The 67,718-nt window shown below is 55.3% G+C and overlaps 5 protein-coding genes and 1 pseudogene across 5 annotated transcripts; 2 read left to right on the top strand and 4 right to left on the bottom strand.

Moving 5' to 3' along the window:
• Window positions 1-953: 953 nt before the first annotated feature.
• NGRN (neugrin, neurite outgrowth associated) lies at window positions 954-4,736 on the bottom strand. The gene is made up of 3 exons (XM_049783932.1): window positions 4,558-4,736; window positions 4,297-4,407; window positions 954-1,914 (listed from the first exon to the last, which is right to left on the bottom strand). The coding sequence occupies exons 1-3, from the start codon at window positions 4,734-4,736 to the stop codon at window positions 1,560-1,562; spliced, it is 645 nt and encodes a 214-aa protein (XP_049639889.1). The 3' UTR covers window positions 954-1,559.
• Window positions 4,737-6,917: 2,181 nt separating this feature from the next.
• Window positions 6,918-17,956, bottom strand: TTLL13 (tubulin tyrosine ligase like 13). Its single transcript, XM_049783736.1, has 13 exons — window positions 17,349-17,956; window positions 15,770-15,810; window positions 13,795-13,913; window positions 13,040-13,170; window positions 12,767-12,923; window positions 12,459-12,602; window positions 12,196-12,281; window positions 11,533-11,764; window positions 11,108-11,292; window positions 9,185-9,373; window positions 8,614-8,857; window positions 8,345-8,518; window positions 6,918-7,405 (listed from the first exon to the last, which is right to left on the bottom strand). The coding sequence occupies exons 1-13, from the start codon at window positions 17,927-17,929 to the stop codon at window positions 7,250-7,252; spliced, it is 2,439 nt and encodes an 812-aa protein (XP_049639693.1). The 5' UTR covers window positions 17,930-17,956; the 3' UTR covers window positions 6,918-7,249.
• A 2,144-nt stretch (window positions 17,957-20,100) lies between these two features.
• GDPGP1 (GDP-D-glucose phosphorylase 1) lies at window positions 20,101-22,397 on the bottom strand. Its single transcript, XM_049783935.1, has 2 exons — window positions 22,251-22,397; window positions 20,101-21,343 (listed from the first exon to the last, which is right to left on the bottom strand). The coding sequence occupies exon 2, from the start codon at window positions 21,333-21,335 to the stop codon at window positions 20,175-20,177; it is 1,161 nt and encodes a 386-aa protein (XP_049639892.1). The 5' UTR covers window positions 21,336-21,343; window positions 22,251-22,397; the 3' UTR covers window positions 20,101-20,174.
• A 285-nt stretch (window positions 22,398-22,682) lies between these two features.
• On the top strand, window positions 22,683-26,831 carry CIB1 (calcium and integrin binding 1). The gene is made up of 7 exons (XM_049783936.1): window positions 22,683-22,793; window positions 24,463-24,497; window positions 25,022-25,130; window positions 25,953-26,103; window positions 26,197-26,315; window positions 26,383-26,471; window positions 26,606-26,831. The coding sequence occupies exons 1-7, from the start codon at window positions 22,743-22,745 to the stop codon at window positions 26,625-26,627; spliced, it is 576 nt and encodes a 191-aa protein (XP_049639893.1). The 5' UTR covers window positions 22,683-22,742; the 3' UTR covers window positions 26,628-26,831.
• A 358-nt stretch (window positions 26,832-27,189) lies between these two features.
• On the bottom strand, window positions 27,190-40,057 carry SEMA4B (semaphorin 4B). The gene is made up of 14 exons (XM_049783934.1): window positions 39,889-40,057; window positions 33,566-33,729; window positions 33,415-33,477; window positions 32,494-32,592; window positions 32,188-32,299; window positions 31,939-32,052; window positions 31,366-31,517; window positions 30,866-31,047; window positions 30,637-30,787; window positions 29,756-29,966; window positions 29,530-29,645; window positions 29,035-29,201; window positions 28,725-28,798; window positions 27,190-28,571 (listed from the first exon to the last, which is right to left on the bottom strand). Exons 1-14 carry the CDS (start codon window positions 39,995-39,997, stop codon window positions 27,829-27,831), a joined length of 2,457 nt encoding a protein of 818 aa, XP_049639891.1. The 5' UTR covers window positions 39,998-40,057; the 3' UTR covers window positions 27,190-27,828.
• Window positions 40,058-51,849: 11,792 nt separating this feature from the next.
• LOC126023270 (uncharacterized) lies at window positions 51,850-52,015 on the top strand (annotated as a pseudogene).
• The last annotated feature ends 15,703 nt before the right edge of the window (window positions 52,016-67,718 follow it).

Here is a 67,718-nt window from a genome sequence, read left to right on the forward strand (position 1 = left end):
CTAGATAACGGGGACCCATCGTGAGCAGGGAGGAATGTACAGATAAAGGGGACGTCAGATAATATTAGACTCAATTTCCCAAGGTTATGATTCTATGTTCTCATTGTCTTTGTTCAAACCTTAACTGGCTACATATAAACTTACTTTTGTCACGACTCCCTGCACACATTTATCTCCCCAACTTCAAGAACCTAAATGGATCTTCTGGGGTATAGATTTCTACATACTGCACCCCACAGTGAGCTGTCAGCAGCCAGGCCCATAGTCACTGGGAGAGACCACTGGCCTGCTGAGTGCAGCTTAGGGACTCACCACGAAAAGCAGGTGACGCTCAAAAGCAGGTCTCGTGCATCTTTGCCCTCCGCCACATCCACAACCTTAAGGATTTGCTCTAAAAGCCATTGTTCTTTCTCATGTATATCCCTTCTCTCTTCTCATATCCTTCTGATCATTTTGTTCAGTAAAAACGACCTTGCGGGGGCCGGAGAGATAGCATGGAGGTAAGGCGTTTGCCTTTCATGCAGGAGGTCATCAGTTCGAATCCCGGCGCCCCATATGGTCCTCTGTGCCTGCCAGGAGCAATTTCTGAGCGTGGAGCCAGAAATAACCCCTGAGCACTGCCGGGTGTGACCCAAAAACCACAAAAAAAAAAAAAAAAAAAAAAACGACCTTGCATCATTAAAAAACGTTTAAGATCAGTCTTACTCTGGCCCCATCCCAATCTTTCCAAACTCTAACACAAGAAAGACATCTAGTATGTCTACCTCCCGATTGGTGGCTTCATGTGGTGCCACATACAAGTAAGCACCTTAGCCATCTCCCACTTCTTTTTCTGAAGCCCAATTACTAAAGGACACCCAGGTGTTTGTGAGAATGAGGAGGAAGTACCCTTTGCCTCATCCCCATCCGTCATCAAGTTCCATCAACCCTCACATCCAAAGAAGCACCAACACTGGGCTACAGTGCACTTTATTTGCAACATAATGAAAAAAATTGGTCAAGCAGTTCCAGAACTGCTTCATCAATAACGAAATGGGGCAACTAGTAATCCTTTCCTTTCTTTCCACACAAATGCAGGATCACGCAGAAGCTCCAAGGATGCACATAGGCAACACATAGTGGTTCCAATCCAGGTGCCAAGGGTGGGGAGACCTGCTGGGGACACACCAGGCCCAGCTCTGGTGGGGGGCAGGGGTGGGGTCCCAACAGTAGAACACAGTTCCAAGAGTGCTGTCAAATAAGTTGATCTGAGCAGCATTTCCCTCCCTCCCCACCTCCCATCAACAAGAACCAGGCAGAGCCAGGCGTGTCCAGGTGCACATTGCCAGGCACAGGCTCAAATCCTGCCCATGGAACTTCTCCTGTCACCAAACAATTTCCACCCTCTCTGTGCAACTCTGCCACTCAAGTTCTGGTCACTGGGGCCCCATCTTTCCATGTCCTATCATTTTGGTGATCCATCACCGTTGGGGCTTCTAGCTAGCAGGCATGGGTAGGGAGGGTGCTTCCATCATTATTCCTGCTGACCTCTGAGGACTGCTTTCCCGGGCACACAGTTGTCAGTCCTGAACTACCATTTTCCTTCGCTTCGGCCTCTCCAGAGTACCTGGCTTGCGGGTGCTTGAACTCGTTACTTTTGGAACCTCATGGCAGCGATCCAGTTCTCCAGAGGGAATTTCGCCTGCAGGTACTTTCCAGGAGCCTGGTATAAGGTGGCTGACAGAATGTGGCTTCCAGGGAGCAACCTGGAGCTGAGCCAGATGTTTTTCAACAGCCTTTTGCTCCTTCAGCTTCCGTTCCAATGTGGGAACAAACTTGCTTTTTAAAACCCTTCTGATCACGTCAGTGCTGACATCAAAGCCTTCAGCCAGTCTGGGAATGGACCAGGTTTCTGCAAATTCCTTATTTAAATATCTAAAGGGAGAAAAAAATACAGTTTTCAGGTTGGGAATGAGCCTTTCACCAAAATAGCTAACCAGGGAGATGGAGTGGTAACATAGAAGGTAGGTAATGTGTTTGCTTTGCACAAGGCTGACCTGGATCAGATCCCTGGCACCCCATATGGTCCACAGAGCCCACCAGGTGTGATCCCTAATTGCAAAGTCAGGAGTAACCCCTAAGCACCATCTGAGTGCTCCCACTCTCCTACATTCAGGAAAGATTTCTCAGTGCAAAACCAGGAGTATCCTTTGAGCACACATGGTGTGGCCCAAAAACATAAAGAAATAAAATAGTGATTGGGGCCTTCTCAAGTAGGGCAGGAGTGACCCCTAAGCACCTCGAGATGGCCCTTCCACCCCACAACAGGCTTAGGAATGAAGGGACTTACAGGAAGAAAAAAGTATGAAAAGTTAGGGAAAATCTAAGAAGCTCTTCTACCCAATGACCAGTTTCCTCCCACTCCAAAGAAACTGGAATGTCTGGGAAAGATGTTTACAGTAAAAAAGACCAGTCAGGGGGCCGGAGAGATAGCACAGCGGCGTTTGCCTTGCAAGCAGCCGATCCAGGACCAAAGGTGGTTGGTTCGAATCCCGGTGTCCCATATGGTCCCCCGTGCCTGCCAGGAGCTATTTCTGAGCAGACAGCCAGGAGTAACCCCTGAGCACCCCCGGGTGTGGCCCAAAAACCCAAAACCCCCCAAAAAAAAAAAAAAAAAAAAAAAAAAAGACCAGTCAACCTGAAAGGCACTTCCTGCTCATGGTTTCTGATTTGTCCTCTGCAGAGCCAGGCACCGAATCCCAAAGCCCATGCTGCCCGGGGAGCTGAGCCCTGGCCCTATGTGAATGTTTGTTCTATATAAAAAGCTTTTGTGTGTTTTGAAGTCTTATCACCAGTGCTGCAACTATTACAACTTCGCCTGGTAGCCTGCGAAGGCCAAAAGGTGAAAGGAATCAAACGCAGAGCTTTCTGCCAACTCAAACACAGGCTAGTCATGGGCTCCAGTTTAGTGGTTAAACACTGGGAATGAATTGATTAACGATTTTAACAGCTCAGTAACAATAAAGTAGGTCGTGTTTAAATAAATAAAAAAATGCAAAAATAAAAACCTTAAATCAAGATAAAAGACTAATGCAAAAGTACTGTTCCATTCTTAAAAATACTGGGGCTTGGGGCAGAGCAATGGTGCAGCGGTAGGGCAGGACATTTGACTTGCAGGCACCCGACCCAGGACGGATCAGATTCGATTCCTGGCATCCCGTACGGTCCCCCTACCTGGCAAGAGCAATGTCTGAGTGCAGAGCCAGGGGTAACCCCTGAGCACCGCCGATAGTGGCCCCAAATCAACAAACAAAACAAAATATATATTGGGGCTTGCACCTGGCAGACCTGGGTTTGCAAAAACGACTGACACTTCCCCCCCCCCCCCAGCAAAGTGCCATGAATCAAACCCCGAATATGCCTGGGTGTGACCTCCCAAAAAAACAAAACAAAGAATCCTACATAGAGGCAGTGAACTAGTACGTATTGGGGGGGGGGGGGCGTGCATTTACCTTGCATGAAGCCGACAAGAAAGATTCCATCCCCGGGAACCCCTATAAGATCCCCTAAACCCAGATAGGACTCATCCATGAGAGAAAGAGCAGACGTGGGAGTGTGGGGCCCTACTCCCAAACACAAAACTAAGCAGGAGACATTAAAAATCTCAAGTGAATGGGGCCAGAGAGATAGCACGGAGGTAGGGCGTTGACCTTGCATGCAGAAGGACAGTGGTTAGAATCCCATATGGCATCCCATAGGGTCCCGACCCCCCCACCCCCAAGCCTGACAGGGAAAGTTACTGAGTGCAGATCCAGGAGGAATCCCTGAGCGCTGCCGGGTGTGACCCAAAAAACAAACCAAAAAAAGGCCTTGCTCAGGGCTTACTCAAGATTCTGTGCCCAGGGATCTCTCCTGGCAGGCTTGGGGGAACCTATGGGATGCCAAAGATCGAACCCGGGTCTGCCACGTACAAGGCAAGCGCCCTCCTCTTTGTCCAATTGCTCGGGCCCCTTTTTTTGGTTTCTTAAAACTTAATATTGAGCAGCCTGAGCAAGAGCACAGAGGGGAGGGCGTTTGCCTTGCACGAGGCCGACCAGGGTTCGATCCCCAGCATCCCATAGCGAGCCTGCCAGGGGAGATTCCTGAGCGCAGAGCCAGGAGGAACCCCTGAGCGCTGCCGGGTGTGACCCCAACACCCCAAGAAGTGAAGGGCTCGGTTGGGGAGCTCGGCCGTGTGTGTGTGTGTGTGTGTGTGTGTGTGTGCGCACCCCGCGACTGGGGATCGGACGTCCTCGTGTCCACCTGCGCGCAGCTCACCGGATCTGCTCCATGGCCTGACGGGTCAGGGTCCTGCGGGGGGCGCCGGGGGGCTGCATCTGCCTGCGGAGCTTCTGGAAGCGCACGGCCGCCCGCTGTCGCTTCAGGGCGCTGGGGAGAGAAGCGGGGGCTGAGCCCGTGCGGGGTGCCTCTGGGGGCATCGGGGTGTCGGGCGGCGGGAAGCGACGTGGCCCGGGGCCGGGGGCGCCCCAAGCCCAGCCCGGGCGCGCTCTGGGCGTCTAGGCGTGCAGGCCTCGGTACCTCGCCACCTCCTGCAGCTCGCGCTCCTCCGGCTCCCAGTCCAGGTCGGGGTCGGGCTCGCGGCCGTCGGGGCCAGGACCCAGGCCCGGGCCCGCCGCTCCCCGGGTGGCGAAGCCGCAGCGAGCGGCAACGGCGCCGCGGAAGAGCCCGGCCAGCAGGAGGCTCCGAGCAGCTGCCATGACACCCAAAACAACCCGCAGCCGATCCTAGTCCAGACACGTCGGAAGTGACGGACGGTACCGGAAGTTGTGGGGCGGGACTTCCTGTCGGGGCCGCTTCCGGGGACGCGCAGCGGTTCCTCCCGGTTAGGCGCTCAGAGAAGAGCCGCGAGCCTGACCACGCCGGAAGTCGGAGGGCGTCGCCAGAAGCGGTGGGGGCGGGACTTCCGGCTGGTGCCGGAAGCGGAGGTTGGACGTATCAGAGACCCCCGAGGGTTCCTAGGAAAGGAGGTCTCTCCCGGATCGCGAGGGCCTGAGTGGAGTTTCTTGGGTTGTTTGGTTTTAGGGGCCACACCCGGTGACGCTCAGGGGCTCCTCCTGGCTATGCGTTCAGAAAAGAGCCGCGGTCTAGGCCACACCGGAAGCGGGTGGGCGGTGCCGGAGTTTGTGGGGTGGGACTTCCTGTCGGTACCGGAAGCGGAAGTTGGAGCCGATAAAGGGCACCCGCGGCTTCCTAGGAAAAGGAGTTCTTTCCAGGATATCGAAAGCCCAAGTGAGGTTTATTGGCTTTGTTTGGTTTTGGGAGACACACCCGGTGATGCTCAGGTTCCTTCCTGGCTATACGGTCAGAAAAGAGCCGCGGTCGGGACCACGCCGGAAACTGGTGGGCGGTGCCGGAAGGTGTTGGGCGGGACTTCCTTTGACCGGAAGCGGAAGCTGGGCCCGCTCAGCGGCCCTGTGGGTTCGAGGGAAAAGAGGTCCCTCCTGGATCGCAATAGCCCCCGTAAAGTTTCTTGGTTTTTTTTGTTTTGTGAGACACACTCGGTGACGCTCCGGGTTCTTCTTGGCTACACGGTCAGGAAAGAGCCGCAGTTGGGCCACGCCGGAAGTTGATGGGCTGTTGCAGGAAGTTGTTGGGCGGGACTTCCTGTCAGTACCAGAAGCGGAAGTTGGGGCCGTTCACCGGCTCCGAGGATTCCTGGGGAAAGGGGGTCCCCGGATCGCGAGGGTCCGAGTGAAGTGTTTAGGGTTTTTTTGGTTTGGGGGGCCACACCCCGTGACGTTGAGGGGTTCCCCCTGGCTCTGCGCTCAGAAATCGCTCCTGGCTTGGAGGGGCCCTATGGACGCAGGGATGCGAACCCTGGTTATTCCTAGGCTAGCGCACACAAGGCAGACAGACGCCTTCCATCCTGCGCCACCTCTCCGCCCCCCAGAAGGGATTTTTTTGTTTTTTTCCATTGCAGCCCAGGAGTAACCACCTGAGCGCCGCCGGGTGTACCCCTCAAAAAAGAAAAAAGAAAACTTAGAGTATAAACCAGTGATCCAGAAAAGCAAAAGAAAAAAGCTATGTAAAGGATCAATGTGAGTCTGAAAGAATCCACAAGATGGGCAGATCTTTGCCCACATTCACAAGAAAAATGGGTTAAAGACCAGATAAATCGGGGCTGGAGAGATAGCATGGAGGTAGGGTGTTTGCCTGGCATGCAGAAGGACGGTGGTTCGAATCCCGGCATCCCATAGAGTTCCCCCATAGAGCCTGCCAGGAGAGTTTTCTGAGCGCAAAGCCAGGAGGAACCCCTGAGCGCTGCCGGGTGTGACCCAAAAACAACAACAACAAAAAGACCAGATAAATCAGATCAGAGATGAAAGAGGAAAAATCATAAGATACCAGAAATCAGAAATACTGCATGGTGCTAGCTAGAACAAGCATGGATTTTCATACCACTAGAACACAGAATATCCAATGACAACCCCCCTAGTATATGTTCAACTATATATATATATATATATATTGTTTTGGTTTGGGGGCCACACCTGGTGACACCCAGGGCTTCCTCCTGGCTATGCACTCAAATTGCTTCTGGCTTGGGGGACCCTATGGGACGCTGGGATTCAAACCGCAGTTCGTCCTAGGCTAGCACGCACAAGGCAGACGTCTTACCGCTTGCACCAGCCCCCTCCAGGAGGGTTCTTTTTTTTTTTGAGGTGTTTTTGTTTGGTTGGTTTATTTTGTTTATACTCTCCTGCAGAAAACTACATAAACTTTAATAAAATGTCAGATTCAGTCTTGGCCTACTGGGCTTGTCTGTCTGTAGCATGGTACCAGATGTGCTCGAGCCTGGTCCATCTCGTCCCAGGGTTCTGAACCCATCACCTTGTGAGCTGCTGTGCTAGGATTGGACAATGGTGAGGGCGCAGCCGACCCTGGCTCTGCATCATCTCTTTTTGGCCTGGGCCAGTTGGAAAAGAAGCATAAATTCCTGGTGTCTGTGCCCAGTCTTAGGTAAACTGGGTTCAGTTTGCAGGCCAGCACGTTCATCCCGCCGCTCCAGGTCTGGTTACATTGAAGCTTTGGGGGCCTTTGAGCTTGCATACAGTCACAGACCCCTGGCCTCAAGAAGGCAGAAAAAGGGTGTGTCTCCAGGAGAGGTTGTGTGGGCTTCTTCTGTTTGGGGGTGCAGAGCAGTAGCGTCTAGTAGAGCCCGGGACTAGAGGTGAGATGCCAGGCCTTGACTACTCCAAACACAGCTTTCCTAGCTCGAGCTACCGCTTGTCTCTCTGTTCTGCCGCAGGACATAGCCCTGCTTAGGGCATAAGGAAGGTGGCATTGCTGCTGCCAAGGCCTGGTTCATAGCTTCTAGCCTTCTGATGGCGTGGGTTTCTGCAACAGACATGGGAAGCCAAACATCCTAAGGAGAGATGCGACACACGTCACTCTCGCACAGCACTCGGGACCTGTTCACACATAGCCATTTCCCTGCCAAATCCTGAGAGTTGACACTATCTGCTTCATACACAGGCTATAGATAAAGGGGCTCTGGTCTCCGTACTTCCTGCACTAACAGAAGCCCTTCATGGGAAGTGACTAGGCTTAGAATGACCCAGGCCGGGCTTGCACTTACTGCCCATATGCCGGACTTTGGTGCTGGGCAGACAGTGCCTTCCACATTTCTTCAGTGATGATACAGAGGGGCCCAGCACTACAGGTTCCATCCAATGGCAAATCTTGGGCTGTAGATGGCAGCTGGCGGGCAGGCCCAGTGCTGCTTCCATGCTTGAAGGGGGCCCTACAGGCACCCTGGGGACCAGTGTGTGAGGCCACACTGGCTGCAGGAAATGAGGAGGACCCAGCTTTTTGAGGGTCTCTCCCAGAAAGACCAGTTCCAGTGATGGCGTTTCCCCACCCTCCTGCCCATCCTGGTGACATCCAGGCTAGAAAAGAAAGGCCCTTGCATGCCTATGGCACAGAGTGAGCCTGGGGTGCAGGAGGCACAAGGCACTGAGGTCCAGGCCTTAGCCAGACCTCTCAGGGCTATCTGCAGGAACAGGAGATGGGGCAGGGCCATTAGTGAAGGCATCCGTGCTTTCCTTGGCCCAAGACGAAGTACTGGGCCGGCCCCAAGAGCCACAGCACTGGGCCTGCCAGAGAGGACGACAGCAGGGCCTTGCGATTTTCTGGTCATGATGTTGGGGCGTTGTGAAACACAGATAAGAGAGAGGACAGGTCTCTTGTGAGCAGGATCTAGGGCTTGACTAGACAGCAGGGAAGAGGTGCACAGGACCAAGACCTCCCCCTACCTCATCTCCAAAGCCAGACCACCACACCCCTTTTACCCCAAGCCCCTCACCCGACACTCTGGCTTCTGGCACTGCTGACCAGGGTTCAGCAGATGGGTGATCAACTCCACGATGCCCAGACTGTAGATGACCCTCTCCCTCTGGGCCAGCCACTTCATCCGCTCCAGCTCCTCCTCTTCTATGATCAGCTGAGGCTGTGCTGTGTCCAGCGAGGTTGGCAACAGCTGTGAGATACAGGAGACAAGGATGCAGGAGGTCCTCGGAGGGGGAGAGGTCTCTCTTCTCCAACCCTGTCTCCTCCATCCCATTGGAACAGCACCTGGCTCAGCCCTGAGGACGATGGCTTGGCCTGGGCAAGCTGCATCTGCTCGGCCATGTCCCTCTTCAGGGGCTGGGGCCAGGGGTGGGCCCTGCTTTGCCTGGGAGTATGGGTACGGCGCTTCACTCTCCAGGTCTGGCTCTTCTCGCCCGCCGACTCGCCTTGGCTCTGCTCCTTGTCCTTCTGCCTCTGGCTGCCCCAGCTCTGCTGCTCCTGCCTTAGTCGGATCCCCTCCAGCTGCTGTCTGGTGGGGATAGGGCAGCTTCAGACACCAGGGAGAAGGCGAGGGAGGAAGATTCCCTGGTAGAGCAGGGAGGAAGCAGGCAAGAGGCTGGCAGGGAGGGCACTCGCTTTACACATAGTCAACCCAGGTTCTATTCCAACCACCCCTGAAGCCTGCCATTATAGATATCTGAGCACAGAACTGGGAGTCATCCCTGAGCACTGCCAGACATGACCCAAAAACCCATAAAACAGGAAATGTCCATCTGTTGGGGGGTTGTGGGTGACCTCAACCAAGGAGGGACCCCCTGAAAGTCCAGCAGGCCTGGCCTGCCACCCACCCGGGTACCTGGCACACGCATCTCTGGCCTTGGACGCCACCGTCTCCTGGAAGAGGGAGCTGTCCTGCTTAAAGAAGGGCTCATACTTCTCGCTGTTGGAGCAGGGGTAGATGCGCCGGTAACCCCCCAGGTGTGAGTCTTCATAGCACTCCTGCTCTTGCATGGCGGCCTGGAACAGGGGACCCATGTGTTCCCTCCTGTGGGAAGCGAGCCCCAGTGAGTGAGAAGCACTGAGGGGAGCACTAAGGTATAGAGTGAATCTGGGCTTCCACTCATTCCCTGCTTCCAAACTTGTGCCACGTGGGAAAGGCTGAGCCTTGAGTCCCAGTGAGGGCCACACTTACTCTCCTGTCGGCAGAGGGGACTCCTCATAGTCACGCATCAAAGCAGTGGCCTGCGAGAGTCCCAGGTACTAATGAGGCCTTGTTTACACTCGTGGCGGAAGCTGAGGGCCTGCGTGATGCCTAATACCCAGGGCATGTGACATGTCATGGGCCCAATGTAGCAGAACGGCCACACAGGATAGCTGGAGAGTTGGACCGTACTTCCCCGGTCCTCACCTCTGTCACTACAATGCCTCTGACTTAGATCACTGGAGACAGCATTGCAGGGAGGGCACAGCCTTGCATGCAGCAGACTTGGGTTTGATCCCCAGCATCCCATGGGGTTCCCCAGGCACCACCAGAAGTGACTTCTGAATTTAGTGCCTAGAGTATCGCGAGTGTGGACCCCCCAAAAGAATAAGTGACTGAGAGAAAAACAGCACCCATGACTGTGTTTTCATTTTTAGGGGCTGGGAGGATGGGGATGGGGTTTGGTTTGAACCCAGAGGTACTCAGGTATGACTTGACTGGGATCTCTGGGAACCATATGCAGTGATGGGAAGAGAACCAGGAGTCACATGAGGAAGGAGCCTTCACTTCTATTACTCTGGCATTGCCTCCCATCATTACAGACTTTCTCAGATAATGCTTTCTAGAAGAGCTTTGGAAGCTTAAGAAGAAAAAAGGGGGCCGGAGTGACAATGTGTAGGTGTACCTATCTGAGACCCTGGAATTATGTGTAGCTACCTGAGACCCACCCATTTCTGGGAGGGGTCTTGGGAACTGAATATTAGGTGTGACCTTACCTGCTAGACCCCGCCCATTCCTGGGAGGGGTCTTGGAATAGGTAGATAAACCCTGAAGCCAAAGGATTAGGGGCTCTGGCCCTTTTGGCCCTGCTGCGCTCTGGCTTTTGGGTCTCTGCCTCTTTTGGTCTTGGACCAGGATGGAGGCCAAAGGGAAGATGGCTAAAAGGGTTAAGACGCAGGGCTAGCAAAGTATGGCTGTGCTTGAAAGGTTATGAGATAGGCCACACACATGTGGTGAATAGGGCATGAATAAAGCTGATGGTTCCTGATGCCTGCCTGTGAGTGAGTCTTCATTACGCCGATCACCTGGGCTTGGGACCCACCGGCTGGATGGGGTTGCGGAGCCACGTGGTCTGGGATGGCAGAGAGAAATCCATCGCCATCCACCGCCATCCAGCCCCATCATTAATTATTTGATACTACAACAATGGAATGGGGAGAGCATTTGCCTCGCCCATGCCGATCTGGGTTCAATCCTCAGCATCCCGTGTGGTCCCCTGAGCACAGCCAGAGTGATTCCTGAGCACCAATGGGTGTGGCCCAAATCCAAACCAAAATGAAAGACTAGACAATATAAAGCTCCTTCAGTGCAGGTAGAAAAAAAATCACTCTAAAACATTTCTGGGGAAAAAAAAATTGCTGGGCAGGTTCAGGGAGATATTGCTGCCATAAGTGGGTGGAAGGAGAAACCAAGAGCATGATACAACCAGGAAAACGCTTGTTGGTGAGTCCGGAGAGGAAAGCACAGAGGGACATCTGTCCGGCGCTGCCTTCCTCTCCGGCTCCTGGACCCGTGCACCTGGTCTCCGGCGGCTGCTGGTGGCCCGTCAGAAGCCGCTCCTTGATCCGCTGCTTGTCCTCCTCCAGCACCTTCCTCCTGTCACAGCCACGGAGGCGGAGGATCCTGATGGTGTCGCAGAGCAGGGAGTCCTTCACCTCGCGGTCCAGGCGGGAGTCAGTGGTGAAGCTGGGGGAGTGGTTCACCTGCCAGAGGGGCCATCATGGGCCCTACCCGGAGGACCCTCCCCATCCTCTTTCTGGGAGGCCCTGCCTGAGAGCAGATGCAGTGCTGCACCCTCCATCCCAGGTCCCCCGAAACCCGAGCTCACAACCACCTTGTGCCTTGGTTGGTTTGCTTCTACTGCCTCCCCTAGCCGGGCTCTACTCCTGGGGATCCCCCCTCCACCCACGCCTAAGCTGCATGGTATGGGGCCCCAGGTGCACCTCCAGCAGCCAAGGCTTGAGCTTGTGGTCCAGCAAGATGTCGAAGCCCAGGAGCTCGAAGCAGGCGCACACGGCCCCACACAGGTACTGCGGGAAACAGGTGCGGTAATTGTGGCGCAGGACCGAGTGTGCCGAGATGATGGTCTTGACGATGATGTCCTCGATGCTGCCCCACAGCTCTCGAAGGTTGTAGTTGTGCTCCCGCAGCCAGGCGTTGAGTGTCGACAGCTTCCTGCAAGGCCCACAATGCTCAGCATCGGGGACCAGCTACAGGCTGAAAGTCCCTAACACCAGGGGCTGGAGGGATAGGGTGTTTGCCTTGCACGCAGCCAATTTGGGACAGACCTGGGTTCGATCCCCATTATTCCGCATGAGCCCCCAAGCCTACCAGGAGTGATTTCTGAGCGCAGAGCCAAGAGTAACCCCTGAACGCCGCTGGGGGTGGCCAAAAAAAACAAAGAAAGCAAAGGAAATCTTTAACACCAGCCCTCAGTGCTGGCCCTTCATAGAAGTAGGCAGCCTGGGAGCAGGCCTGGGGGTGGTAGGGGAAGGAGTGGCAGTGGGTCTGGAGGCAGTGTGTGTAGAAGGCACAGGAGAAGGGCCCAGAAAGGGTCAGAAAGGTCCTGCCGGAAAAGGGCATGGAGAAAAAGGAAGGAGCCCTACCTCTTACTGCCCAGAGTTTCGTCACGGACAAAATTCTGGCTGTGTTTGTTGATGGCATAGTTGGTCAAATGCATGCAGACATCCTCCTAGGGAGGCAGTGAAAGAGAGAGAGAGAGACACCGTGGTCCCCAAGTCTCTGTCCCCCTTTCTCTGCCCTCATGAATCTGTCCCCTGCACCCAGCACCTTCCAGCTAATGAGCAATGCCCTTGGGCTCTGTCTGGTAGCCTGACCCACCCCCATCCCCTGCTTCCTTGTGGCACACCAGGTTGCTGTGGCTGGGCTCCTTGTAGGGCATGGTGGCGAAGCGAGCCAGGCCCTCCTCATACATGAAGACCCGCAGCGGGTCACAGGATGTGATGAGGACGTAGATCCGCATATCAAACTTGAGGCCATTGATGAGGAAGGGCTGGAGGGACAGAGAGAAAGGGGGGACAGAGAGCATCAGAGGCAGTGGCCCATATGCCCCAGCCATGGGGTACATGGCTGTCCATGATGAGTGACAATGTCGGGGCTCTGAGGAAGGGGAGAGCAGGGGTGTGGTAGCAGGCTGGCCTGCTCCAGGTCCCCCACCTTGGCAATGTACTGCTGGCAGATCATGTGCTCCCCAGGCTTGATATCCCGGGGGTTGCGGGTGATAAAGATGCCCCGGCCCTGGCAGCCGCTGTCAGGCTTGCAGATGTATGTGCAGTTTCTCCGCTTGCGGCCGAACGTCTGGAATTCCCCGTAGCTGTGCAAGGGAGGCCCCGCTCAGGTTTCAGGGACCACTGGGGGCTTTTCCCTGTGCTCTGTCCCTGGGGTGGGGTGGGGGGACCCTGATCTTCACTCCCTCCTTCGTGCACTCACTCAGCAGGGAGGCACCAGGTGCGTGGGAAGATGTTATACTGGGTGGGGAACAGTTTCTGCATGCGGTTCAGGTTCCTGGCCAGCAAGTCTTTGCGGCAGATCTCAGACATGCCTGGGAAGTGGTTGATTTTCTGCAATGATAGAGCCGGTGGTGGGTTTAGAAGTGGGATTGGAGCTGGGTGGGCCATGTCAAGGCAAGTGCCTTCCCTGCTGTACTATTGCTCCAGCTCCTTTTTGTTTTGTTTTGTTTTGTTTTGTTTTTGGACCACACCCATTGACACTCAGGGGTTACTCCTGGCTATGCACTCAAAAATTGCTCCTGGCTTGGGGGACCATATGGGATGCTGGGGGATCGAACTGTGGTCTTTCCTAGGCTAGCACTTAAAAGATAGACGCCTTACCTCTATCACCACCGCTTGGCCCCTCCTTTTTTTAAGGGGGGGTTATTGGATGACACTTAGGAATTTTAGGAACTGTGCTTGGCTCTGGACTCGGGGAAATCATATTTAATGCTGGGGAACCAGGGATGAAACTAGGCTTGGTAAAGCAAATAAAGTGCCTTTACTCCTTCACTATCCCCAGCCCCAACCCAGAAAACCCCAAAGAAGCATTAAGTCATGGTCCAAGTCACCCCAAGGACGGGAGACATGGTGTGTGTACATGCTCACTCCCCTGGGCCAGGCCTTTCCTCCTTGAACCATGGCAAGGTGGTGATGGCCATTGGGAAGCGAGTAGCCATTTTGCTCTGGGAGCACCTGAAACCTCTTCATTTCCATGACGCGTTCCAGAGAGATGGCGCTGTCCGTCCAGTACACCGTCCACTCTTCGTCCTCCCCCACTTCCCTCAGGCCGCACATCTGGGCAGCCCGGCGCACTGTGGAGACGGGGAGACAGAGCTGCTGAGAGGCCTGGGAGGCAGCTACGCCCACTGCCCAGCATCAGTTCTCAGATGAGGACCGAGAGGCTGGTGTGGCTGCCGGGCTAGAAGATGCCCTCAGGAAACCTCAAGGGGCACATGGCTGGGAGGGGAGGTGGCACAGTGCAAAGATGACTGGGGGTTCATGATGCAGCTGTTAGCTCTCCCAGGAGCCACAAAGAGAAGAGCAATGCTCGGGGCCACTGTCAGTGGGTTCTGGGGACCAAAACTGGGTCCTCCCGCAGGAAAAGACTTTGCTCTGTCTCTCTGGCCCAAATTTTTTGTTTATTTGTTTGTTTTGTTTTTGGTTCACATCTGGTTTTGTGCTAGGAGCCAGAGCGATAGCACAGTGGGTAAGGCATTTTGCCTTGCATGCAGCTGACCCAGGACAGGCAATGGTTCGATTCCTGGCATCTCATATGCTCCCCCGAACCACCATCCTTATGCATGCAAGGCAAACTCCCTACTTCCATGCTCTCTCCAGCCCCGTCAGGAGCGATTTCTGAGTGCAGAGCTAGGAGTAACACTTGAGTGCCTCTGTTTGTGACCCCCCCCTCCAAAAAAAAAAAAAGGGAAAGCAAAGTCAGTAAAAAAAATAGAAAAAAAGGGCCCAGAGAGTTAGCACAGCGGTGTTTGCCTTGCAAGCAGCCGATCCAGGACCAAAGGTGGTTGGTTCGAATCCCGGTGTCCCATATGGTCCCCCGTGCCTGCCAGGAGCTATTTCTGAGCAGACAGCCAGGAGTGACCCCTGAGCACTGCCGGGTGTGACCCAAAAATCCAAAAAAAAAAAAAAAATAGAAAGAAAAACCATAAATAAAATGGAAGAAAAGAAAAAAGAAAGAAGAAAAAGCTCAGTAGCAAGTATATTTGTGAAATATATATATACATATATATATATATATATATATATATATAAAGTAAAGTCACCAATACAATAGCAGAAGATTTAGCAAGCTCCTTCTTCCTCCAAAAGACAAAGGATTAAAGTATACAATGAAAAAGGTGTGTGTGGGGCCAGTGCGATGGCGCTAGAGGTAAGGTGTCTGCCTTGACAGCGCTAGCCTAGGACGGACCTCAGTTCAATCCCCCGGTGTCCCATATGGTCCCCCAAGCCAGGAGCAACTTCTGAGCGCATAGCCAGGAGTAAGCCTCGAGCGTTACCGGGTGTGGCCCAAAACTCAAAAAAAAAAAAAGTGTGTGTGTGCCTGATTTTTTTTTCTGATTTTTTTTGGGGGGGGGCACACCCGGTGGTGCTCAGAGGTTACTCCTGGCTGTCTGCTCAGAAATAGCTCCTGGCAGGCACGGGAGACCATATGGGATGCCGAAATTCAAAGTAACCACCTTAGGTCATGGGTCGGCTGCTTGCAAGGCAAACATCGCTGTGCTATCTCCCCGGCCCCTGATTTTTTTTTTTAATTGATAAAATCCCTCCACCAGTCCAATCTTCCTTTCGAAAGAAGATTTTGCACAGTCCTGAGGATGTGGCTCGGCAGCGAAGCATTGCATTGTGAGGCTACAATGTCTGGCCCCAGCACTGCCCTGACTACATCTAAGCCTTTGAGGACCTTGACTGACAGCAACCAAGTCGGGGACCCCTGATCCCCACTGTGTGAATAGCCCAAAGAGAAGGGAAAGGACCTGAAGCATCTGCACCTCCTTTCCTCTCTGGGAAAAATCTTAGGGTGTCAGGAAGGTAGCAGGTATTTTCAGCTCCTTTTCCTCAGAGCCAACTGAGGGACCCCCTTTTTCTCCTAGAGACAACTGGTACACCCAGAGGTGGAAATGCCCACCAGGTCCAAACACCAGGCACTTACCACTCTCATACTTGCAATTGGTCAGGTTGATAGCCAGAGGTCTGGAACGGAGGAAGAACAGAAATCAGCCAAGTCCGAGAGGACAACAAAGCCTGCAGCAAGCACCCCAATGAGAAGAATCTTCCCGGGCCAGAGAGATAACACGGAAATAGGGTGTTTGCCTTGCATGCAGAAGGTCATTGGTTCTAATCCCGGAATTCCATATGATCCCCTGAGCCTACCAGGAGCGATTTCATTTCTGAGCTTAGAGCCAGGAGTAACCCCTGCTGAGCGCTGATGGGTGTGACCCAAAATCCAAAAAAAAAAAAAAAAAAGAAAAGAAAAGAAAAAGAAAAAGAAAGAATCCTCCCACTATGTGAACCACTTTCTTTAGTGGCCGCTTAAAAGATCAGAACAGTGGGCCCAGAGAAATAGCACAGCAGCGTTTGCCTTGCAAACAGCCGATCCAGGACCTAAGGTGTTTGGTTCGAATCCTGGTGTCCCATATGGTCCCCCGTGCCTGCCAGGAGCTATTTCTGAGCAGACAGGTAACCCCTGGGCACCGCCGGGTGTGGCCCAAAAACAAAAAACAAAAACAAAAACAAAAAAAGATCAGAACAGAGACAGGGAAAAAAAACAACAGAAACAGGACAGTGGGTAAAATCATTGATTTGTACAGCCCACAGGGATTTGATCCCTAGCACCACAGATCATCCCCCAAAGTCCACCAAGAGTGATTCTTGAGTTTAGAGCCAAAAGAAAACCTTTTTGGGTTGGTATGGTTCTTCCCCCTATAAAAAAAATAAATAAATAAAAATGGGGGCCGGAGAGATAACATGGAAGTAAGGCATTTGCCTTGCATGCAGAAGGGTGGTGGTTCGATTCCCAGCATTCCATATGGTCCCCCAAGCCTGCCAGGAGTGATTTCTGAGTGTAGAGCCAGAAGTAACCCCTGAGTGCTGCCAGGTGTGACCCCCACACACAAAAAAATAAAAGTGGCTGGGAAGATAGTTCAGGGCTAAAGGCACTTATGTTGCATATGGCCAAGCCCAGTTCGATCCCTGACCCTCAACACTATATAAGGTTTCCTTGAGTCCAGAGACAGGAACAGCTCATAAAATTGCTGAGTGTGGTCTAATAGGCCCCTCCAAAAAAGAAAGGGGGGGCGGAGCAATGGTACCACTAGAATGGCTCTTGCCTCGCACTTGGCCAATGTGAGTTCAATCCCTGGCTTCTCATATGGTTTCCTCAAACTGGTCAGGAGTGATTCCTGAGCAAAGAGGCAGGAGTAACCCCTAAGCACTGCTGGCTGTGGCCCAAAAGGCAAAACAAAACCAGAACAAAAAGCAATCAGGACTCAAAAATGTGCTGAAACCCAGGGCTGGAGTGATAACATAGTGGGAAGGGCCTTAGCCTTGCATGCTGCCTACCCAGAGGGACCTGGATTTGATCCCTAGCGTCCCATAGCGTCCCCCGTCTGCCAGGAGTAACCCTTGAGCACTGCCCACCCCAAAATAAAAACAAAAACAAAATATGCTTTAATCCCCAAAAAAGCCGGCCTAGGTGGTTCTGAGTGTTGGAGCTTAATGCTGCCAGTTACCTGCGTTTCCTCCTCCTCTTTCTCTTCCCACCTTCTGGGTAATCCGAGGCCACTGGAACCTTCTTGGGGATTTTCTTGGCCACGATGACTAAGGTCACGCCATTCCTGGCGGCCTTGTGCTGAGAAGGGCTGGAAGGACTGAGCACCTGGCTGCCAACGCAGTCTCTGTTGGGGTCTGGGCCGCCAGACCCTCTCGCAGCCTCATTGTTTCCAGAGGAACTGGGCTTCATCCTTAGACTCTGGGGTGGGGGCAAAGGGTCGGCAGTGAACTTGAGCCCCACCTTACTTCCAGACCTGTCATCCTGGTCCCTCCTTGACAGCCTTGGCCCTCCTGGAATCAGCTCGCAGTTTGGCAACAGCATCGCCCCCAGTATCATGTCTCTAAGTGGGAAATGGGGTTCACGCACCCTCAAGCCCAATCCATCAAGGATCACTTCAAAAGCTACAAGACTATGGGGTTCATGCTGGAGCAGGCGAGAAGTAGACCCCAAGGGAAGAGCTTTTAGTCCCTGGATGGGCGTGGGATGTGTGTGTGGATGTGGATGGAAGGGTAGCAGGGTCCTGGGCCTGATTTCTGGCATTGTTCTGGTCCTCTGAGCCCTGCTAAGGGTGATCCCTGAGTGCAGAGCAGGGAATCAACAAATAAGCCTTGAGTTCACCAGATGTGACTCCAAATTCAAAACAGATGTTGTTATGTAGTACTCAAGGCCCAAGTTTTGTGTGTGTTTTGGTTTTGGGCTACACCTGGCAATGCTCAGGGATCACTCCTGGCAGAGCTGTGGGGAGGGGGAATCATATAGGATATAGGGGATTGAACCCCGGGGTGGCCTGCATGCAAGGCAAACGCCCATCCCTCTGTGCTTATCAGGCAGGCCCTGTCCTAGGCCAGTTTTTGGCTAGTCTTGTAACTCCCCGCAGGTCCACACTGGGAGCTGGAAGCCCCTTGGACTCTGGCTGACGGCGGTGGGGGAACCTCCGGGGGTCTCTGCCTACCCAAGCTGTGACCGCTGGGGTCCACCCCTAGCAGCTTGCATGGGGATCCTGCCGGAGGCTCATGTCCGTCCTTCTCTGGGACGCCCCACTTCTTCACGACCTCTGCGGGGTCTCCGGCAGCGCCACCTTGATCTGGGCGACCGGTTGTCCTCGCTGGTCGCCAGGGGGAGCCCGCTCCCCAAATTCAAGCCAGGCCCAGCGACCTGGCGGCCGCCGTTGCCATGGACACGGGGGTCCCCCGTATTGGAGGAGCGGCCCGGGGCGGGGCCTCCCAGGAACCACACCCACGCACTCCCAGGGCCCTGTCGGGGCTGGAAGGCCTGGGGCGCTGCACCCCGGGATCCCGGGTTGGAATAAATGTTGGCTCTCTTTCTGCAGTTTTGTTGGTTGTTGTTGTTTTGGGCCATAGCTGAACTTGGGGTTCCAGGGGCTGATTCAACTTGAGGCGACTGCATGCAAAGCGAGCACCCTAGCTAGGCCTCCTCACTTTTTTGGGGGGGCCACATCCACAGAGTAATGCTCAAGGGTTATACCTGGCTGTGCACTCGGGTACCATTCCTGGTGGGCTGGGGGACCATATGGGATGTGGGAATCGGCTGTCTGTATGGCAAACACCCAAGCAGTATCCTTGAGGTGCTAGTACTCTATCACTTGCGCCTTGTCCTTCCCTAAGCTGACCCTCTGGCCATCCATTCTGTTCCATCCCCCTTTAAAAATTTATTTTGAGGGCTGGAGCGGTGGTGCAAACGGTAGGGCGTTTGTCTTGCATGAGATAATTTAGGGCAGGCTGCAGTTCAATCCTCCGGTATCCAATTCCTTCACTCCGGCATCCCATATGGTCCCCCAAGCCAGGGGCGATTTCTGAGCGCAGAACCAGGAGTAACCCCTGAGCATTACTGGCTGTGGCCCCAAAAAACAAAAATAAAAGTTTATTTGGGGGGCTGGAGAGGTAGCACAGCAGTAGGGCATTTGCCTTGCATGCAGCTGACCAGGGACAGACCTGGGCTCGATTCCTGGCATCCCATAATGTCCCCCGAGCCTGCCAGGAGTGATTTCTGAATGCAGAGCCCAGGAGTAACCCCTGAGTGCCACCGGGTGTGGCCCCAAAACAAGAAATGTTATTTTGGTGGTTATCTGGTGGTGCCAGGGATTAAACCTGGGTTGGCTGATTACAAGTCAAGCACCCAACTGGTATTCTCATTTCAGTCCCTAAAAATTTGTGTCATGGTTACAATAGTGTTAACCTTTATAGGTCTGATGTACAGTTAACTTCAACTGTACCAAATTTCTCAGGACCACCTCTGCCCATCCCTATCTATAAGCCACTTCTTCCTCTTCCTCACTAATCCCTCAAGGGCCTTCCCTCCCCAGGAAAATTGCATTTGTGACTGAGATGGCTTTCTTCTGAACAAAAGGATTGGACAGGGAAAAGCTGAGAGGTGGGTTCACAGTGCTGCTTTGGTCAGCACAGCACTGGGAGAGAAAAAGCAAGGAGAGTGAGAGAAACAGAGCAAGAGAAAGAAAGGAGCCTGACAGCAAGAAGCAGGACAAGGATATCACAATATGCCCAAAAGAGAAGGACCAAAATCTGACAGAAATGTGTATATCATAGGGCAGAATGACAGTACAGAGTGGAGGGTGTCTGCCTTGCATGCAGCTGACCTAGGTTTGATCCCTGGCATTCCATATGGTCAGGCTCACCAGGAGTGAGACCTAAGCATCGCTGGGTATGACCCAAAAACAAAACAGAACAAAAAGGTGTATGTCAAATGTTTACACATGTGTTTTTCTTTGGGGGTCATATCCAGCTCTGAGGGAAATGCTTCTTGCATCTTACTGGTTCTCCTGGGCCATCAAGGCCACCAAAGCTGCCTGGACCTTATGGGCCTGGGCTGGGGGCAGCAGACTGTCCTGGATGAGGGCCAGTGCACTGGCCTCGGTCAGGCTGCAGAAATCCTCGGGTCGTTTCACCAGGAGGTGCCCAGCCAGCTCACAGAGGGCAACATTGAAGGCTTCACTTTCCTTTATCCCGAAGCTGGACTTGCGGGCCCAGAGGATGACCCGGAGGCCCGTGAGGGCGGAAGAAGGGGACAGCATTCCAGGGGGGGCACCCCTGGTCACAAACAAGTTATGAGCAATCTCCTGCTCATATAGGTAGTCAGTGGCAGTACAAATCCTTCGGCTCAAGGTCTCCAAGTCAGCACTAGGCTGGCTGGTGTAAAAGAGAAAGCCGGGGGCCGGGAGGGTCCGGAGCAGGTGCAAGTGGCCCCTCTCGTCCAGGGGCTCGCTCGGGGCTCCCTCCACGGGCAGTCTGTGGTCTAGGTAGTAGCCGTGCAGATGCAGGTGGTTCACAGAGGCCAGCCCCCCCAAGCTGTTGAACCCCACCCGGAAGCCAGGGTGCGAGCTTAGCAGCACTGCCTCCAACCCTGCCCGAAGCACCGAGGGCAGCAGCCTCTGGGGCAATCCCCGGGCAGGCTCGGGCACCAGAAGCACATGGCCTCGCTCCAAGGGGCTGATGTTGATGACCACAAAGATGTCCTCGAGTTGACTGGCATCCGGGAGAAGGGGCTTTGGGCGCAGACAGAAGAGGATCTCTCCAGGCCGGATGTGGCTGAAGTTGAACTGGCCAGGATCAAAGGCTTGCCTGACACTCCGGATGTCCTGTGGGTGCCTCCTCTGTATACCCCGCTCCACATTCAGCTGAGCCACGAAGCCCACAGTGCCCGGCAAGATCCGGGTCTGCAGTTCCTTAAGGCAATAACGGAACAAGCCCAGTTCCATACGCTGCTTCCAAGCAGAGCAGAGGGCAGAGTCAAAGCGGGAAACAGATGGGGGCAACTGATCTGGGACAGTGGGGACATTGGACCACTGGACCCCCTCCAGCACAAGTTCCTGCTGCCCATACACAAAGTCGGGGGCCCCATGTTCTGTCCAGGCCTCTCGGTCTGCCGGCAGCAAATAGGAAGGTTCCTCAGAATCTGGCAGTAGGGCCATTAGTTGACCTAAAACACACAAACACACAATAATTACAAGGAAACATAAATTACCATTTGTGGTTCCATGTATTTTTCTTTTCTTTTGGTTTTGGGCCACACCCAGCAGTGACTTAGGGAATACTTCTGACTCTACTCTGAGGACCCTATGGAATGCCGGAGACTGAAACTGGATTCTATCAGACTTAGGAAGCACCCTCCCAGCTGTACTGTCTCTGTGGGCCCTCTGTTTTGTTTTTTTTTTGGGGGGGGGCCAAACCAGGCAGTGCTCAGGGGCTACTCCTGGCTTTGGGCTTAGAAATCACTCCTGGCAGGCTCGGGGGACCATATGGGATGCCAGGAATCAAACCTGAGTCTGTCCTGGGTCGGCCACGTGCAACGCAAAAGCCCTGCCGCTGTGCTATCTGTTCAGGCCCCTTTGAAAGATTACGGGCCCGGAGAGATAGCACAGTGGTGTTTACCTTGCAAGAGCTGATCCAGGACCAAAGGTGGTTGGTTCGAATCCCGGTGTCCCATATGGTCCCCCATGCCTGCCAGGAGCTATTTCTGAGCAGACAGCCAGGAGTAACCCCTGAGCACCGCCGGGTGTGGCCCAAAAACCAAAAATAAATAAATAAATAAATAAATAAAATATGCAAGTTGGGGCCGGAGAGATAGATAGCATGGAGGTAGGGCGTTTGCCTAGCATGCAGAAAGACAGGGGTTAGAATCCCCGGCATCCCTTAGGGTTCCCCTGAGCCTGCCAGAAGCGAATTCTGAGTGCAGAGCCAGGAGGAACCCCTGAGCGCTGCCGGGTGTGACCCCAAAAACCAAAAAAAATACAAACAAAAATGCAAGTTGCAAGCACCAGTCCCGTACAATTCAGACCTCACGCTGTTTCCAGTTTCAGGCCCCGGTGCACTGACAGGGGACCCACCTGAAGAGGCCGGCGCCACACCGGCCAGTTTCTGGGCTTAGTAACCTCAGACCTCCGGCCGGCCGGCCCTTCCTTCAGGGACTCCCCGTCGCCCCACACAGGGGAGACCTTCGGCCCCCGGGATCTCCCCGGAGCACAGACCCAAATGCAACCTGAACTGGGAGGACTGCACCCCTTCGGCGCATGCGCAGCCCGCTCCGCCGGGAGCCAGCACGCAGGCGCGAGACAAGCACCGCCCACCTACCGGGCCCGGACCAATCGCCTCGAGGCTTATCTGCTGTGCCCCGCCCGTCGACTTCCGGTTCCGCCTCGTGGGTGTCATGGCGTCGCTGGGCGCTCTGGGCTGCTCCCGAGCGTTGCAGGCGGGGCCGGGCGGGCGGCGCGGGGCCGGGGCCGGGGCGGGCCGGGGCGGGCCGGGGCGGGGCGGGACGCGGAAGTGCCAGGGCGGCTGGCGGACCCAGCGGGCGGCTGAGCGGCGCGCGGGGCGCGGCCATGGGGGGCTCGAGCAGCCGCTTGTCCAAGGAGCTGCTGGCGGAGTACCAGGTGCGCGGGGCGCAGGGGCTGCTGGGGTGCAGGGGCGCGGGGACTCGGGGGTGCGGGACGCTGGGGTCCAGGGATTCAGGAACCCAGGGGTGCGGGATCTCAGATATTCGGAGTTCCAGGAGTGCGGGGTCGCAGGAATTCGAGGATTCAGGGGTGCGGGATCGCAGGGATGCAGGGAACCCAGGAATGGGGGGTCTCAGGGATGCAGGGACCCAGGGGTGCGGGGTCGCAGGGATCCAGGGACCCAGGAGTGCGGGGTCTAAAGGATTCAGGGACCCAAGAATGGGGGGTCGCAGGGATGCAGGGACCCAGGGTTGCGGGGTCGCAGGGATGCAGGGACCCAGGGGTGCGGGGTCGCAGGGATCCAGGGACCCAGGAGTGCGGGGTCTCAAGGATTCAGAGATTCAGGGACCCAGGGGTACAGGGTCGCAGGGATTCAGGAACCCAAGGGCGCGGGGTCGCAGGGATTCAGGGATCCAGGGGTGCTGGGTCACAAGGATCTAGGGACCCAGGAATGGGGGTCGCAGGGATTCAGGGACCCAGGGGTGCGGAGTCTCAAGGATTCAGAGATTCAGGAACCCAAGGGTGCAGGGTCGCAGGGATCTAGAGACCCAGGAATGGGGGGTCGCAGGGATTCAGGGACCCGGGGTTGCGGGGTCGCAGGGATGCAGGGACCCAGGGGTGCGGGGTCGCAGGGATCCAGGGACCCAAGGGTGCGCGGTCGCAGGGATTCAAGGACCCAGGGTGCGGGGTCGCAGGGATCCAGGGACCCAGGAGTGTGGGGTCTCAAGGATTCAGGGATTCAGGGACCCAAGGGTGCGGGGTCTCAAGGATTCAGAGATTCAGGGACCCAAGGGTGCAGGGTCGCAGGGATTCAGGAGCCCAAGGGCGCGGGGTCGCAGGGATTCAGGGATCCAGGGGTGCGGGGTCACAGGGATCTAGGGACCCAGGAATGGGAGGTCGCAGGGATTCAGGGACCCAGGGGTGCAGGGTCTCAAGGATTCAGAGATTCAGGAACCCAAGGGTGCGGGGTCGCAGGGATCTAGAGACCCAGGAATGGGGGGGTCGCAGGGATTCAGGGACCCGGGGGTTGCGGGGGTCGCAGGGATCCAGGGACCCAGGGGTGCGGGGGTCGCAGGGATCCAGGGACCCAAGGGTGCGCGGGTCGCAGGGATTCAAGGACCCAGGGTGCGGGGTCGCAGGGATACAGGGACCCAGGGGTGCGGGGTCGCAGGGATCCAGGGACCCAAGGGTGCGCGGTCGCAGGGATTCAAGGACCCAGGGTGCGGGGTCGCAGGGATCCAGGGACCCAGGAGTGGGGGGTCTCAAGGATTCAGGGATTCAGGGACCCAAGGGTGCGGGGTCTCAAGGATTCAGGGATTCAGGGACCCAAGGGTGCGGGGTCTCAAGGATTCAGAGATTCAGGGACCCAAGGGTGCAGGGTCGCAGGGATTCAGGAGCCCAAGGGCGCGGGGTCGCAGGGATTCAGGGATCCAGGGGTGCGGGGTCACAGGGATCTAGAGACCCAGGAATGGGGGGTCGCAGGGATTTAGGGACCCGGGGGTGCAGGGACACGGATGCAGGAGCTCAGGGGTGCAAAGGGCTTGTGCACGTTGCGGTGGCCCGGCTCCTGTCCACGCTCACATCACCTCCCTATTGCACTTTGCAGGACCTGACATTTCTCACCAAGCAGGAGATTCTGCAGTAAGTGGCTTGGGGTGCGGTGGGGAGCTGCCGACACCGCCCGAGCGAGGAGTGAGGCTGGCTGGAGCTCCGATACGCTCCCGGCACTGGAACCCAAGCCCTTGCGCCCAGGGACGCATTCTTGTCCCTTCCAGGAAGGAGCAGCCACCTCTGCGCAGCCTCCTACGGCCAAACCTGGGTGCTCTTTGACCCTGCGCACCTTGCGCACCAGCCAGGCCCAGCCCAGCCCAGCTGAACAAACTTTTCGTTTGCAGAAGCCTGGGGTGCCTGGCTTCTTTCCGACCTGATTGGGTAGTCGGATTGAACCGTTAACGCTTTTCTGCGCAGGGATGGATGTTAGTGGTGGCCTCTGCTTAGGAGGTTGCCCAGCAGCGTGAATTCTGAGGCAGGAGGGTCCCCTGGGCACTGTCTCCGTCTCCCTCTGGACTTCTGAGCTTCTGCACCTGTGACTTCCTAGCTTGTCTCCCTGGGGATATGGTGCCCCACTGGTGCCCCCCATGCCAACGCTGCCATTCCTCCATCAGAGCCCACCGGCGCTTCTGTGACCTGCTGCCCCCCCAGCAGCGCGTCGGAGAGGAGTTCCTGCAGGTGCGAGTGTCTGCGGAGGGGATCCTAAACCTGCCCGAACTCAAGGTGCCCATGCCGCTCCCCCCCACACTCTCACCCTAAATCTCTGTGCCTGAGTCCTTTTCTCCATCCGTCTTGGGTATTGGTTGGCTTGGAGTTCTGGAGCAGCGCTCACTGCACTTCTCTAGGGACTATGCAGCTAAGGAATCCAGCACGGGTCCCATGTGCCCCATCCCACATTCCTAGCCCTTTCCAAAAACAAAGGGTCCCCCAAAACCGTTGGACTTGCTTAGCATTTTTCTCTTTTGTGGAGAATACCTGGCGATTGGGCTTGAACTCCCTTGAACTGTCTCTCTGGCCCTAATATGGCATCTCCCATGCCTTTTCCTGGTGAGGCAGCACAGCTTTCTTTGAATTTTACTGTATTATCATTTCTTTTATTTATTTATTTATTTATTTTTATTTATTTATTTATTTTTTTGGTTTTTGGGTCGTACCTGGCGGTGCTCAGGAGTTAATCCTGGCTCTGCACTCAGAAATTGCCCCTGGCAGGCTGGAGGTCCATATGGGTGCCGGAATTCGAACCAGATCCCTCTTGGGTTGGCCGCATGCAAGGCAAATGTCCTACTGCAGTGCTATCTCTCTGGCCCCTGTATTATAGTATCTTGCCCAGTTTCTAGACAAGGGCCTGGCCTAGTACATAGAACACAAGTGTAGGAATTCAGGTGTTTGTCTTTGCTGAGGAAGCCCCAGAACATCCTTAGGGTAAAACCCTTATCTCCCCACTCTGCTTGCCATCCCCCTGCCCCAACCCCTTCAAGGTTGGGCACGGGACACAGCGCACTCCCATCGGCCTTGGCTCTTCAGGAAAGGGACTTTCTCTCCTAGGCCAACCCATTCAAGGAGCGGATCTGCAGGGTGTTCTCCACAGCCCCCCGCCGAGATGCCCTGAGTTTTGAGGACTTCCTGGACCTCCTGAGCGTGTTCAGCGACACAGCCACACCAGACATCAAGTCCCACTACGCCTTCCGCATCTTCGGTCAGTGCCGCTACCACCGCTGGCTTCCCTGAGCGGGGTGTCTCTGAAATGGTGCTGGGGAGACTTGGAATCCCATGAATTTCCCTCCCTCAGACTTTGATGATGACGGAACCTTGAACCGGGAAGATCTGAGCCAGCTGGTGAACTGCCTCACGGGCCAGGGCGCTGACACGCAGCTCAGCGACTCCGAGATGAAACAGCTCATTGACAATGTGAGTGTTTGGGCACTGGTGGTACTTGCAGGAGGAACTTCTACCTAAAGCCCCACCCCACCCCCAGATCCTGGAAGAATCCGACATCGACCGGGATGGAACCATCAACCTCTCGGAGTTCCAGCATGTCATCGCCCGCTCCCCAGACTTTGCCAGGTAGGTGGGCTCCCTCAGCTCTCCACCTGGTGCCTCTGAGCACCCTAACCCCAAATTCTTCTCCGGAAGGGAGGTGGACTTTGCTGTCTAGTCCCTGCCTCCTCCAGCACCAACCCCCATCCTGTCTCCCATAGCTCCTTCAAGATTGTCCTGTGATGGCCACATGCATCCCCACTATCTTGAGAGCCTGCCTGCAACAGGGCTGGGGCCAGGGGTCTGCCCACTGCCAGGGCTGGCTGAGCTGGCTGTCTGGAACTGGCACCCAGCAGCTGGGCCATGGGCATGGGGCACCGTACCTCCCTGGCCCCACCTTGATTACTCCATTTCTACTCGTTGCTAATAAAGGTTTAAGTTTGGTGCGTGTAATAAGTATGAAGATGGGCCAGGCTTTGGGGGTCACTGGAGTGAGTGGGGTCTGCGGGCTCCCAGCAGGGGCTGGAGTCATGCTTCCCACAGCCTGCTTACCAGGGTAAGACTGCACATAAGAGGGCCTGCTCCCGATCCCACGAGGCCCTTAGACCACAAAGGCACTTGCCTGGCACGCACAGAGACCCCAGTTCAAGTCTAGCAACCCAGGGTCACCACTATCCTGAGCCAGGAGGAAGTCCAGAACCCAGCCGAATGTGGCCACATCCCCCAGGCCCTGCACAGAGAGGCTTGGATCCCCCAACTCGGAGAACTGAACAGTTTCAAAGAACTGCACCCTTGGAGGAAAGGCTCTGATTCCACATCAGTTTATTTTAAAAAAATGAAGTAAAGTGCATCTTCTTTAAAAAACAAAAAGTATAAAATCCACAGATATTCTATGCCATATCCAGCATGTCAGTGTCCTGTAGGGGAGACGTGAGGTGGGGGGCCGGGGACGCAGGAAGGGGGTGAGTGAGTGTGAACTCTTAAGGACAAGGGGAAGGACAGGACACTCTCCACTGTGCTCTGGCAGCCGCAGTCTGGCGGCTGATGCGGAGAGGTGCAGGAGGTAGCCGGGGGCAGGCACTGGAGGCTCTGTGCGCCCCGAGCTCTTGGTCCCTGAGGCAGCGGCAGAGGCACAGGGGAGTGGCCATGGCAGTGTGGGTGGACGGGCGGGAGGGGAGCAGCCCCGTCGCAGGCAACTATTGGGCTTCTCAGACACAAGCATCAGTCCTGGCTTTGCCTCTTCTCCCGCTTCACATTTCGGTCGTGTTCCAAACATCGGGCTCAGTTCACACCCGGGGCACGGCCGACCCCTACGCAAGCCCCTCTGGCTGGATCCCTTTGGACCCCGCTTTCTGGCACAGGAGCTCCGCCACTTGGCTGCAGGCCAGCTGTCTCTAAATACTCCTGGTGCCCAGACCAGGGTGGCCTCCTCTGGCACCAGTTCTCACACCACAGAGTCCCGGATCTCAGAGCCCAGGCGCACTCGGGGCCGGGGACAAACTGGTGACACCTCCACGAAGCTCTCGTGAATGCTGAGTGGGCGCTTCTCCGACTCGGTGAAGACACGAGGCCCCGGTGAACTGTCGGACAAGGCCTGGTAGCCCCGGTGGTCCAGCGGGATACTTGGGGGACCCAGGCCGTTGAGCGGCCGCGTCTCGGGCGGCAGTGCAATGGGGCGGCCCTTGGGGTGCATGCTGGCACAGTCGCCCTGCTTTAGGAACAGCTTCATGTTGCCACGGTGCCGGTAGAGCAGGAATAGCAGCAGCAGCACCATGGCCACAGCAAACAGGGCACACATGACCAGGAACTCAGTCCAGTAGGACTTGGCAGCACCCCGGCGGGAGGGGCCCCCTGCCGCAGGTGCGCTCACCCTCGACGTGCTGATGTCAGGCCCGATGCCATTGCCCTGAACCACCTCATCTTCATCAACAGGCATCACCTGGGGACAGTAGCTGGCCACCAGCTGTTCAAAGCCCTCCTCCAGTGCCCAGCACTGGAAGGGTCCGGGCATCTGTGGGGTGCCCGCCAGCAGCAGGTCCCCAGATGGCAGTACAAGGCAGGAGGCTGAGGCGTTGAGGGGGTGCCCATCATGCAGCCAACGCCGGGTAGCCCGCCGGGAGAGCAACGGACAGGGCAGGGTGTTCATGGCATGCGGCCGGAAGAAGACCCGCTGGCATGGCTTCTTGTCTGTGGGGACAGGGCATGGGAAAGGGGGGGATTGGAGTCGTGACCAGAGACAATTCAGCTTCCTGATTCACAAGCCCATAGCCCTTTCCCTGCCGGGCTCACCTGTCCGGCCCCTGATTCACAAGCCCATAGCCCTTTCCCTGCCGGGCTCACCTGTCCGGCCCTTGGACGATGAGGCATTGCAGAGGTGCCTGGCGTTAGCCCCCTCGACGTCCTGCACCCACGGCCTGAAGGACAAAAGTGCAAATTCAGCCCGGGTCATGGGGATCGCCTGGACCAACACGGGGCTCAGTGAACACAGGTGGCTTCCCAGGCCAGGTTCAGGCTGCCTGCCTCCACAGCCTCCCTGCATGCATAGGAAGGATTCGGGTTCAGTCAGTCCCAGGAACAGTGTGAGGGTCAACAATGCCTGGTAGGCCCGCTGAGCCCCTTATGTGGGCAGGCAGGAAGGGTGGGGGCTCACCTGGTGGCCGTGTCAGGCTGGTAGTGGCTGACAGGGCTGCAGGTAGAACCGCTCCAGGCGCAGTAGGGGTCTCGGGCCAGCAGACAGTCCCCACAGCTCCGGTAAAGGCTGCAGTTGGCGACGGGTACCTGCACTACGCCCGAGTAGGAGGCAGCATACAGCAGCCCCTGCAAGGGCAAGTGCGGGTGAGGAGGCTCGACCAGGGACCACCTCCATTTGAAGGCACCTGGCACCCCACTTTTTATTGTTTTGTTTGTTTCTGACAAACCCAGTGATGCTCAAGGGTTATGCCTGGCTCTGCGCTCAGGAATCACTCCTGGCAGTGCTTGGGAGGCCCCATGGGATGTCAGGGATCAAAACTGGGATTGGCCGTGCGCCAGGCAAACTCCTTCCCCTCTGTGCCATCGCTCAACACCCCACTTCCTGAGGACTCACACCAGAGCTTGGACCTTTCCACCCTGTGTCTCACTGTGGAGGCCAGCCGAGCCCACTCACCTGCTCGGCATCCAGGAGCAGGTTCTGCACGGGCTGGCCTGGGGGGAAGAGCTGGAGCCCCTCGACAAGATGCAGATGGGAGTCCACATTCACTGCCTTGTGCAGCAGCCCGTCACCTACACGCACGGCACGGCACTCACTCAGGCGCGGGCCACAGCCACCTCCTCGCCTGCCCCTGCGCCACTCTGGCCTGTCTCTCCAAACTCCCGTTTGCCCCGGCACTCACCGGTGCCCAGGAAAAGGACGTCGTAGGTGCGGTGCAAGCCGGCCACTCGGTGCACCGCCACCCTCTGGTAGCGGGCGTGTGACTGCTGGAGCAGCAGGCGGCTGCGGACTTGGCCATCCATGAGGAAGTGGTCCTTGAGGAAGTGCAGCACGCGGTCTGGCAGCTGCAGAGATGAATTGATGCCCCGCTCCCGTGCCGCGTCGGTGATGCACTGTGGGCAAGGGAAAGGGCCGCTCAGAGCCCGCACACCCTTCCTCGGAGAACCCAGCCTCTGACACTACCCCTGAGGCCTCCAATACCCCTCCCTGCTGGCAGCTAGCTGGGGCACCTGCAGCTGCTTCTGGGGGCCGCCTGGTTCAGCATAAACCTGAGAGCTACTATGAGAAAGAGAAAGAGAGAGAGACAGAGACAGAAAGACAGAGATGCTCAAAGGGACAATACAGGATTTTTCGACTGCTCTTGGGTCACCCCAGTGTAAACCCAGCAGAGGTTGCCCCCCACCTCTGGGGGCAATTTTTTTTTTGTTCTTTTTTTGTTTTTGGGTCATACCCGGCAGTGCTCAGGGGTCACTCCTGGCTGTCTGCTCAGAAATAGCTCCTGGCAGGCACGAGGGACCATATGGGGCACCGGAATTCGAACCAACCACCTTTGGTCCTGGATCAGCTGCTTGCAAGGCAAACATCACTGTGCTATTTCTCCAGGCCCCTCTGGGGGCAACTTGGCCTCAGCTCATGGCCAAGTATGGAAGGGCCTTGTGCAGTGTCTCCACAGGGTCAGTGTCTGCCCTCAGGCCAACCGGAGCCACCCCACACCCAAGGTCCCATTGTGAGACAAAGGGGCTCCATACAAGCAGACGGACTCAGGGAGTCGGGGACACCCACCTCACCAGGCCGGGGCAAGGGTGTGGGCTGCGTGACCGTGTACCACTGCTGCGTCTCACGATTCACCTCTTTGTAGAGCCCCGAAAAGACCTGCTGGATGTCCTTCATGGAGAAGACGCAGACAGCTGAGCCCTCGGCCGTGCCCCCATGCCTGCGGGGAAAGGCGCGTGTGGGCTGGGGCCTGCACGGATCTCCCCACCTCCGTGCCACCCCCTGACCCATGTCCTACCACTGGGACGTGAAGACGCCGTAGAAGAGGGTGTCCCGCCAGTCAAGCGGCCCAGGGCTCAGCGTGAACACGTCCTGCAGCACGTTGAAAGGGAAGCCATCACCAGGCCGTGAGCATACTAGCTGGGCCTTGAGGAAAGATGTCCAGCGCTGCTGCAGCACCCTCTCGCCTCCCTCGTCACCCTACGCACAAGAGGGGGTTCAGTTGACACAAACAGGAGGCAGGCGCCTCCCAGGCCACCAAAACCCACAGGCCAGCACTGAGCCCGAGGTGACAGGCACAAGTCCTGTGTTCAAGCCCCTGCCCTGCTCTCCACAGCAGCCTAACTCAGACCAGGGTAACGGGCCCAGCAAATCTGTGAAGCCAGAAAGATCTGGAGGCAGCGTTGGTGGCATAGCCACAGGGGTGGTGGTGCTACAGCTGTCTACTGGGGTGTCTGCAAGGCTACAGATGCGGGGCCAGTCCAGGTCCCGGAAGCGGGCCTGGAACCAAAGGGTCACCTTGCAGACTCTTGCCACACGCGACACCATAGTGTCCTCGAAGAACTCAAACTCGCGGCCGATCTCACTGAAGAAGAAGTAGATTTTATCATCGTCCCCCTGGACACTGCCCAAGCTCTCAGGGATGTGGGCCGAGGCCACAAATGCTGGGTCTGTGGGGAAAGGGGGGAAACAGGTCAGGTCACCCCTAAAGTGGTGGGCTGTGGGCATTCACATAAAGGCAGTATTACGACCGGATTCCCCATCTTTCCTTTCTTTTTTTGTTTTTGTTTTTGTTTTTGGGTCACACCTGGCAGTGCTCAGGGGTCCCTCCTGGTTCTGCACGCAGACGTCGCTCCTGGCAGGCTTGGGGGACCATATGGGATGCCGGGATTTGAAACCCCATATGTCCTAGATCGGCTACATGCAAGGCAAATGCCCTACCACTGTGCTATCTCTCAGGCCCCCATCTTTCCTTTCTCACAATATCCGGCTGATACCAATAGAACTGTTGTAAGAACTTTTACCCTAGAAGTAATTATGATTTTAGGAAGCTCAGAGTGCCTGTGGGGGACAGGGGCGAGGGCGCCTCACCCTGGAGACAGTTGAGGGAACTCTCAGTCTTGGTGGGCCTTGAGCTGTGACTGCGGGAAATGGCCGGGTCGTTGCCCTGGAAGCTGCTGACGGTTCCTGTGTACAGCTCCCCATCTGCCAAGGAGGACATTCCCGTCAGAATGGCAGGCTGGGAAGGGAAGAGGGGTTCCCAGGGCTGTAGCACCCCAACCCTCAGAACCACACAGGCGAGGAGCCCCGGTGAGAGCTCAGCCCACCTAGAACACTCACCAACCACCAGGGCAGTGGACTTGAAGTTGGGGTCGAACGGACAGCGGCCCTTGCCATCCTCCAGAAGGATCCTTCCAGACCCATCCCGAGCCAGGCTGAAGGTGTCAAGGTCCTGTGGGAAAACATGGGGGGTGGGCGTGGGGTGAGCTTTGAGGTAGAGGGTGGCTCTTTAGCCGGCCCCTGCGGACACAGAAAGCAACCTCACGGAGACTTAAGGGGGGTGAGCTGGAAAGAGCCAGAGCTAGGATGGGTCGGCTTGGGCCCTCCACCCCAATGCGGCCGTGAAGGGACAGAGGAGGAACTCACGATGTAGGTGCAGAGTGGGCTGAAGGCGGCTGTGCCACAGGTGAGCAAATGGGTGCGATTGAGGGGCAGCAGGATCTTGATGTAGTTCTGACAGTCGCGCTGTGGACAAAGGGGACCAGCGGACCAGGGGACAAAGTCAGGCAAAAGCCAGCCACCAGGGGTCAGCACCGGGCTCTTAGTTGGAAGCTCAGCAGGAGGGGAGTCCCAACTGCTTCTCAGCCTCAGTGGAGACACTCTGTGCCCTCCCCCAGTCCCACTAGAGAGGGACTGTTCCCCCCAGCCCAGAGGAGGAACAGACACTTAATGGGCCAGAGCCAGGGCATGACCCTGCCGTAGCGTGATTTCGTCTCACTGGCCTTTCACCCGCTCAGCCTGGGGGACACCCCAAATTTGGCAATCGGTCTGGACCATCGGGAACTTTTCCATCAGGAACTTTTCCACCAGGAAACTTTTCCATCTGGAAACTTCCATCAGGAAATCCTAGTCCCTTCAACTTCCACGGACATGCCCGACTGCCCGCATTTCCTTCAGCTGCCTCCCAAGCTCCCCGGCATCTTACTCGGACTCGGAAGGGCCCCTGGCTGATCCCAACTTCTTCAGCTCCCTGCCCCATGCTTAGGCCTCAATCCCACCTCTACCAGTCACACTGGGTGTGAGGTACCTCAGGAAGGTACCACTGGCCACGGGCACCCAGTGTGGAGGGCACTCAGACTCTGCAGTAAGACCCATAGGCAATGGGCCATAAAATAGGGCCGCAGGGAGGGCACTGGCCTTGTTGCACATGTCAGACCCAGGTGTAAGCCCCAGGGGGTCCACCAACACGAGCCCTAACAGGAGTGACCCCCGAGCATAGCCAGATGTGAACTCCCTCCCTCTGTTGAAAATATCTCCATAGGCCTGTTTCTAGTTTCTCAGGCATACCTGTGGGTCTTTGCCCTTGAAGCTGCATTGCTGTTTCCGTTCGGCGTCCGCTCTCCAGGGCAGCTGCAGGGGACACTCAGGTAAGGCCCCGACTCTCTGGGGCCCAGGCCTCTCTCCCTCCTCTCTGCCCAGTCCACCAATCCCTTCTCACCTCCAGATAGGGCCCATCTGGCTGGAAGCTGACGCTGCTGTCCAGAGCAAACAGCACCTCTCGGGCGCCCACATACAGGGTCTGGCCGTCAGTGCTGAGGAGCAGGGCCGTGTAGTTGGAGTTGTCGCCGGCCTCGAATCGGCCCAACGGTCTTTCGGGAGAGCCTGCACCCAAGGAAGGAGGGCATCAGCGGAGGGAGCTGCTGCCCGGGCAGTGGGCGAGGGGCAGTAGGGCCGGGCTCAGGAGCGGTGGCACAGATGGTAAGGCATCTGATGCCTTGCCTGCACTAGCCTAGCTGGGAGAAGCACACTGGGGGAGACCCCCAGAAGAGCAAGAAAGTTTGCTAAGAAGGGCAAAGTGCATGGGTGACAGTGAAGGTTCAACGCATCCCCTGGCTCTCTCAAAACGGAAGCTGTGATGACCCAGGGCTGGGACACATAGGGACCCCTTGTGCCATGTGATCTGCCTGGCATCAGCATGATTCAGACATGATGCAGGACATGGGGCAGGTGGGCTCCTCCCCATCAGGGCAGAGGACAGAGGGCAGGACAGGGGACAGACACTGAGCTGCAGAAAGTAGGGAGTGGGGAGGAGGGTGGATGGATACCTTCCTCAGCAGAGTCAAGTCCCTCAGAGGAATCTTATCAAAGGCAAACATGGCTTCCAGAATCAGAGCTAGTGGGAACTAAGCCAACTTTCTAATTTAAAAATGAAAATCACGGGGGCTGGAGTAATAGCACAGTCGCAAGGCATTTGCTTTGCACATGGCCGACCCGGGTTCGATCCCCAGCATCCCATATGGTCCCCCGTGCCTGTCAGGAGCGATTTCTGAATGCAGAGCCAGGAGTACCCTGAGTGCCGCTGGGTGTAACCCAAAAAGCAAAACACAGTTATAAGAGGTCAGGGAACAGTCAGAGAGGCACCTAGAAGGTTTGGCACAGTGAGTTATTTTCCTGGGGAGAAACAAAAAAGAAATGCAGATGATGAATTAAGGGGTGTCCAGTGGAGAAGCCATTTCCTCTGTGCCCTTCCTAGGAGATGTGAGACTCTCAGTGTGAGGGAAGGAAGGAGACCGGGGTCACATTCACCTGAGGCCTGTGCGTTGGTGCCTGAGGCCTCAGAGAAATAATGTGGAAATTTGGAGCAGCTGATAAGGAAAAAAAAAACAAGGCCCAAGTGACCAACCCTTCCAGTGCTGGGGTGTCCTTGCAAGTTGTGACCACGTGAGCCCTCAGCAAACTGAAATGGGGAGCTGCACCCCAGCTTCCCATGAATGTGTTCACAGAACCCCTCAAAAACAAGAACACAGGAGAGCAAAGAATATGTGTAGGGGCCCCTCACCGCCCATGCAGTACCCACTTTTCTGGGGGTCACCGCAAACAGGGCATGGGAAAGAACATGACACCGGTCAGGGAAAAAAATCACCTGGGGTTTAAGAGTAAGAACTGGGGTGTACTGGGAACTGGCAGACAGACTCCCCCTCTAAATCCAGAGCTGAATTCTGCTCCCCCAAGCCCACGGGGACAGAGTCCCTGGACTGCTCCCCTCTTCTGACCATATCCCCACTAGGGGCCCCAGGACAGGTCTGGCACACCACCTTCTCTGTACTACAATTACTCTTCCTGGGGAAGACAGGGGACCCCCCCCAGAGACTCTCGCACAGACCACTAGGCTCTCTGGCCCGCCTGGCCGACTGCCAGGCTGCTTCCAAACCAGCCAGCCAGCTCAGAGAGGGGCAGGGAATAAGCCAGGCTCAAGGTCGTTTCCCAGGTACACGAAAACCCCAGAAGCGATGGGCTGTGGGCAGGCCGGGAGAGGGGCCCCTTATCTCATCTCACAGAGCAGTGGGTCTCAGGGCTACCCCGAAAACATCAGACAGTGCAGACACAAACCCTGGGTGGAGGCCTATGCTGAGGATCACGGGGACAGTGAGGAGGCTGAAGCGCCTGCTCTGGGATGAGGAGGGGATAGGGTCCTGGCTATGAGCCCCGAAAGTCAGAGCTGATTCCAGCTGGCCTGCAGGAGAGAGCCACAGAGTTCCAGGGACCGGTCTGATAGGACAGTGTGTGCTGCACCCTGGAACCTAGCAGAAATAAAGGCCAAAGGTCAGAGATAAGCCCAGGGCTGGGACACAGAGGGGGAGCCAATGAAGAGGTGGAACGGGGAAGAAAGAGCTGGGGCGAGGGTGTGGGCTGAACCGCGCCCCCGTCGGGCCCCCCACACCTCTGTACTCTGCACTCTGGGCAGTGCAAGCCGGTTGGAGCACAGAACAAGCCTAGGCCTGGTGAGACTTCTTCGCTCCTGCCTCTGCCTCCGGGAAGCCCTCCCTCCTTATCTGCGCCACAGGGCAGTAATGATGCAAATCACCAAACCACCGTGTCCTTAATGGCCCACGTTTATGGGGTGTGGGGCCCCAACAGCACAGCACACGCCAGCCGGGCGCTGGCACAATGTCTGGCGGCACGTCGGTGAAAACAAACCCCGGAGCCTGCAGGAAATTCCAGCTCCCTGTCTTTCCTGGCTGCCCACCTGTGCCGGGGCGCAGCCTAGTGGGGGTGATGGTCACGTGGGGCTCAGCCAGGGCCCCTGGGGTCTCCCCACGGCACAGGCCCCTGGAGCGGCCTTCGTGGTAGCTGTGCCAGTGTGAGGCGTGGGAAGTGGCAGCTGTGCTTACCGGTGTGAATGCGTGTACAGTTGTGTGTGTGTGAGTGTGTTATGGGTGTGCATGCCCACATGTACCTTGTGTGGGTCATATATGTGTGTAGCATGTCTGAGTGTGCTCTCTGTGCATCTGTGCTATATGTATACATAATTTGCTTTATATGATAGCACAGAGGAACGATAGCACAAAGGTAGGATGTTTGCCTTGCACACAGTTAACCTGGATGGACTCAGGTTTGATCCCCAGCATCCCATATGGTCCCCCGAGCCTGCTAGGTGCGATTTCAGGAGTGACCTCTGAGTGCCGCCAGGTTTGACCCAAAAACCAAAAAAAAAAAATGCTTTGTGGGGGGTCAGAGCAGTGGCACAAGGGGTAGAGCGTTTGCCTTGCACTCGACTAACCTAGGACAGACTGCTGTTCAATCCCCTGGCGTCCCATATGGTCCCCCATGCCAGGAATGATTTTTTTTGTGTGTGTGTGGTTTTTGGGTCACACCCGGCAGTGCTCAGCGGTTACTCCTGGCTCCATGCTCAGAAATTGCTCCTGGCAGGCACGGGGGACCATATGGGACACCGGGTTTGGAATCGATGACCTTCTGCATGAAAGGCAAACGCCTTACTTCCAGGCTATCTCTCTGCCCCCTGCCAGGAGCGATTTCTGAGTGCATAGCCAGGAGTAACCCCTGAGTGTCACTGGGTGTGGCCCAAAATCAAAACAAAACAAAAAAAGCTTTATGTATTACTATGCGCCGTATGATTGTGTCCTATATGTATATATGTACTGCCATATGTATGTGCTATTTGTCTGTGTATGTCAGTGTCCTATGTATGTATGTCCGTATGCTGTGCAAGCATTTGTCCCTGCTGTGTGCTGGCCAAGGGAGGACCCACTCACAGCTGATGGAAGGGAGTAGGCTCACCTTGTGGGTGAAAGGGGGTGGTGGGCAGCAGGGCCCCCACCCCACCAGAAACCACCTAGAGCCCTGCCTCACCTGTGACTCACCCAGAGCTGGGCAGCATGGGGTGAGCAGGAAGAGGGTTCGGCTCGGCCCTACCCCACGGCGGGCTCTGACTCATGGCTGCACCCAGAACTTGCCTGTTCTCCCAGCAGGCTCTAGGCTGACCTACGCAGGCCCCAGCAAGAGTCTCCTGGAGAGCAGGAGCAAGAAGGGGGCAGCAGGCAGGCACCCCCATAGCAGAAGGGGCAGCTGGCACCAACACCTCTCAGCAGGGGGACCCCCCCTAAGGAGAGGCTCCAGGTGGCAAAGGTTCCATGCCTGCCTGAGGGGACAGGACAGGCCTCATGCGCCCATGTGCACCCCCTCCTACTTCCTTTTTGTTTGTTTGGTTTTTTTTTTTTTTTTGGTTCACACCTGGTGGCGCTCAGGGGTTACTCCTGCCTCTATGCTCAGAAATTGCTCCCGACAGGCAGAGGGGACCATATGGGATGCCGGGATTCGAACCAACGTCCTTCTGTATGCAAGGCAAATGCCCTACCTCCATACTATCTTTCTGGGCCCCCCTCCTTCTAAGGACACCCTGGTCCCCCAACTGGGTCAGCACAGCCTCAATGGTCCTCCCACACCTCTGTCACACACGTCCTGATCATTTAGGAGAATCAGTGGGGATATTGCTCGGAGGCCCCCAAAACCGGAGCCCAGGCTAGGGGAGCCTCTGGCCCAACTCCATGTTCCAGTGCCTGCTCCCCATCCCTCTCTGTCCCCCTGCCAGCCACTCCCACCCTCCGTCATCACAGTCCAGACCTGCCCTTACCCAAACCCTCTCCTATTGCAGTTGGCACCACAGCAGCTCGGTTCTCACCGGGCCGGGCCTAAACCCTTCCCTCTGACTAACTCCTACTCATCCTCGGACTCAGCGCGACTCCACTTCCTCCAGGAGGCCTTCCAGGATGCTTAGCTGGATAAAGGCATCTCCCTGTCCACGTCACTTCCTGGTCACCCCCTCTCAGGTCACCAGCCACGTAGTGGCCTGATGTGTTCACCTGATTGCCTTGTCTTTGTTACTTCTGCGTCTCTGGCCAGGGCCCAAGTGACAGCTCAGCAACAAGGGCATTTGCCTTGCACGTAGTCAAGGTGAGGGTTCGATCCCTAGCACCCTAGCTGACCCCTGAACTCTGCCAGTAGTGATTTCCATGTAGAGCCAGGAGTCAGCCCTGAGCACCACTGGGTGCGGCCCCAAAACAAACAAACAATTGATAGGAATCAGTCTGCCAGGGAGGCCCCAGATTCAAGGGGAGAGACAAAGATGGTCACATGAGTGTCTACAACTTCCTGTCCCAGGGGCCCCCAATGCTCCCTCCTCGATCCAACAGGCTTGGTGGGGTAGTTGGGGTATAGGGAGCAGGGGGCCCCAATCCTCAGCTCTGACAGGGCAGGAGGGCAAGGGGCATCTGAGTGCAAGCCTCCTCTGACCTTCCCCACTGTCCCTGTACACGGGTCACCACTGGGACCTGAATCCTGGCACTGTGGACGAGGAGTTTGCAGGGAAGAAGAGACCCAGGAAGAAGAGGGCCGAGTAGGGAGTAGGGAGGGAAGGAGAAACCAGAAAGGGTGGGCTGGGGGCAGAGAAACAGGGGAGTAGGGAGGACACCTGCCTTTGCTGACCGGGATCAATTCTGGGCACACAGCAGGTGCTCAAACAGTGCATAGGGCATACAGCGGATGCTCAGTGCATGAAGACACACACGCAGGGGCTCCCCAAAGCAAGCTGGGTGGCTCCTCCCAGCTCCCTGATTCTGCACCAATCCATGAGGACCCCTTCCCCCTATTAGGACCAATTTTCCTAAAGCTTGGGGGTCACAGGGCACAGCTAAGGGCAGCGACAGTGGGAAGCAGGCACAGGGCAGCGGAGACGCTGTGGGCCTGGACCCTCACTCTCCAGTCTCCCCATAGCACAGCCCCCAGGCCTGGCCTGAGCACCTGGGGCACAGAAATTGCCAAGAGAGCCAATAACACAGTCAGTCGGGGACAGCTGAGCCCAGAGCCTGGAGGGAAGCGACTGACTCTGGGGCATCTACACACTGGCATGCCTGGTGTGCTTTCTTCAGGATGGGCTGACCAGAGGGCCCTCCAATGCGCCCTGGGGCGCGCTCAGATCCTCAAGCGGGCTCACCCCGCTGGGAAGGAAAGAAGGAAGGGGTCAAGCAGAGAAGCCAGAAGCCGGGCATCGCCTCCCCTTTGCCCTGTAGTCAGTCAGTCAGTCAGCCTGCAGCCAGGGCAGCAACGGGCATTCATGGATACACGCACCCACCTCGCCTTTCTCCAAGGATGGGCATTTGCCAGGGGGGTGGAACCCGCCTGGAAGAAGAAGGAAGGGGTTTGGCTGCAGGACTGAGGGAGCAGCTAGAGGCGATCGGGGAGGGTGGGAGGAACCAGGGCACCCCAGATAGACTTGAGGGGCCACGCAGGGGCGCAGAGGCACAAGGGCGCAGGGCAGGGGCGCACGGGCGGGCATGCAGCCGGGTGCCCGGGGTTCTGCTGCGACTTGCAGGAATTCCATCCAGGGCCTCGTCCGGGCTCAGGAGGCTGCAGATGAGCCGGAGCGACCTCGCTGAGAGCCCCCCCAAAAGCCCTGGGCCGGCCGGAGCCCCTCCTCCCGTCTGTGCCTTTGTCACCGAGGCCCTTTGCGCGCCCCCCACTCACCCAGCGGCAAGACGATCCGGGGCCCGAAAGCAAGCGCCGGGGGCAACAGCAGCAGCAGCAGGACCATCAGAGGCAGCATCGAGGGCCCCCGCCGGCTCCCCCGGCCCATGGCGACTGGACCGGACCAGGACTTCTTGGGTTCTCCGGCTCCGGATCAGGTGGCTGCTACCGAGCGGAGAGCGCCCGGGGAGGCTGGAGGTGGGGTTGGAGGCGGGGATGGTCACATGGTGCTGCCTTGGGCGGGTGGGGTGGGGGGCACGGGCAGGAGGGACCCTCCCACCACCGCTGTCCTGCCCCTTCCGGCCCTCCGGGACCCCAGGAGTGGGTATGGGGGGATCCCTCCCCTGTGCGCCTTCATGTCCCCTGCTCCATTGTTAATGTGCATGCAAGACAGAAGCATTGGGCTGGGGTCAGGGTCATCCGCCCTCCTGGAGGGGTCACCCCTTCCTGGGTCTGGGTTACTCACTTAATCCACTTTTTCTCTCTCTCTCTCTCTCTCTCTGGATGGGGTGACTGGATTCAATCCTCAGGCAAAGTCCGCCCTGCAGGGAAAGGTGCCTTTTAGGTCCCTGGTGCCCGCTTAGGACAGGCCAAGCCTGCACACCCCTTGTCCGTCCCTCACGAGGTGAAGGTAGGAAGGACATCCAGGGGCCCTTCAGAGGGAAGGACTGAGCTGACTGCCTGGGGGGCAGGTGGGCCCAAGGACAGGACATCCGGGGAGGGCCTGGCCTTGCACACAAGGCCAACCAGGGTTCGATCCCTGGGATCCCTTGGGGTCCCATGAGCACCATCAACAGTGAGCCCTGAGTGTAGAGCCAGAGTAACCCCTGAGTACTGCCAGGTGTGGCCCACAAAGCAAAACAAAAACAAAAAACAAATCAAACAAAGGACATGTGGGCGGTTCATGAGAAGCAGCAAGAACCTCAATTCGCTTTTTCTCTTTCTATCCATCTACCTACCTACCTACCTACCTACCTACCTACCTACCCACCCACCCACCCACCTACCCGTCTGTCTGTCTGTCTGTCTGTCTGTCTGTCTGTCTCTATCTATCTATCTATCTATCTATCTATCTATCTATCTATCTATCTATCTATCTATCTATCTCTTCCAATATGTCAACCTCACTCCAAGTCCCTCCCTTACTCAAATTTCTTTCCAAAGTGCTCATCACTTTCTTTTGTTTGTTTGTTTTTTTTGGGGGGTCACACCGGGCAGCACTCAGGGATTACTCCTGGCTCTACGCACAAATCACTCCTGGCCTCCTGGCCGGCTCAGGAGGATCATATGGGATGCCGGATTCAAACCACCATCCTTCTGCATGCAAGGCAAATGCCCTACCTCCATGCTATCTCTCCGGCCCGGCTCATCGCTTTCGCTTTCTGATTCTTATTATTTTCAAGGGCATACCAGGTAGTGCTCAGGGATGGATCACTCTTGACAGGCCTGGGCTGGTATATAGGATGTCAGAGATGGAACCCAGGTAAGGCTACAGGCAAGGCAGACGCCCTCCTTGCTGACCTGTTAATCTCTCCAGCCTCAGTTCTCACTGCCTACTCCCATATTCGATCTCTCTCTGAACTTCCCACCCCAAAGAGGCTGTTTAGGCTGGACAGGGATTCTTTTTTTCTTGTTGGCTTTATTTTATTTATTTATTTATTTATTTTTTGGTTTTTGGGCCACACCCTGTGACGCTCAGGGGTTACTCCTAGCTATGCGCTCAGAAGTTGCTCCTGGCTCCTTGGGGGACCATATGGGGCGCCGGGGGATCGAACCGCGGTCCGTCCTAGGCTAGCGCAGGCAAGGCAGGCACCTTACCTCCAGCGCCACCGCCCGGCCCCCTCTTGTTGGCTTTATTAACTGGCATGGCCCACACCATTATGCCTTTATCTCTATTGGTGGGTTATTTTTCAGTTTGGAGCTCACACCCAGCAGTGCTCAACAGGGCCCAGGGGAAGATCAAACCCAGGAAGATTCTGCACTAGCCCTTGCATCAGCCTATGCCAGTCTCTCAGGTTGCCGGGCACACGATGGGACACAACGAGCCTCATCATGTGAATGGGGAAGCCAATATGAGCAAGTGCTGAGGGCCCAGAACCACTCTGGTCTTCCCGAAATTGTGCAAGTCGCTTTCTCCGGAGCTCTGAACTCTCCACTGACCCACTTAACCCAGTGGTCTGTCCCTGATTTCCTTCTGGAACATTCCATTTTGAATATTGATTCTACTACCATGTATCTGAATTCCCCGGCTCCCTGCTGAGTCACTTATAAGCCCTTGTGCCTTTAATCAAAGCCATTAATGAGACATCCGACTGGGTGGACAGACCTAGAAGCAGTCTTTGGTTTTGAAATACCACTTTCCCCTAAGAGATACCAAGGCCCTTGCATGGGAATGAGGTTGGGACAAGCCAGGAACTTGAAGCTGTGCATGGAAAGTACCATTACGATGAGATGAATGGGGTCAGGCCCCAAGGACACAGGGTCGGTTTAATATCCAAACTTGGGACAATGTGTGCACCAAAAAGCATAATTAAGTAATGGAATCTAAAGCCTCAAATTAAAGAAACAATCCATTAGCCCACAGTGAAAAATGGAGGAGGGAAAATGGGGTAGAAATGCAGCTTTTCCTGATCGATACACACTGATGAAGGCAGAAGAAATCAGTCGAGTAATAGCATGGCGGGGATGGTGTTGGCTTTGCAAGGGGTCCACCCGAGCCCCATCTCCAGCATCTCATAGGGTCCCCTTAGCACCGCCAGAAGTAATCCCTGAGTACGGCAGGGTATGAGGGTATATCCCCAACACAAACAAAGAAGACAAACGAGAAATGACAGAAAACACAGAACCGGTGCTGGAGCGATAGCATAGCGATAGGGCGTTTGCCTTGCACTTGGCTGACCTTGGATGGACCCAGGTTCCATCCCACATCGTCACCTGAGCCTGCCAGCAGCAATTTCTGATCATAGAGCCAGGAGTAACCCCTGGGCACCGCTGGGTGTGGCCCCAAAACAAAAAAAAATTATCGTATACAAATATGTACACACACACACACAAACACACCCCTTAACCACACATGGTTCAAGTCACTTCACAGGAAGAAGTCCTAGACCCCCAATAAAACACTACATTGTTCCTGACCGCTTCATCCCGAGATGCTAAACCCTAAACCTTGCCAGGCCACTGTGTCCATCTGAGATCTTCTCTCCAAAAGGCCAGTCTGGGTGTCACCCCAAAACCCAAACTGAAAGGAGAATAAAGTCAAGATGCACTTGGGAGGGGGGACTGGGGAAGGGGAGAAGCCCTGGCACAAAGGGGTCACCCGTCATGAGGCAGAGCGGGGTGCCAGGTTGGTGGAGCACCCAGAGTCGCCTGCCCAGGTCCCCATGAAGCATCGGGTTGTCCCTGACTGAAATGATTCAGCAAGAAGCTGTTGTGCGGAGCTTCGAGGACAGGCTCAGGGTCATATCTGGGTGTTTTCTTTCTTCTTTCTTTACGTTCTTTCTCTTTTTTCTTTTTCTTTCTCCTTCCTTCCTTCCTTCCTTCCTTCCTTCCTTCCTTCCTTCCTTCCTTCCTTCCTTCTCTCTTTCTTTCTTTTTTTTTTTTTGGTGTTTGGGTCATACCTGGTGGTGTTCAGGGATTACTACTGACTCTAGCTCAGAAATTGCTCCTGGTAGGAATGGGGGAACCATATGTATGAGATGCTGCGATTTGAACCACTGTTTGTCCTGGATTGACTACGTGCAAAACAAACGCCCTACTGCTGTGCTATCTCTCCAGCCCCCATTTGGTGTTTACTGAGTCTGGGCAGCCAGGTGGCTGCAATTCGGGTTTGAGACTCAATGACAGGTGGCAGCTCCACACCACCCCCGGGATGCCAGAGTACCACAGCCTTGCTGAGAAAGAAGACGAGGTCCCCCAAAGCAGCCAGGCCTTTCTGCCTTCTACTTCCCACTTTGCTCAGGCACCTTTGGCCCCTGTGTCCTGGCAACTAGGGCGCAGAGTCCTCCTGGGCCATCCCAGGAGAAGAGGCCAGACTAGGCCTGGCTGCTGGCTAATCATCTCCTTCCTCTCCAGGTGCCACGCATGTCTGTGCCAGGCACAGCCTGCACAGCCCAAAGCAGACACAGGAAATGAGGGGCCCTGTGGTGCCTTGTGGTGGCCCCTAGTTGGTTTGTTTGTATCCCCCGTACAGAGGCAAAACTGGACTGGTAGGAAACAAGCCCATTTCATGGGGGGGCTTCACCAGGTCCCTCCCTATGGCGTGCAGAGAATGCAGCAGTGCCGGAGCAGACCTCAGGGACACCCAGATGGAAGTTCTGTGGAGAAGAGAGAGCAAGGGCTGGCAGGAGACAGATCTCCAGGACAGAAGGGGAGAAGAGGATGAGACTTTCCCTCCTGCGCTGGGCACAGGTCCCAAGCTCAGGTGGGGACTTAAGGGGTGTGTATCTGACTGCAAGAAATTTGCACCACACCTGCTAGGCCTGGGAACAAACAGCAGGAAGATCAAAAGGAGGGCCAGAGTAATGGTGCAAGTGGTAAGGTGTCTGCCTTGCCTGCGCTAGCCTAGGACTAACCGCAGTTTGATCCCCTGGCATCCCATATAGTCCCCCAAGCCAGGAGCAATTTCTGAGAGCATAGCCAGGAGTAACCCCTGAGCGTCACTGGGTGTGGCCCAAAAACAAAATAAAAAAGAAAAATCAAAAGGAAAGGCTCTCAGATCTCAGATGAGAGAGACAGAGAAAGAGAGAGAGAGAGAGACAGAGACAGAGACAGAGAGTTGTGTTTTGCTGTACTGTGCTGTACAGGGCACTCTTGGCCTGGTCTCTAAAACCTCTGAGCCTGGGCCCGGAGAGATAGCACATCAGCCTTTGCCTTGCAAGCAGCCGATCCAGGACCAAAGGTGGTTGGTTCGAATCCCGGTGTCCCACATGGTCCCCCGTGCCTGCCAGAGCAGACAGCCAGGAGTAACCCCTGAGCACCGCCAGGTGTGGGCCAAAAACAAAAACAAAAACAAAAAAACCTCTGAGCCACCAGCCCTCCTGGCGAGACCTAGCCCAGGTGCAGGCCCCATGATCTGGAGGCGGGAGGGTCCTGCCCAGTGCCCCTCTCCTTCCACCTGCACTGGGAGGGGGACCTAGCTGGACGGGGCTCCCACAATTCCTCCTCTGAGTGTGGCTTTGTTTGTGGGCTGTGGAGGAGGGGCCAGCCCAGGGGAGCTGGAGCCCAAAGGTCCCAGCACCCCCTCCAGGCAAGCTGGGCCCGCCCCTTCCCGGCTGGCTGGCCTGCAGCCTGCACCCTGGCCCCCTGCCACCAGCCGCTACACGACCTGCAGCTGCGCCCGGTGCCCCTCCCCAGGGCTGGCAGGCTGGAGGAGGAGGAGGAGGAGGAGGAGGAGGAGGAGGAGGAAGTCCCAGACTGGCACACCCTGGCTTTCAAACCAGCCAATGCCTTCCAGCTCAGCCGCAGGGGGCCAGCCCCCGCCAGGCTCCCGGGCCCACAAATCCCTGAAGCAATTCCCACCCCCTCGCATCTGGCCACCCGGCTGCGAGTGCCACTTTCCAGCTGCAGGTTGCAAGCCTGCCTTCCCTTTTCTGATCCTCCCTCTCCTCTCCTCACCGTTGGGTTGGGGGAGACATGGTGGTGGTGGCAGGGTGCACAGCACACACCTGGCAAGTCAGGCATCACCCCCGAGGTCCCCTGTGCACCCTGGGTAGGGTGGTGGTGGGGGGAACTCAGGCCCAGCGACCTCCTGAACCCAGTGCTGAGGCTGCAACTCTAGTGGGGAGGAACCAGCCTGCCCAGCCAGGTCTGGGGTGCGCCCGAGTGGTGGCGAGCAGCCTGCCACCCGCCAGGCACCACCACCACCCCCTTTGCTGGGGCCTGTTGGGGCCTGAGCTGGCCACTCCCTGGGAGGGCAGTGCCCGCCCCTCAGGCAGGACCCAACCTGCCCAGGCCCGACACAGCAGGGACTTATGGGCATGGACGAGGATCCGTACAGCCAGGGTGCCAAGGGCACAGGGCTGCTGAGACAGCTGCACCCCACAGAGGTTGACGTCCCATACCCAGGCCTGTGAGGCTGAGAACCCATAGGGAAGCCAAGGACCCACAGGGAGCTGGGGGACCCAAAGGGAAGCCAGGGGACCACAGTGAAGTCAGTCTCATTTGGCCCACAGAGCCCAGGACACTCCCACCCCATACCCCAAGAAATCAAGCTCTCTCCTGGTCAGCATTAAGCACCTCCTCCTGACCCCCCCCCACTCTCAGCCCCACCCCAGGGCCATTCAGTGAAAGGGAGCAAAGCCAAGTCAGGGATCCCCTCCCCCTCCACTCACGTACACAGCTGTTCCTGTACCTTCTTGTGTCCCACCCCCCCTGCTGGCAGCCAGTGTCCCCCAGACCAAGCCACACTCTGGGGCTCTGGCCCTGGGGACCAGGGGAACCTGCCAAGTGAACAGAGCTCCACATCTCCTGCAGCCTCAAGGGCTGGCCTTGTCGGAGGAGACACCAATGGTGCCCACTTGCCACCCCAGGCCACTGGCATTGGGACAATCCTCACCAAGAATCCTGTGGGGGGCATGCCACAGTCTGTACCCACACCCGCATGCTCATTGTTTCCTTACAGCAGAGCAAGGAGCCCTGTACCCCCAAAGGTGGGTGGGCAGGTACCAAGAATGGGGTCTTGCTAATGGGTTCTGCTAAAATCAAGCTCTATCTGATTTCAGAAAGTGGGGTGCCCTCCCGCTGCACAAAAGTGGGGGAAACATTTCTGGTAGGGGTGCTAGAGCTCAGTCATCGGGAACTTGCACCTATCAGTCAAGGGGGCATGAAGAGAAGCTGCTCAGGAGTGGGCATCTGGCTGGGGCAGGAAACATCCAGCAGTGTTTCTGGCTCTGGCACAAGTTGGAGGGGGCAAAGCCATAGTAAGGGGGAGGCATTATCCTTGGACATATTTGTCTTGATTTGATCTCCAGCATCCCATATGGTTCCCTTTGCCACCCCTCCCCCCAATGATTTCTGAGTTCAGAGCCAGGAGTAAGTAAGTCCAGAGCACAGTCAGGTAGCTCCCCACAAAAAAAAATTTTTTTAGGGGACGGAGCAGTGGTGCAGTGGTAGGGTGTTTGCCTTGCACGCAGCTGACCTAGGATGGACCTCGGTTAGATCCTCCGACATCCCATATGGCCCCCCAAGCCAGGAGTATTTTCTGAGAACATAACCAGGAGTAACCCCTGAGTGTCACCGGGTGTGACCCCCAAAATTTCTTTTTAAATAAAGCGCAGTTGACATTTAAAAAGTTAATAATGGGGTCTTTGTCTGTCTCTGTCTTTGCTCACAATTCTCTAAAGTTCTTTCAATAAAATCATTTTTGTGGGGTCAAAGACACAGTACAGTAGAGGGCACTTGCCTTGCACATGGCGGACCTGGGTTCAATCCCTGACATCCCATAGGGTTCCCTGAGCCCTCCAAGAGCTATTCCTGAGCCAGGAATAACCCCTGAGAATTGCTGAAAGTGACCGAAAAACAAAAGATACCTATTTTGACAAAAGGAAGGAAGCTGATAATAGGGAAGGAAGGAAAGAGGGAGGGAGGAGGGAAGGAAAGAAGGGAGGAAGGGAGAGAGGGAGGAAGGAAATGAGGGAAGAAAGGAAGGGAGGGAGGAAGATAAGGTACGGAGGGAGGAAGGAAAGGAAGGAAGAAAGGAATGAGAGAAGGAGGGAGAGATAATGGGCCAACTGAGTTGGCTCTCTAGAACCTCTGTTTTGCAACAGGAGCCCTGGGTTGGATCTCTGAGGAACACCAGAAGTGCGGTCCCAGCTGGGAGATGCCCGAGACTGACACGCCAGGTGTGGCCACACCATCATTTGGATCCCTCACTCCAGTCAAGCACTGTGCTAAATCCAATTTGTTCCTACCAGCCCGCACAAAACTTGTAGTTATATCCCTACCTCAGATTGGAGGTAGAGGCACGGGGTTTGCCCAGGTGTCTGTGTGTCTGCCTGCCTGCCTGCCTGCCTGCCTGCCTGCCTGCCTGCCTGCCTGCCTGTCTCTCTCTCTCTCTCTCTCTCTCTCTCTCTCTCTCTCTCTCTCTCTCTCTCTCTCTCTCTCTCTCTCACACACACACACACACACACACACCACACACACACACACACATATGCTAGGTCATGGGGCCGGTTTGACTGCAGGAGCAGAGAGAGAGTTGGCACAGTTGACAGCGCCACTACGCAAGATGCTTCCGTTGGAAAGACCAATCTCGGGCCCCAGGAGAGAGCCGGAGCCCTGTTTGCCTCAGACACCTTTGGGTGACTCCTGGGAGCTGTTGCCAAGAGCCTATCAAGGAAGCCTTCGTCTTGTTAGTGGGATTTAAGCTCCAGCGACAGACAGCCTCCTCCTCCGGCTACTGTAACCTACTATCCCCTTTCATCCTCCTCCTTTGCCCTCCAACTTTCACTCACACCTTCTTTCCTGCAGCTGGAGAACATATCCCTGTCCTGCTGCTGCTTGGAAGCCTGGTGGCCACAGCCGGTCCCCCAGCACCTCCAACTCACGAGTCCCTGTTTCCCTGGACAGTCACTAAAGCTCAGGACTTCTCCGACAACAAAGGTGGTGGTGGCGGTGGATTCCCCCACACCAGCAAACTCACTCAGGGTTCGACACAGAACCAGACAGAACTGACCCACTGAGGGAAGAAGTGAGTTTCTGCTGCTCAGACCAGCTGCCGAACACCCACAACCCCACCCCCGTTCAGCCCAGGGTCCCTCCCTGCCTCTCTGCCCACCTACACCCCTTAGGGCACCAGCCACTTCCCTGCTGAGGGCAGCCAAGCTCTGGGCTCCTTGCACCATTCTACAGGTTCCTATGTTTTGGAGAGCAGCTGTGTTTTGCCAGGCTCCTAGGGGTTTATTTAGAGCAAACCTGTCACCAGCCACTCGGAAGCCAGGGTCCTGAGGTGCATAAAGAGGCTCTCTCTTCTGTCCCCAAGCTCCAGCCCCGGGTTTATGTTTAGATCACCTTGCACAGGGGGTTAAAGCACAAGGGACCTAGCACGGGTTAAAGTACTTGTCTTGTGGGCAGACAACCCCAGTTCAATCTCTGAGCTCTGAGCAGGAGCGAGCACACAGTGTCAAAAGTTAGCCCTGAGCACCTCTAGTTATGCCCCCCAAACAAACAAACAAACAAACAAACATAACAACCGCCACCAAACAGATACCCAGCACAGAAGCTCTAGCCAGTGGGGAGAGCCAGAGTGTTGATCAAAGCTTGGTTTAATTCCCTGCACTGCAATTGAAGATCCCTGAGCCAAAGTCTGGAGGGCCCCTCAGCACTGACAATATGTCCCCACAAAATAGAAAGAATAATCAATCACCAGTCATAAGAGCTCCCACTTGGAGGCCAGGAGGCTGGGTTCAAATGCTGATTGCCCCAATGATTGTTTTTGGTTTGAGGGTCACATCTGATGGTGCCCAAGGTTGATTCCTGGCTCTGTGCTCAGAGTTCACTCCTGGAGAAGCTTTGGGGGGGACCCTATAGGGTGGAAAAAAATCTAACCTGGGTTGGCCCCCAGCAAGGCCGAGAGCCCTCACTCCCACCTATTCAGGTGCCACTCTGGGAAGCCACGGAACTCTTTCTAAGTCCTGCCTTGACAGCGAGGGAACAGAATGAATTTCTAAGTCTCCTAAGATTCTAAAGCAGGACTGGGGGAAAGTGCCTGTCACTTTCCACTGGCCAGTGGGACTCAGAGCACAAGTTTGGAAATACAAGCAGCGGTGAGCGACCCTCGCAGGGCACTGGGGGCTCCTGGTCATATGCATGAAGGGCTCCGGAGGGGCCCCCAAGTTCCAGCACCAAACTCTCCCCCCCTCAGATCCCTTCCCTCCACCTCGAGATTGGCAGAGAAGCCCCAAGACCCCAGATCGTTCCCAAGAGGAGCCGGGGGACCCTCCCCATGCTTGAGATGATGCCCAGATTCCTGCCGCTCAGCTCCCCGGAGAGGAATACTGGGGGGTGTGTGTGTGGCTGTTGCTGTCTGGGGATCATGGACTCATGGACTGGGCCTTGGGGGCTGTCACAGCAGCAGGTCCCCCTGTCCACTTATGGGGGGCCGACACAGGGGGTGCAGGTGGTGGAAGTGGGGGTCCACCTCCCCCCTCCACTCCAAGGCGCTCACCTGAGGGTCCTGGGGTGGCACGGGGCCTGTCCTCCAGCGTCCTCTGCAGCCAGGAGATCCCACGTTCTCCCCCAGGAGACCCAGAGCAACCGCGACCAAGAACGGGGCTCCGCTGCCGCGTCCCCGGAAATGTGGGGCTCTGGCCAAGCTCCGCCTGTGGGCCACTCCTACTCGGCCTTGCCAGGCCTCGCCCCGCACTTCTGGGAACAGTCCTCCGTGCGCGCTGCTCGCCCTTCAGCTTCGTCCCTGGGGTCCCTGCAGCCAGTGCATTGCCTGTCACGCCTGTTCCCCCATGCCTGCACCCTCCCCGACCTTGGGGAGCACTCACCAGGCTGCTGCCTGCCTAGCTGGTGCGGTGGGGTGGTGGTAGAGGTGGGTAGGGGCAAGGGAACGTGCCTGGCACTGTGCCCCCAACCAAGGCTGTGCCTCGACCTTCCCAAGTCTAGGCTGCAGGTGCCCGCAGGTGCACAGAACCTGGAACAGGACCTAGTCTCAGTTAGGGTAGCACTGTTGGTAGCAGGAGCCCTGGGGAGTGCCCACGGTGTCCACCCTAAGTGAGAGAGGCTCCCCCGCCAAGTCCCCCTTCTCCAAAACCTGGAGCGCAGAAGTGCGCAAAGCAGGCCTGGGACTTTGGCTCTCCAGTCCCCCCTGGGCCCCAGGCCCGGCTCTCCAGCTGCAGCGCCTGGGCGGGCCCTGAAACTACCAGTTCCCAGCGTGGAAGCAGTTGGGCCGGCCAGGGCAAGCTGGTCAGGAGGCTGCAGAGACAGCAGGCCCATGCCAAGCCCTTGGCTGGCTGGCTGGCTGGCGGGCACTGCCCCCAGAAAGAACAAAGCAGGGACTCTGTCTTCCGTGGAGAGAGGGAGCACATCCTTACTACCAAAAAAGGGAAGCGAAAACCAGAGAAAAATACCACCTGCAAGTGTCTCCCAGCCCTGGGGCCCTCCCTGAGTTTCTGCTTTTCCTTTTTGGATTTTGGGCCATATCTGGCAGTGCTCAAGGCTGATTTCTGTCTCCTGACTCTGTGCTCAAGGATCACTCTTAGGGGTGCTCAGGTGACTGTGTGCGGCTTAGGTGACTGTGTGCGGCTTCCAGGATTGAACCTGGGTCAGATGCACGCAGAGCAAAACGCCCTCCTCACTGTGCAATCATTCTGGCCCTCCTAAACCTTTTGTCTTGTTTTGTTTTGTTTTGGGGCTACACCTGTTTAGTGCTCAGGCTCTGCACTCAGAAATTACTCCTGGCAGTACTCAGGGGGACTCTATAGGATGCTGGGGATCAAACCTAGTGCAAGTCAAGTGCCTTCCCAGCGGTACTACCACCTCAGTCCCGCTTCTAAGTCTTTTTACATAGAAATGTGGGGCTTGGAAGAATGCCCTATGGGCTGGAACAAACCCTCCTGCCTGGTTCTGGGCTCTGAGAACTCTGAGCGCTCCTAAGGGTGACCCTGTGACCCAGAGCATCCCAGAAGTGCTTTCTCCACCAGCAATCCCTCAGCATCAGGCAGGGTGAGGCCTTGAGCACTGCTGGGTGTGGCTCGAAAACTGAAAGAAAGAAAAACTAATTAATGTAATGAAACTAAACTGAAAGATAATTTACATGTAGCAGAAGGATAATACAGAGCCACACCCAGTAGTGCTCAGGGCTCACTTCTTGCTCAGCACTTGCAGCTCAAGGACCACACACAATGCTAGTGATCGAACCCAGGGTCAGAAGGCAAGTATCTTCACTTCTTCACTGCTGTGCTCTGTCTTGGGGCTATAAGAGAGTGCACAAGGGGTCAAGACTTTCAGCACCAAAAAAAGGGCTTCTGGCGTGACTGGCAACGCCTGGCAGCTTTGTTTGTCCTGCATGCGGAATCGACATCAAGAGATCTTGGAAGCATAATTTTTGGTCACCTGGGCAGCTGGTGATCGAAGAAAGAAAAAAAGAAAAAAAGAAAAAAAAAAGATTTTTAGCACCGGGGTTGGAGCGGTGGCGCAAGCTGTAGGGCATTTGCCTTGCATGCAGTTGACCCAGAATGGACAGCGTTTTTGGTTGTTGGTTGTTTTTTTTTTTTGGTTTTTGGGTCATACCTGGCAGTGCTCTACGCTCAGAAATCGTTCCTGGCAGGCTCGGGAGACCATATGGGATGCCGGGATTCGAACCATCGTCCTTCTGAATGCAAGGCAAACGCCTTACCTCCATGCTATCTCTCCGGCCCCTGGACAGCGTTTTGATCCTGGCGTCCCAGAATGGTTCCACCGAGCCAGGACTGACTTTTAAGCGCATAGCCAGGAGTACCCGAGTGTCACTGGGTGTGGCCCAAAATGCCAAAAAAAAAAAAAAAAAAAATAGATTTTCATCACCAGTATTCACTTTTGCCCAGGTCAAGAGTATAAAGAGGCACTTAGCCATAAAACTGGAAAATCCCAGGGCCTAAGATGTGTGTGGCCCAATGGTGGAGCACTGGCCTTGCATGTGTAAGCCTGGGTTCCACTCTTTTTTTTTTTTTTTTTTTTTTGGTTTTTGGGCCACACCCGGTAACACTCAGGGGTTACTCCTGGCTATGCGCTCAGAAGTTGCTCCTGGCTTGGGGGACCATATGGGACACCGGGGGATCGAACCACGGTCCTTCCTTGGCTAGTGCTTGCAAGGCAGACACCTTACCTCTAGCGCCACCTCACCGGCCCCAGCCCCAATGTTTTTTTTGTTTTTTTTTTTTTAATCATAGGAGTAGAGTGCTCATTTGTGAACCCTTGTCTGCCGTAAGGCCACGTAAACCTTCCCCGCTTTCCACCCTAGCAAGCACTGTCAGACACAGCTGGACACATCCATCACACATTTGCACGGCTGACAAATCTTTTCAGGACTGCACAAACCCAGGTGCCACTGGCCATGAAACGAGTTTATTTTTTCATTTTTCTTTTTTTGTTTTGTTTTTGGGCCACACCCAGTGACACTCAGAGGTTACTTCTGGCTATGTGCTCAGAAATAGCTCCTGGCTCCGGGAACCATGTGGGACTCCGGGGTCAGCAGTGTGCAAGGCAAAAACGCCTTACCACTGTGCTATCATCCAACCTGCATGAAACGAGTTTCTAACTGTTCCTTATAGTCAGTAAGGCTTGATGGTTTGTAATGGGGGAATGCCTTGTTCCTGCTGGTGCTCTGGGGGACCATGCTGTGCTGGGTATTCAATTCAGGGCTCCCATAGGCAAAACATGCACCCCCAACCCTTCACACATCCCTGGTTCCTTTTTGTTCTCCTTCAAAAAGTGTTCACGGGTTTGGACTCTCTTTGCCAGACCAAGGCTGCTAGGGGTGGGGGCAGGAGGATTTGCTGAAAATCGCCAAAAATTGCTGCTTCCCACCACACAGGGTGCTTTGTGTCCAGCTGAGCACAGGCTCCAGGAATCTTCCCCTCTGAGTCCGGGTGGGGCCAGGGAACTCAGGAGGGCACAGGCCACAATGACCACAACAGCCAGGCCCAGCTCAGGGCCCCAGAGCAGGCACCCTTCCCCCTCTTGCCCAGGGCCTTCCTCCTCCTCCCCCTCTTTCAGCCTGCTACTGGGGGAGGGGGGACTCTCTCTGCCTGGGAGAAAGGGCTAATCCCCAAGGCCTCTCTGATTTCTCTCCCCTCCAGCCCAGTTGCCAGACATGGCTTCAATCACTCCCTCAGTCCACAGTAGTGGCCATTGCTCCTCAGGGGACCCTGATTCTTGTCTTTTCGAGGTCCCTCCCTCCCTCTATTCAGGGTTCCAGGCTGAGGTAGGTGCATACTGCATATGGCAGGTTTTTGTTCCTTTGCATTCACGCAAAGTCTGTACTGTGGTCTTGTCCACGTGGTCTGTTATTTCCTCATTTTACTCAGAAGGAAGGAGATTAACCTGAAGAGAATAATGCAAACAGGACTAGGACTGTCATGGCTGCCTCAGCTGCAGACAAAAGCGCCCTAGGATACAGGCACGGGTCGGAGCTCCCCATCTGCTGCTTTTCCATCAAGGCACAGGAGAGAACCGATGAGTCGCTCATGTCTTTCTTTCTTTTTTTTTTTTTGGTTTTTGGATCACACCAGGCGGCACTCAGGGGTCACTCCTGGCTCTGTGCTCAGAAATTGCCCCTGGCAGGCATGGGGAAACCATGTGGGATGCTGGGATTCGAACTACTGTTCTTCCTGGATCGGCTGCATGCAAGGCAAATGTCCTACCACTGTGCTATCTCTCCGGCCCCTCCTGTCTTTCTTTCTTTGGTTCCAGGCCACCCCCAAGCTCTAGCTCTGAGCCCCCCAGCCTGCAGCCTGGTTCAGTTTCCTCTCTTTCCTAATGTGAATAAAAGAAAGTCAGAACATGGTTTCAAGCCATCTTTCCCAAGGTATGCTCTCCAGGCAATCATAAGCTCATTTTGCTGTACATTTTAATAAGCCTCAAAGAAAGTGACAATACAACCCAAATCCAGATAGGGATCTCTTCCCCCAGCCCTGGAAAGTTCCCTATGTCCTTTATGGGTCCCCCACCCACCACCCCTTGTTCCACACCCTCTGGTCTGGTTTCTATCACCATCAGTGATTTCTCTCTGATCCGGAACATTCATAAATGAGGTCAAACAACAGGTTCTTTTTTTGTTCTGGTTGCTTCTACTCAAAAACAAGAATTAAAGCGACTGAAGAGATAGCATGGAGGTAGGGTATTTGCCTTGCATGCAGAAAGATGGCTGTTCAAATCCCGGCATCCCATATGGTTCCCTGAGCCTGCCAAGAGCACTTTCTTTTCTTTTTTGTTTTTGTTTTTGTTTTTGGGTCACACCCAGCATCGCTCAGGGGTTACTCCTGGCTCTACCTCTACATAAAAGGAAAATGCTGGGGCCGGGTAGGTGGCGCTGGAGGTAAGGTGTCTGCCTTGCAAGCGCTAGCCAAGGAAGGACCGCGGTTCGATCCCCCGGCGTCCCATATGGTCCCCCCAAGCCAGGGGCGATTTCTGAGCACATAGCCAGGAGTAACCCCTGAGCGTCAAACGGGTGTGGCCCAAAAACCAAAAAAAAAAAAAAAAAAAAGGAAAATGCTATCTCTCCGGCCCATAGGAGCAATTTCTGAGCCTCTCCGGCCCATAGGAGCAATTTCTGAGCATAGAGCCAGGAGTTACCCCTGAGCGCTGCTGGGTGTGACCCAAAAATAAAAAACAAAACAAAACAAACAAGAATTAACTCAAGTTTGATCCTAGCATCCCATATGGTCTCCCGAGCATGTCCAGGGGTGATCACTGAGTGCAGGCCAGGAGGAAACAAATCATAGGCACCTCTGGTTGGCCCCAAAATAAAACATAAACAAAACGAGGAGCAATCCAGAGTCACTTATAGTGGTGCTGGAGGGGCGGGGATTTGGTGCCAGGATCCACCCAGGGCTCAGCCTTTGCTGTAGCTCCTCATCCCGCTGATCAATTTTGAGCCCATTTTCTTTTCTTTCTTTTTCTTTGGTTTTAGGGTCACACTCGGGGGCTCTCAGGGGTTGCTCCTGGCTTTGCACTCAGAAATTGCCCCTGGCAGACTCGAGAGACCATATGGGATGCCAGGAATTGAACCGAGGTCTGTCCTGGGTTGGCTGCATGCAAGGCAAATGCCCTTCTGCTGTGTTATCTCTCTAGCCCATTTGAGCCCATTTTCTCTGGTGAAAAATGGGACCAGGACCCTAGGCTTCTTTAGTGTCTGAAGGAAACCAGCGCCCCAGACCTTGTTCCCTGGAGCTCCCAGGCAGTAGAGACCAGCTGCAGTAGAGCTGGTGAGAGCAGATAATTGGGCACCGCCCAAGTGATTCAGGAGGCCCATGGGCTGGGGCTAGTTTCATATCTAATAAGGGATGAGGGGGTGAGGCCTCTCAGGTAGAAGAGGTGTGGGGTTCTGGAAGCTCCCTAAAACTGAGTTCAACTTGTGCCCTCAACCAGCCTATAGCAGCACACAATGACTTTTGGCCACTGGCTTCTTTTTTTTGGGAGGGATTTGGGGCACACTTGGCAGTGCTCAGAGGTCAGTCATTCCTGGCTCTGGGCTCAGAAATTATTCCTGGCAGGCTCAGGGGACCCTATGGGATGCTGGGGATCAAACCTGGGGTTGGCTGCATGCAGGGCAGACACCTTTTCTGACTCTGTTGTACTATCACTTCAGCCCCCCCTTCTTGCAGACTTAACACTGGGTCTGGTCCACCCTCACCCCCACATCTCCTGGCCTGGGGCTCCCAGCACACATATTTATGAGACACCCCAGGACTCGAGGGGTTTGAGGTGTAAGTGAAGTCTTCCAACCTAGCTCCACTATTGGCCTAGGAATGAACCCCTGAATGATCCTAAGTGACTGTCACCCCTCAGAGCCCCTCTGAACAGCTGGTCCACCATCCCCAGCAACAAGCTAGATGCAGGCAGACCAGACCACACTCTCATCCTCTCAGCCCCATCAGAGGACACGGGAGCCTGTAGGTCTGGATTTGTCCCTTGCACCCCTGTCTTCCTGGCACCCCTCTCCACTGTCCTTCCCCCCCCTACCCTGTCTCAGGGACTGAGACCCTGAGCTAAAGACATCCAAGCATTAGCATAGCCCCCCAACCTTAAGACCCAAAGGGGTCCGTCTGGGCAAGCTTTGGGCCTGGTTCTTCCTGGGAGGGTGGCAGGGGAAGGGTTAACATAGTCACACAGCCAGATCCGCCTTCCCTACAGTTCCCAAGATGTTCTGTGAAAGGTCAAGTGTTTCCAGAATCTCAACAGACAGCCTGTGTCTGCTTAAAGGGAAAGACAAGAAGGCCCAGCCTCCGGGCAGCCCTTGTGGGCAGTGCCTGCAGGGTTCTGAAGGCACTGGGCAGTGCCCGAGGGGGATGGCAGCAGGCAGAAAGAGCTCCCTGCAACCAGCCGGGCCTGGAGCCCCTGGGCACCACCAACCAATCAAGTCTAGGAATGAGGAGGGAAGGAGCAAAGCCACTTTTGGGGGTCACTAGACCCTCTCAGCCAGAAGGTCTCTCTCTATTCTGGGCCTTGCTGCAGAGGGTGGCTGGGATAGAGCCCAGACCCAAGCTCTGGTCATCCGGAGCTCCAAGATGGTAGTGCTTAAGGCCTGAGCACACACATGCAGTCGAGCATGAAAGGTGGGGTAATACTCGCTGTCTGAACTCCCAGCTTCATGCTCAGTTCCCTAAAGGCCAGCAGGGGTACCCTGAGCTGTGGTCAGGTATCACCTGACCAGTGGTTAAAAAAAAAATCTTCTGAGATACATGGAAATAAACTTGAGGTGTACTATTTGTGTTCTTGTAGAAACGCTAGAGAAATTCTGATAAATAAGAAGACCAGGGGCTGGAGAGATAGCACAACAGCGGCTATTTTGGAAAATGCAAAAGGGGGCCGAAGAGATAGCACAGCAGTAGGGCATTTGTCTTGCTCTCAGGCAATCCAGGACAGATGGTGGTTTGAATCCCGGCATCCAATATGGTTCTCCGTGCCTACCAGGAGTGATTTCTGAGTGCAGAGCCAGGAATAAACTCTGAGAGCTGCTGGTTGTGACCCCAAAACCAAAAAAAAAAAAAAAAGATCTAACTCACGGAGGATACTTTCCCTACACATAGCTGACCAGAATTTGATCCCTGGAACCCATAGGGTCCTCCCAAGAACTGCTAGGAGGAATTCCATTTTTTTTTTCTTTGTTTTGCTTTTGGGTCACACCCGGCAGTGCTCAGGGGCCACTCCTGGCTCTATGCTCAGAAATTGCTCCTGGAAGGCTCAGGGAACCATATAGGATGCCAGGATTTGACCCATCGTCCTTCTGCATGCAAGGCAAACACCCTACCTCCATGCTATCTCTCTGGCCCCAAGGAGGGATTTCTGAATATGGAGCCAGGAGTAAGACCTGAGCATCCTTGGTTGTAACCCAAAACTAACCAATAAGGGGTCAGAGTGATGACACAGCATTAGGGCATTTGCCTTGCACAGTGCTGACCCAGGACGGACGGAGGTTCAATCCCCTGGCATCCCATATGGTCCCCCAAGCCAGGAGCAATTTCTGAGTGCATAGCCAGGAGTAACCCCTGAGCGTCACCGAATATGGCCCCAAAACAACAACAACAAAAACCTAACCAATAAAAAATATCCACATGCTTATAACTCGGAATATTCTAATATTTTGGCATTGATCCTTTTGTATTTTCCAAAACAGACATTAATATACATTTTCTTTTTTTTTTTTTTATTTTGGGCCACACCTGGTGACACTCAGGGGTTACTCCTGCCTCTGCACTCAGAAACTGCTCCTTTTCTTTTTTTGGTTTTCGGGTCACACCCGGCAGTGCTCAGAGTTACTGCTGGCTTTGCACTCAGAAGTCGCTCCTGGCAGGCTCGGGAAACATATGGGATGCTGGAATTTGAACCAGGGTCCATCCTATGTTGACTGCGTGCAAGGCAAATTGCCTTACCGCTGTGCTATGCCCGGGCCCCTAATATGCATTTTCAACACTGAGTCCATTGGGTACATATATACAAGTGCAATATTACAAACTTTCCCTGCTAAAATGTTCACATTTCTGGAGCCAGAGCAATAGCACAGAGGATAAGGCTTGCATGTGGCCGACTCAAGTTCAATCCCAGCATCCCATATGGTTCCCTGAATCTGCCAGTAGTGATTCCTGAGTGCAGAGCCAGGAGTAATATCTAAGCATCACCAGATGTAGTCAAACCCCCCCCCCAAAGTTCACTCTTTTCCACAGTTACATATAGTCAAATAAAGCATTTGATTTTAATTTATATATATATATATATGTATTTTGTTTTGGGGGGTTACAACCAGCAGCGCTCAGGGGTTACTCCTGGCTCTATGCTCAGAAATCGCTCCTGACAGGCTCGGGGGACCATATGGGATGCCGGGATTTAAACCACCGTCCATCTGCATGCAAGGCAAATATGCCTTACCTCCATGCTATCTCTCCGGCCCCCTAGGCCCCTTAATTTATACTTTTGATTTGGGGCCACATCTAGTGGCCTTATGGCTCACTACAGGCTCTGTGCTTGGGGATCCCTCTAGGCATTGCTCAGGGACCCTATGAGATGCCAGGGATTGAATCGGGCTGGCTGTGTTCAAGGCAAGCATCCTGTGCTCTCTCTTGTGTCCGAGGCCCCTGACTGGGTTCTGGCGCAGGCCCTGGAGGTCCTACCGGTCAAGCTCCGAATCTGGAGCATCCCTGCAGTGCTGACACATCACCAGCTCTACATTGACAAGAGTTCCCCTCTTGGGGTTCCCCCAAGGGCCAACAGCAGGAGCTGAGCTTACAGGGTTGTGCTCACATCCTGCCGGATTCCTGCCGGATGTACGGCTGAAAGGTTCTGAGAACCCATGATGATGCCAGGGAAGAGAACAGGGTGGCACAGGCCACTCCCCTGGGTTAAATGACCCTGATTCAGAGGGTCACGCAGAGTTGGTTAACGGCCTGGAAACTCCAGAACTGCTCTGACTCAGGGATAATCACCACTGTCAGCTTCTCCTCCCTCTGCACTTTCTCCTGGAGCCGTCCCAAAGTGCAGGGAGGAGGGTGCCCAGGGCTCCAGACCCAAATCTGCATGCCCACCCCGTCTCGTCTCCCAGACCCAGTGAGTCAGCTGGGAATGCTCGTTCCCTGGTCCAGGCCACGTCTTGTGCGTGGGCACCTGGGCTGAAGGAGTCTCGCTTGAGTTCACAGAGCAAAGGCACCGACGCATTTGTCCCCAGCACTTCTGGGAACACTTCCGGCCCAATGCTGGGAGGTTGTTCCTGGCAGTGTGGAGGGAACATGGTATAATGCCAGGACCAAACCTGGGTCTCCCTCTCTTCCTCGTATAAAGGAAGCTTGTAAAAACCTCTCCCCAGAACATTCTTTTTTTGGGGGGGGGGGCTGTCACACCCAGAGATGTTCAGGGGTTACTCCTTGCTCTGTGCTCAGAAATTGCTCCTGGCACGCTCAGGGGGGGGGGGGGGACACGACCATATGGGATGCCAGGATTCAAACCATTGTTGTCTTGAATTGGCTGCGTGCAAGGAAAATGTCCTACTGCGGTGCTATTTCTCTGGCTCTCCCCCTAACATTCTTTTATTTTTGTTTTGTTTTTTTGTTTTTTGGGGCCACACCCGGCGGTGCTCAGGGGTTACTCCTGGCTGTCTGCTCAGAAATAGCTCCTGGCAGGCTCGGGGAACCATATGGGACACCGGGATTTGAACCAACCACCCTAGGTCCTGGATCCGCTGCTTGCAAGGCAAACACTGCTGTGCTATCTCTCCGGGCCCACCCCGTCCTAACATTCTTACTCTTGCTTGGCTGGGGCTGAATCCTGGAGCCTCACACCTGGGAGTCTCACAGATGGCACTGGAGCCTGGCCAGCTCATGACACTAGCAGGACTGGGATGCACCCTGCTCTGGTGCAGGATCCTGTGTTCTGTGTCTATCTCCCTGTGGCCCGCTGGACCAGTAGGGAGCCTGGAGGGATGCACTAAGTCCGGAGCTCATTAAGGCTCTGAAAGACAGCGTTATGCTGGTCATGCCATGAAATGCCCCATCCCCTGTGCAGCTGGAAGCACATCCGCGGGTGGCATGAAATGGTGGGTGAGCAGGACTCGTTCCTCCTTGTAGAGTCAGACTAGCAGGTTCTAGAGCTGGTTTAGGACCTGCCTCAGCTGCAGCCCGGAGGATGAGTCCTAATCTGTTATGCTCTGCCCCTCACCTGCCACTGAATACCAGGACACCTGCACCCCACGGAGGGTTCTGAACACTTCGTACTAAGCACCAGGTGCTAGGTGCTTAGGTGCCGAAAAGCAGGAAAGCAGTAGATGCTTCTGGTCTCTGAGGAGGGCAGGGTTCTTGGTTTCTCTGCAGGGACCTGGGGTCTGGGCTCTGGGGCAGATGAGGAGCACAGGGAGTATGTAAGGAACCTCTCACAATCCCTCTCACTCCCCACACCGCATGGTCCTCCGTATCCCACCAGAGCCAGCCAGGTTTGACACAGAGCTCTCCAAACAAACCCAGGACTACCTCAGTGTTATATATAAAAGCATTTCCATAAGATTATCTCTGCCTGTTGTCCCGCCTATTACCTTCCAGTCGGTGGTTCAAATCCTGGCATCCCATATGGTCCCCCGAGCCTGCCAGGAGTGATTTCTGAGCGTAGAGCCAGGAGTAACCCCTGAGCACTGCTGGGTGTGATCCACCCCCCCCAAAAAAAAGAGGGTGAGGGGTTATTGCAGAGGAAGATTGGGGCCCCCTGGAGCTCAGACTCTAGGGGTGAGGTGTGGAACACATCTGAAGGAACTGGCTCAATTCAACAGTGTAGCCAGGACACAGCAGATCAGAAGGAGTTCCTGGACTATGTTAGACGTGGGGTCAGGAGGAGCAGAGTGGGGTTCAGGCCCAGGCGGGGACAGGAGGTGACTGGGCTGAGACCCTCAGAGTGCCTGCCCTCTGCGAACTATTAAGTCCCACCTCCATGGATCTGGGGACGTTTCGTCCATGCGATTCCTCTATGCCGCAGCCCCTCCCTGTACCCCCATTCTTGGGATAGCCCCACATCCCTGGGTTGGCCCCCTCGTGAGCCCCTGGGGTTTCACAGAGCTAGAGCAAGAAGCCAGAAGGTGGTGCCTCCCTGAGGGCCCCTGCTCCAGTGATTCCCCCCGGGGAGCGAAGAGGAGGGGGCAGCTTTGTGCACCCCCAGCCCAGAGCAACTTGATCTACAGGAAATGGGCTGAGGGCCAGCGCAGCTTCACCACACACCTGGGGCCTTTGTTCAGTGACTCCCAGCACAGCTTTGCCAGGCACCTGCGCCAGGCAGGGGCTCCCACGGGCTCCGGTTCTCCAGCCTGGGGTGCGGCCTGGCATGGGACAGGGTGGGGGGCGGTCTCATAGGTGACAGAGATGGTGACAACAATAGTGTCCATTTCTGGGCCAAATGTCATTCTATCTCACCCACACACCCACCCCCGGGGGCTGAGAGGGAGGGCCCTCAGGTCATACCCACTTCACAGATGAGAAAGTAGAGCCCTCCCCACCAGGTAAAGAGTGAAAACAGGAACTTTCCAGAATGCACACTCTGCCCAGCCTGTCACCTGGGGCATGTTGTGTCATCTGACTATGACCTGGGAGGGCTCAAAAGTCCCCATCAGGGACCAGAGAAATAGCACTGTGGGGAAAGCCTCTGTTTGCTTTGCATGCGATCTACCCAGCTTCCATCCCCAGTGACCCATAAGGTTCTGAGTCCGACTAGGAGTGATTCCTGAGCACTGAGCCAGAAGTAACCCCTGAACGCTGTCAGATGTGGCCCCCAAAACAAGCAAACAAAAAGTCCAGATCAGACACAAGGGTTCCTCCCCAAACTGTGTCTGGGGTTGGGGGAGTCCTCATCAGAAGGTGGAGGCACATGACCTCACAGGGTCCCTTCGATCCTGGGTTCTGGCTGTACCCCTGGGGAACATCCCAGGAGGAGAGTTTTCAGAAGTGCCCAAAATAAACAGATGCTCTAGAACACCAAAACCAGAGATAGGGCCACTCACGACTTGAGAGCTGCTTGCAACACCAGAGCCGCCCCCAGTGGGGCAGGACTGGAGGACTTCCTGGAGTGGGGGAGCAGAAAGAACAGTGCAGAGTAGGCAGTGTGGACAGCTGAGGGGTGGGGGCAGTGGGGAGACACCAGCTGTAGCCAAACAATACAGCAAGGCCTGTGCCTGGGCTCAGCAAAGGCTGCGTTTGTTGGTCCCTGCGACAGGAATAAATGACCACCACATGGGCCCATATACCCTTCACAATATCTCTCCTGTCCTCCTTTTGGGGATTAACTGTCTCTTCTCTTTTTTGGGGGGCCACACCCAGTGGTTCTCAGAAGTTACTTCTGGCCCTATGCTCAGAAATCGCTCCTGGCAGGCTCGGAGAACCATATGGGATGCCAGGGATCGTCCCGGGTCGGTCGCATGCAAAGCAAATGCCCTATCACTGTGCTATCACTCTGGCCCCATGTCTCTTCTCTTGGACAGATCTGTTGTTCAAGTCGGGTGCACTGGTCACCCCTACCTCAACAATGAGTCCAAGAGAATCAGGGAATTGTTATTGTGTCCGGGACTCAAAAACTAGAAACAGGGGCCAGAGCAGTGGCGCAAGCAGTAGGGCATTTGCCTTGCATGCACTAACCTAAGATGAACCAGTGATCCCCCGGCGTCCCATATGGTCCCACAAGCCAGGAGTGATTTCTGAGCACATAGCCAGGAGTAAACCCTGAGCGTCACTGGGTGTGGCCCAAATACCAAAAACAATCAAACAAAACCTAGAAGCAGACCAGAAAGGCTCATGGTGTACCTGGGTTCGATGCTAGGAACCACACAGTCCCCTGAGCACTGCTAGGAGAGAACCCATGGAGCACAAGCTAGGAGTAGGCTCTAAGCACAGCCAGGGTGAAAACTTTTGTCTGATAAAACTCCTAGCACCATATATGGTTCCCCCATAATCACCAAGAGTGAACCCCAAGCAGAGTCAGGAGTAAAAATTACACTCAGCTCATCGGGGAGCTCAAAAACAAAACAAAGAAGGAAATTGGAACCGGGGCCAGAGAGAACGTACTGGGCTCTAACAGGTTTCTGGACACCACCAGGTGTGGCCACAATACAAAACAATGTGTGTGTGTGGACGCGCCCGGCTCTGGTTCTGCAGCACACACATCCCAGGCAGGCAGGACCTCAGGGTTTGCCAAGTGAAAGTTTTATGCAATCTGGGCTGTGGCATCAGAGATGGCACTGGCCCCTCCATATTATTCCACTCAACTTGCCAGACACAGTCCAGGGATGGTCCAGTCGGGCTGGGCCGAGAAGAACAAGAAATCAAGATTTAGATAGTAGGGCCCGGAGAGATAGCACAGCGGCGTTTGCCTTGCAAGCAGCCAATCCAGGATCAAAGGTGGTTGGTTCGAATCCCAGTGTCCCATATGGTCCCTCATGCCTGCCAGGAGCTATTTCTGAGCAGATAGCCAGGAGTCACCCCTGAGCACCGCCGGGTGTGGCCCAACCCCCCCCCCCCAAAAAAAAAAAGATTTAGATAGTAGAGGCCGGAATTACAGCACAGTGCCAAGCGCTTTTGTCTTGCATGTTATCAACCCGGGTTTCGACCCCCAGAATCCCATGGACTCCCCCAAGTCCTACCAGGAGCGATCCCTGATCACAGCAGTAAGCCCTGAATACCGCCAGATGTGACCCCAAAATAAGACAGACAGACAAACTGGAGAACCCAGAGGACTCAGTGCCCCACTGCAGTGGGCATTTAGCAGACATCAGCTGCGTACATGCAGAAGTGAATGAATGAATGACTGAATGGATGGATGGGTGACACACAGGTCACTTGGGTTACTGCTCAGCAGGACAAGAGTTAGTTTGGGGGGATGCAGAACAATAGCACAACAGTAGGGCATTTGCCTTGCACACGGCTGACCGGGCTGATCCAGGTTTGATTCCCTGCATCCCATAAGGTCCCCTGAGCCTGCCAGGAGCAATTTCTGAGTTCAGAGCTAGGAGTAACCCCTGAGCGCTGCCGGGAGTGGTCCAAAAACCAAAATAAATAAATAAATAAATAAATAAATAAATAAATAAATAAATAAATAGCTAGTTTGTTTTGGTGGGAGAGAAGAGCATCTGTACAGAGATACATGATGCTCCCCATCTTTCTCTCTGTCTCTCTCTCTCTCTCTTGTGATTGCCACCCCCAAGCTCTCAGGCCACACCAGCCACCACCCCAGGTCATGCCCCAGACACCCTGCCCTCCACTCCTTCCTGATCTGTAATTTCAACTGCCTCCTCCCAGAGACCGTTCGTGCCCTTGGCAGCCCTGACACCTGCGGTACGAGCTGTCAGGCAAGCCGGGAGCGCGCTGGTTCTTCCAACCCAGGACCAGGCAAGTATGCACTAGGCTGGGTCAAGTCATCAGGCCCCAGACCTGGGGAGCTGCGCCGCCTGGTGTCGGGAAACCACCCAGCATCGTGGGCTTCCCCCCCTCCCCCCCAATGGAAGAGTCTGCACTTCCTAGAGTGGCTTTTCAGAAGGAACTACAGATAGTGCAGAGAGTATTGGGATGATGGCCCAGAGCATTTCATTTGGTCCCTCGTCACCGACAGAAGTGATGCCTGAGCGCATCGCTGAGCTTAGCCCTAAGCACTGCTCCGGGGTGGCCGGCAAATTAAAACATATCCAGAAAACAAAAGCAAAACTACATTTCTGAGAAGTCAAATGCTTAGAGTTTGACCCTATTTCAAGGAACCCAGACTTGGATTTTTGTGAGTTTTGCTTTCTTTTTTGGGGGACTGGGGGTACACCCATTTGATGCTCAGGGGTTTCTCCTGGCTAAGGGGTTACTCCTGGTTAAGCGCTCAGAAATTGCCCCTGGCTTGGGTGGACCATATGGGATGCCAGGGGATTGAACCGCGGTCCTTCCTTGGGTAGCGCTTGCAAGGCAGACACCTTTTTTTGGGGGGGGGGGGGTTGGGGCCACACAGCGGTGCTCAGAGGTTACTCCTGGCTGTCTGCTCAGAAATAGCTCCTGGCAGGCACGGGGGACCAAATGGGACACCGGGATTTGAACCAACCACCTTTGGTCCTGGATCAGCTGCTTGCAAGGCAAACGCCACTGTGCTATCTCTCCGGGCCCAGCAAGGCAGACACCTTACCTCTAGCGCCACCTCACCGGCCCCGAGTTTTGCTTTTGATCTGATCTTCAGAAGCCAATTTTTCTTTCCTACCCCCACCCCACCCCAGCACAGTTTTCTTTTTCTTCTTCCTTCCTTCCTTCCTTCCTTCCTTCCTTCCTTCCTTCCTTCCTTCCTTCCTTCCTTCCTTCCTTCCTTCCTTCCTTCCTTCCTTCCTTCCTTCCTTCCTTCCTTCCTTCCTTCCTTCTTTCCTTCCTTCCTTCCTTTCTTTCTTTCTTTCCAGCCGAGCACAGCGGTTACTCCTGACTCTGCACTCAGAAATCGTTCCTAGCAGGCATGGGGACCATATGGGATGCCGAGCTTCAAACCAACGTCTTCTCTGGGTCAGCTGTGTGCTAGGCAAATGCCCCTCCTACCACAGTTTTCTGCTTTAAATTTTTTTTTACCTTTACCCCTCAAGAAGGCAGGATGAGAACATGTACATTGTTTTGTTGTTGCTTGTGGGTTTTTTTTTTGGGGGGGGGGTCATACCCGGGTGCTCAGGAGTTACTCCTGGCTGTCTGCTCAGAAATAGCTCCTGGCAGGCACGGGGGACCATATGGGACACCGGGATTCGAACCAACCACCTTTGGTCCTGGATTGGCTGCTTGCAAGGCAAACGCCACTGTGCTATCTCTCCGGGCCCTGCTTGTGGTTTTTTTATGGTTTTGATTTGGGGTCACACCCAGTGAGGGGCTTACTCTTGACTCTGTGCTCAGGAATCACTCCTTGGAGGTCTTCGGGGACCGTATTGGGTGACAGGGATAGATCTGGACTCTGCTGTGAAACGTGCTGTATCATCTCCCAGCCCTAGAGCTGAAAATTCTTGTCTCAGTCACTTACCAGTTTTGTGCAGTATTTGTAGGTAACTATGTTCCTGGGGGTTCTGGAATGTACCTCCCACTTCTGTGAATTCCAAAAGGCTTTCCATGGGAAACCAGGCTCCCCGATGTGTCCAAGAAATCCCAAGAACAACCCATTAACCCCCTTCCTCAGCTCAGAAAAAGCAGCTTTGCTAGAGACTGTGTCTGTTTACAGGCCTCGCCCCAGCCCCATCCATCTCACAGCTTTTCTGTCCAGGTTACACAACACTGTTGTAAAAGAGGATTCAAAGCACATGGGAGGGGGGCAGAGAGATAGCATGGAGGTAGGGTGTTTGCCTTGTATGCAGAAACTCGGTGGTTCGAATACCGGCATCCCATATGGTCCCCCGAGCCTGCCAGGAGCAATTTCTGAGCATAGAGCCAGGAGTAACCCCTGAGCGCTGCTGGATGTGACCCAAAAACAAACAAACAAACAAACAAACAAAAAAACACATCAGAGGGGTGGTGTGATAGCATGTGGCTGACCTGAGACGAACCCGGGTTTGATCCCTGCATTGCATATGGTCCCTTGAGCATGCCAGAAACGACTTCTGAGTTTGGAACCAGGACTAACCCTGGAGCGCTGCCAGGTGTGGCCCAAAAGCAAACAAAAAATCAGAACATACCAGAGACAGATAAAAGACATATGGGAGCAAATGTTTAAGGCCAAAGTACCCAGGTTCTTTTTTGTTTTGTTTTTTGGGTCACACCCGGCAGTGCTCAGGGGTTCCTCCTGGCTCTATGCTCAGAAATCGCCCCTAACAGGCTTTGGGGACCATATGGGATGCCAGGATTTGAACCACTGTCCTGCATGAAAGGCAAACGCCTTACCTCCATGCTATCTCTCTGGCCCCTCTGTAGGGCTTTTATAGGAAAACTGAGCCTTTGTATAGTCTTTAAAAGGCTCTTTGCATTTCTCACCAACTGCAAAGAAGGCCAGGATTCTGCAGAGGGGTCTGGCTGGGCTGAGTCCTTCGGGTTGGGCCATTGCTCTAGGCATGGTCTATTCTCTTAGTCTCTCAGTGAGCCTCAACTCTGAGGCCGAAAACTCGGTCCAGTTAGGAATGTTTCAAGTATGATCAAGCCCTTGGGGGTGGGATCTGTGTTAGGTCAGTGGGGACAGATGGAACTGTT

The sequence above is a fragment of the Suncus etruscus genome, chromosome 11 (genome assembly GCF_024139225.1).
Source record: "Suncus etruscus isolate mSunEtr1 chromosome 11, mSunEtr1.pri.cur, whole genome shotgun sequence".
NCBI classification, from domain to species: Eukaryota; Metazoa; Chordata; class Mammalia; order Eulipotyphla; family Soricidae; genus Suncus; species Suncus etruscus.

Bases quoted from the DNA above. Each gene is read 5' to 3' on its own strand.
- NGRN (XM_049783932.1), bottom strand. From the start codon at position 4,736: ATGGCAGCTGCTCGGAGCCTCCTGCTGGCCGGGCTCTTCCGCGGCGCC. The intron at 4,408-4,557 runs GTACCGAGGCCT...TTCTCTCCCCAG, and splicing joins GAGCTGCAGGAGGTGGCGAG to CGCCCTGAAGCGACAGCGGG. The intron at 1,915-4,296 runs GTGAGCTGCGCG...TTCTCCCTTTAG, and splicing joins CAGGCCATGGAGCAGATCCG to ATATTTAAATAAGGAATTTG.
- TTLL13 (XM_049783736.1), bottom strand. From the start codon at position 17,929: ATGCCAGAAATCAGGCCCAGGACCCTGCTACCCTTCCATCCACATCCA. The intron at 12,603-12,766 runs GTGGGGGACCTG...CTGTCCCTCCAG, and splicing joins GCCAGCAGTACATTGCCAAG to CCCTTCCTCATCAATGGCCT. The intron at 9,374-11,107 runs GTGCACGGGTCC...CGCTTCCCACAG, and splicing joins CAGCAGCCGCCGGAGACCAG to GAGGGAACACATGGGTCCCC.
- GDPGP1 (XM_049783935.1), bottom strand. From the start codon at position 21,335: ATGGCCCTACTGCCAGATTCTGAGGAACCTTCCTATTTGCTGCCGGCA.
- CIB1 (XM_049783936.1), top strand. From the start codon at position 22,743: ATGGGGGGCTCGAGCAGCCGCTTGTCCAAGGAGCTGCTGGCGGAGTAC. The intron at 25,131-25,952 runs GTGCCCATGCCG...TTTCTCTCCTAG, and splicing joins TAAACCTGCCCGAACTCAAG to GCCAACCCATTCAAGGAGCG. The intron at 26,316-26,382 runs GTGAGTGTTTGG...CCCCACCCCCAG, and splicing joins TGAAACAGCTCATTGACAAT to ATCCTGGAAGAATCCGACAT.
- SEMA4B (XM_049783934.1), bottom strand. From the start codon at position 39,997: ATGGGCCGGGGGAGCCGGCGGGGGCCCTCGATGCTGCCTCTGATGGTC. The intron at 32,300-32,493 runs GTGAGTTCCTCC...GTTTTCCCACAG, and splicing joins GCCCACTCTGCACCTACATC to GACCTTGACACCTTCAGCCT. The intron at 30,788-30,865 runs GTAGGACATGGG...CTTTCCCCGCAG, and splicing joins GGCGTCTTCACGTCCCAGTG to GCATGGGGGCACGGCCGAGG.